The 72,089-nt window shown below is 45.0% G+C and overlaps 1 protein-coding gene across 1 annotated transcript; it reads right to left on the minus strand.

Annotated features, from left to right (window-relative positions):
• Positions 1-8,328: 8,328 nt before the first annotated feature.
• On the minus strand, positions 8,329-33,829 carry SPRY3 (sprouty RTK signaling antagonist 3). Its single transcript, XM_030210118.1, has 2 exons — positions 33,230-33,829; positions 8,329-10,933 (listed from the first exon to the last, which is right to left on the minus strand). Exon 2 carries the CDS (start codon positions 10,827-10,829, stop codon positions 9,957-9,959), a length of 873 nt encoding a protein of 290 aa, XP_030065978.1. The 5' UTR covers positions 10,830-10,933; positions 33,230-33,829; the 3' UTR covers positions 8,329-9,956.
• Between the last annotated feature and the right edge of the window lie 38,260 nt (positions 33,830-72,089).

A 72,089-nucleotide genomic window follows, 5' to 3' on the forward strand; every position in this document is an offset into this window, starting at 1 on the left:
TTAAAATACAATTTTTTTACAGATGATAAAGAGGGGCATAATCGAAAGGCACCAGCCAAATAGCTGGCCGGCCATCTCCGGCGCCGGCACCGCAAGCGGGCGGAGCCAACCGTATTTTTGAAAAAGATGGCTGGCCATCTTTTCCTTCACTAATACGGTTGGGCCCGGCCAAATGTCAGAGTTTGCCGGGGTTGAGATGGCCGGCCTCGGTTTTCGGCCATAATGGAAAAAAATACCGGCGATCTCAAACCCGGCGAAATCCAAGGCATTTGGTCATGGGAGGAGCCAGCATTTGTAGTGCACTGGCCCCCCTCACATGCCAGGACACCAACTGGGCACCCTAGGGGGCACTTCTAAAAATAAAAAAAATAAAAGTAGCTCCCAGGTGCATAGCTCCAGTCCCTTGGCTGTTTAGCCCCCCCAACCCCCCCCAAAAACCCACTCCCCACAACTCTACACCATTACCATAGCCCTAAGGGGTGAAGGGGGGTACCTACATGTGGGTACAGTGGGTTTTGGGTGAGTTTTGGAGGGCTCCCATTTACCACCACACAGGGTCGCCAAGAGACTGGGCCGGGCCCAGGACAAGGCCGCCCCCAGGCCCTGCCCCCACTGCCACCCCCAGGTTGTCGCCACCCCCCCTGAGGGGGGCCCGGCACCACAGTCCTACCCACCTCCACCACCGGGCCGGGCCCCTTCCACCCGAACCTCCGTCAGCAGGAATGTTGTCCCCCTGTCCCCCCCCTCTCGGCGCCCTGCCACCACAAGTGGAACAGGTGGGGGGGGGGGGGGCCTGGGTCCACCTGTATGAAGTGCACTGCACCCACTACAAACTGCTCCAGGGACTTGCATACTGCTGTCAGGGAGCTGGGTATGACATTTGAGGCTGGCATAGAGGCTGGCAAAAAAGGTATTTTTTTTGTTTTTTGGGTGGGAGGGGGTTGGTGACCACTGGGGGAGTAAGGGGAGGTCTTCCCCAATTCCTTCTGGTGGTCATTTGGTCAGTTGGGGCCCCTTTTTGAAGCTTGGTCGTGTAAAAAAAAGGGCCAAGTAAAGCCGGCAAAATGCTCATCAAGCCTGGCTTTTTTTCCCATTATCTGGCGAAGCCGGCCATCTCGTGAGCATGCCCCCGTCCCACCTCCATCCCGCCTTCACTATCCTGCCAATACGCCCCCCTTGATGTTTTGCCAGCTCCGCGACAGAAAGCAGTTGAACCCGGCCAAAATCGGCTTTCGATTATACTGATTTTGCCGGGTTCAGGAGATCGCCAGCCATCTCTCGATTTGTGTCAGAAGATGGCTGGCAATCACTTTCGAAAATAAGCCTGAAAGTATCCTCAAAACTTTAAGATACTGGAATCAACAGAAAGATATAATCTGCATAAGATAAAACAGAGATGTCGAGATTAGAAAAAAATTCACCCAATGGTGATAGAGAGCCTTGAGGTATTCCACAACCTGGACGCCAATCTGATTAAACTATATTTTTGTTTTATACACAATAAAATCTTTTAGATTAAAAAAAAGCTTCAAACCATTTTAATACTGTGCCAGTTATACCCAGCTCACTGAGCCTAAATAACAGTAAAGAGTGGTCAATAGCATTATCCTGGCACCTACATTTTGGTGATTTTTGGTGAATTTACCTCTTAATGGTTAATAATAGTTAATAAACATCTTCTGGCAAAGAGTTCCAGAGCTTAACTATGCTTGAGTGACAACATATTTTCTCCAATTTGCTTTAAATGTTTTAAATGTACTGCTTCATAACTTCATTGCATGTTCCCAAGTCATTGTACTTTTTGAAAGATTAAACAATTGATTTGCATTTACCTGTCCCACTACACTCAGGATTTTGTATTATATCTTCCTCAGCTGTCTCTTCTCCGTGCTGAAGAGCCCTATCTCTTTAGCAGGAGAATTGTTCCACCTCCTTAACCATTTTGGTCAACCTTTCCTGTAACTTTTCTAATTCCCTGCTGGTCTGTACTCTAGGATGACTTATTGCAATCACTCCACTCCTACAGTTCCCAGTGCAGGACCCAGAAAAATCCATTTTATGTTTCTTATCTTATTCAACACAAAAGTGGAGAAAGCCTCCGTCACTCACTATAGTGCACACTCAGAAGAAAGGTACTATGCCATAAACCAAGGGATGATAAACTGGAGATGATAAAAATGACCTTTATGAAAACATATATGCATTAAAAAGACCTTTTAAGTTTGTATATTTTTTATATGGTCATTTATCATCTCCAAATGGTCATTTTATCATCTCCACTTTGGCATCCCTTCGATTATGGTACCTCCACTCTTGGCGGCATAGTTATTAACAAGGGCTACTGTTATTTTATCACTAACACATGCTACTTTAGCGTAGGTTCCATTTTATGCAATAAGGCCTAGATATTAATAACTGGGATTAACAGTAAAATAACACTTCTTAATGGTAGCCCATTTTGAAAAGTTGCCCCTGAGATGTTTATTTTCATGTTGCAAATGACAACCACTCTCTATTTCAAAGAATTCTTTGAAGAAAATCAAATGGTTTCATGAAAAACATAAAATATCCCCCTGGAAGAGGGGACAACAAACTGGCCCTGACCAGAGCTTCTCGGCTCGGTAAGTGGTGTCTCTGGTTATGAACCCTCAAATAAATTTAACCAGGAGCGGCCAGTTCAGTGCTCATTATGCATCCTATTGTCAGAGCAAATAGTTTTCACAGTGGTGCCATGGGTTAACTTCATGTTTGGCAAACCATTTCCAACTCAAGATAATGTGATTCAACAATAACTAGAAGTCATTTCTTACTTCCGAAGCACTGACTTCTTGTCTCGGTTTTAGGAGATACACCACATTGGGCCAGATTCTATATAAGGTGCCTAAAAAATCCACGCAGAAAACATTTCCGCCTACGTATATTCTATAAGATTTACACATGGTATATAGAATATGCTTAGTTGATATCTCAGCGCCTAAAACTATGTGCATCCATTTACACCAGTGAAAATGTGGTGTAAATTCCTGTGCTTATATTTACGCATATTCTATAACTACGCATGTAAATTTTGAAATGCCAATTTCCCCGCCCATAGCCATGTCCCTTTTGAACTGCGCACATTAGAATTTAGGTGCAGTTCATTACAGAATATGCTTAGCAAGTTGTGCACGTAAATTCTAATTATTGCCAATTAGTGCTCATTATTACATATTAAGTGCTGTTATCAATGCTGATTAGCTTATTAAGCCAATTAAGTTACGTGCATTATTATAGAATATGCCTGGATTTTGGCTCGGATCTTTAGGTGCGCTATATGGAATGCAGGGGATTTTGCTTAAGTTTTGACAATGTATGGCTTCATTGTCCCAGAAAAGTCATCCTTCCACTTCTCTTTCCACACTGCATATCAGATGCTCCCTATCCTTCCTTTCAGAGGCACAGTGCAGTCTGCTGTGCTTAAAAATCCTGTGGCATTAATTGTGTTTAATTAAAAATACCCTCAGCTCCTTATCAGTTCACCTTCCCATCTGGGCACAGGCCTAGAAATATTTCCCTCCTTCCATTTTCTCTTCCTGTCTACATCTCTGAAATGGATGCCACAAATTGCTCTCTTACAATTTGCAAGTGGGCTTCAATCTGCTGGAATGACAAAGGCAAATTCCCTACGAACAGCTTTATGTTCTGTAGAAAGGCAGCAATGTCAGACACGGAGCATCACTAAGGCGTATCTTTAGAGTGAACTTCAGGCAGAGCGTAGATCCCACTGCAGCCTCCTGGGGATGGTAATTGAGTCTGGCCTTTCTATTCCCTACATGTGAGTCAGAATACAGAGCCCTGTCTGTTGGAGACTGATAGATACTCGAGTTACACAGAGAAGAACTGGAAATACTGTAGCATAATAGATTTAGCTAATCTGAAGGTAAATATACCAAGAAGCTAAACCTTGAATATGGCACCATTCATAGCATTATTAGTAATTATAATAACAACCGGAGCATTATATTTTATATCAAAGTATTTCTAGACAAAAAGGAAGAATCATTCCATATGTCATTATCTGCATCTATTTGCCTGGAAAGAACTTTGGAATCACTGAGGGTATCAAACATTTAAACGGCGAGTGACCGTACTCACTCGCAAATGCGCAGTAGAGACTTCCCTCTCTGCCCTGCCCCCCGCTTCAATACGTGATGATGGGGGCGGGACAGAGAGGGAAGTCTCTACTGGCATGCTGCAGACGTCGGAACCACTCCCCCTCCCCCCCTCCCCCGGAGTCGCCGCCGCCCCTCCATCTGGCCCGAGCACTGTGAACTTACATCACCACGCGGCAGCAGGCACATCAGCAAAGCTGCCGTCGGGCTTTCTTCTCTGCCTTTGTCCCGCCCTCGCCGACATTACGTCACATGAGGGTGGGACACAGGCAGAGAAGGAAGCCCGCCCCGATGGCAGCTTTGCTGATGTGCCTGCTGCTGCTGCGTGCTGATGTAAGTTTACAGTGCTGCTTGGGCCGGGTGGAGGGGCGGCGGCAGCGACTCCGGGGGGGGGGGCTCGGAAACCCCCCCATTCCAAAAGTAGTCCATTTTCACGGGCTCAACGGCTAGTAATTGTATATATTTTGTTCTCATTCTGTTTCTCTATTCTTCCTAGTGTTGCATCATTCTCGTACAATCCCTGCACATGGGTACCTACATTTGATGTGTGTATGTATATACAGTGGGGGAAATAAGTATTTGATCCCTTGCTGATTTTGTAAGTTTGCCCACTGACAAAGACATGAGCAGCCCATAATTGAAGGGTAGGTTATTGGTAACAGTGAGAGATAGCACATCACAAATTAAATCCGGAAAATCACATTGTGGAAAGTATATGAATTTATTTGCATTCTGCAGAGGGAAATAAGTATTTGATCCCTCTGGCAAACAAGACCTAATACTTGGCGGCAAAACCCTTGTTGGCAAGCACAGCGGTCAGACGTCTTCTGTAGTTGATGATGAGGTTTGCACACATGTCAGGAGGAATTTTGGTCCACTCCTCTTTGCAGATCATCTCTAAATCATTAAGAGTTCTGGGCTGTCGCTTGGCAACTCGCAGCTTCAGCTCCCTCCATAAGTTTTCAATGGGATTAAGGTCTGGTGACTGGCTAGGCCACTCCATGACCCTAATGTGCTTCTTCCTGAGCCACTCCTTTGTTGCCTTGGCTGTATGTTTTGGGTCATTGTCGTGCTGGAAGACCCAGCCACGACCCATTTTTAAGGCCCTGGCGGAGGGAAGGAGGTTGTCACTCAGAATTGTACGGTACATGGCCCCATCCATTCTCCCATTGATGCGGTGAAGTAGTCCTGTGCCCTTAGCAGAGAAACACCCCCAAAACATAACATTTCCACCTCCATGCTTGACAGTGGGGACGGTGTTCTTTGGGTCATAGGCAGCATTTCTCTTCCTCCAAACACGGCGAGTTGAGTTCATGCCAAAGAGCTCAATTTTTGTCTCATCTGACCACAGCACCTTCTCCCAATCACTCTCGGCATCATCCAGGTGTTCACTGGCAAACTTCAGACGGGCCGTCACATGTGCCTTCCGGAGCAGGGGGACCTTGCGGGCACTGCAGGATTGCAATCCGTTATGTCGTAATGTGTTACCAATGGTTTTCGTGGTGACAGTGGTCCCAGCTGCCTTGAGATCATTGACAAGTTCCCCCCTTGTAGTTGTAGGCTGATTTCTAACCTTCCTCATGATCAAGGATACCCCACGAGGTGAGATTTTGCGTGGAGCCCCAGATCTTTGTCGATTGACAGTCATTTTGTACTTCTTCCATTTTCTTACTATGGCACCAACAGTTGTCTCCTTCTCGCCCAGCGTCTTACTGATGGTTTTGTAGCCCATTCCAGCCTTGTGCAGGTGTATGATCTTGTCCCTGACATCCTTAGACAGCTCCTTGCTCTTGGCCATTTTGTAGAGGTTAGAGTCTGACTGATTCACTGAGTCTGTGGACAGGTGTCTTTCATACAGGTGACCATTGCCGACAGCTGTCTGTCATGCAGGTAACGAGTTGATTTGGAGCATCTACCTGGTCTGTAGGGGCCAGATCTCTTACTGGTTGGTGGGGGATCAAATACTTATTTCCCTCTGCAGAATGCAAATAAATTCATATACTTTCCACAATGTGATTTTCCGGATTTAATTTGTGATGTGCTATCTCTCACTGTTACCAATAACCTACCCTTCAATTATGGGCTGCTCATGTCTTTGTCAGTGGGCAAACTTACAAAATCAGCAAGGGATCAAATACTTATTTCCCCCACTGTATATATATATATATATATATATATATATATATGTAGAGAGAGAGATATAGATATATAATAAAATATATATTCTATGGGGTCGCTTGGTCAGGACTAGCCGCTAATTTTCCGTGGCACTTAACCACCTAAGTGCCGCTGAATATTATAGTTAGCACCAGGGCAACCCAAAGCAAGATGCCGCCTGAGGCAGGGCTGAAATGCAACCCCCCTCCCCCAGGCCAAGTTCTCGTTTCTCCCCCCTTCCTTCCTCCACCCTATGCCACGATTTTACCTTTTTATGTTTTTTAAACGACGGTGGCAGCAGCAATTCCCACACACTGCCCTGCCTCTGGCACTGGCCTCTTCTGTACTGCAGACACCTCTGAGGAAACAGGAAGTTACATCAAAGAGACAGCCATGGTAAAGGGAAGAGGCAGGTGCCGGCGGCAGGTTAGAATATGGGAATCGCTGCTCCCGCCACTGGTTTTTAAAAAATGTCAAAAAAAGGTAAAATTGGGGAACGGGATGGAAGATGGAATGGGGGGGATGCTGCTTCCAAAAGAGTGCCACCTAAGGCCCCCAACTCAGGTGGCCTAATGGTCTGGCCGCCCCTGGTTAGTGCCTAACTCAAAGCCAGTTTTGTTGGGGGTGTTCCGAGGGTAGAGTCAGCGCTTGGCTGCTTAAGTGCTGATATTCAGCCCTGAACCCCTGGATTCTATATAGTGTGACTCAAGCTGCACAAGAAAATATGGTCATATTCTGGATTTGCACACACAACTTAATTAGCTTGATAAGCCAATCATCATTGATAATTGAACTTAAGATGTTGACAGTAATTGGCATTAATTAGAATTTAGGCACACAAATGTTTAAGTGTATTCTGTAAAGTGATGCGTATAAATTCTAAGATGCAAATCTGAGAAAGGGGTGTGGTCATGGGTGAGTAGTAGGCGAGTCATGGGCATTCCTAGAATTGACACGCACTGTTATAGGTTTTCATTGGTGTAAATGGCCGTGACTAAATATAGTCACAAAAAAGGGGTGTTGGGCATATTCTATAAACTACATCTAGATTTAGGCATATTCTATAAACCATGCCTAAATTTAGGCGCAGTTTATAGAATACACCTAGGCATATTTTTTTTCAGCACTGATTTTTTTTTAGGCGTGATATAGAGAATCTAGCCCTAAGCGTCCAGATTTAGTGCAAAAGCCTGTCCTATCTTTATGCACTAACCCATGGCTGCTTAAGTGCTGAATATTGACTTAAGCGGCAGCTGGCTCAAATATAATTGGATAAGAACATAAGAATAGCCATACTGGGTCAGACCAATGGTCCATCTAGCCAAGTATCCTGCTTCCAACAGTGACCAATCCAGGTCACAAGTACCTGGCAGAAACCCAAATATCAGCAACATTCCATGCTACCAATCCCATGGCAAGCAGTGGCTCCCCCATGTCTGGCTTTGAATATCCAGGAATAACTCCATCAGCAATTAGCAAAATGCTCACCACCACTGGCTAAATATTGACCCCTTCATGTACATGCATACATATATAGATATAGATACAAATATATAAATCTATGCTCTATGTGTGTGTATTCATTTCTGTCACATTTGTGGGGTATATGTCCATTTTATAATTTGAAGTAAGACTACGTCAGAGAGTTTGGAATCTTAGCGGAGATTGGGTGGCAACGCCGTTAATTGGGAAGCAAAACCAGTAATGGGCAGACTTCTACGGTCTACGACCTGATCGTAACTAAATAGATATGGATGGGCTGGAGTGTAAATTTTAAGGGGCTTCGACGTTAGCTTAAGAACTTTTACTACAAGAACAGTACTGGGCAGACTTCTATGGTCTGTGCCCTGAGAATGGTAAGAACAAATCAAACTCGGGTATACATATAAAATATCACATACCATGTAAAATGAGTTTATCTTGTTGGGCAGACTGGATGGACCGTTCAGGCCATCATTTACTATGTTAATATGTAACAGTACATGCATCCTTCATACATTTCCAGGTCCTGTCTTCCTCTCCTCTAAATAAATGAAATAAAAAATAAACAATTTTGCAAGGAGTTCCATATAATTTTATTTCACCCACTGTGAATGATTAAATCACTGACTCAGGTCTCTGGTACTTGTTGAATGATAGTCCCTCATAACCCATGAAATCAAAATCCTATGTTATGTATGTACTGTATATGTTATAAAACAGCTTGAAGAAATACAGCAAGCTAGCTGTCCAATATCATTCTCACCTGTCTACATATCACAGCATGAATGCATAAGTTAGGAAGTCAGATGCAGTATTCAGAGGTATCTTCCTGATTTTGTTAGTGGAAAAACTGGATCATCCATTTATAAATGCAGTAATACACAATGGACTATGGGCCTGATGCACTAAAGGATCTTTCCCATTTGGTATCCATGGGGAAAAAATGCTTAGGACATAGGCCCCCGTCCTGTACTAGGATAAACATAGATCCTGGATGTTTAAAGGCACTCAGGGTTCACTTCCTGCAGCTTCTTACAATGCGGAAGAACAGCCTGTTGGATGTTATCGCTTATATTTTGCTACATACCATCTGGATGCAAAAAGCATTTCTTTTTCAATAATAGCATTTCCTTTGTTCTAAATATACTTGAGCTATGTCCCTACTACAGAACAAAAGCTTCTTTCGTTTTCTTTTAGTTATCAGCTAAAGGCACCTGCAGGCATGTGCAAAGTCTTAACAGAATGGAGATGTTTTGTTCACTTAAGATAACATATAATATTAGTACAGGCAGTGACACAGTGAGCCTGTCTGGTGCCCAAATGGAAATCCCTCAATAGATCTGAACCATCAAAACTTTAACATATGCATCTTTCCCCTGCTGCAGCACATGGCATGCAGTTGCTGTCAAAACTCGCTCTCTGTCTTTGTCCCACTGCTTCTTCCTTGACCCTTTTTCCATCCCCTTTAGTTTCCCATTTCAGCATTTTTTCCATGGATAGGTTGAGTAGGAGTACAGTCAATTCCTGCTTTTTATTTCTCTTGCTACAAGGATAACCCAGTACTTGTGTGTCTGTCTTTTCTTGTGACCTTCAAGTTTCTGACAGCATTGCATGTTCCAGTGAAGGGTGTGCATAATGTGCGTGATTCTGTCTAGTTGATATACTAGATGAAAGAGACCCTTCCCCTTTATAAATACTGGCAATAGCACAGCAAGGGATGGATTTATTAAAGCCTTGGCAAAACAAGCCAGAGAAAAATAAAGTGGGTATAATGTTCAATAGTCTCTCAAAGACTACAGTACTTGTGCTTTCAACCCTTTGAAAACGCAAAGTGGAAGAACAACTCCTAAGACCTTCCATGACCATTTGGCCATTATGGTATCTCAAGCCTTTCTGATTCTGGTAATGCAAAAAAGGTGCTTGTGGCTAGGGTTAAAAACCAAGTAGTGCATGGGATGGATGTGTCCAGCTTCAGGCTCTTTGGTTCCTTTTCCCCTGCCAAAATGTGCAAATCCAAGATTTGAATTGCTTTTGCTTTTTTGGAAACATTATTTCTTAGAACATGCATCACCATTCCTAAGATGCTCAGCAACTGATCTTTCCAAAGGGTGCACAGCAGAAAGGGGGTGAAGAAGAAGAAAAACTGATCTGCTCCTTGCCAAGAGGTCATACTGGTTTATCCAGGGGCCTAGGGAATGGTGTGCCACTGGATGAAGAGATCTTCCTGCAGACGGTGTTAGTATGATTTTTGCAACTGCAACCAGGCCTTTTTACTCTATCATAACCCCTCTGGCAGAGTTTGAGGCAACCCCTGGCAGGAAGATAGCAGCACAGGCAGGGCATAAAAAGGGAGAGGAAGCTCATAGTTGCCCAGCGGGCACAACAGGACCCCTGACTGAAGGAGCAAGGGTTATCAGCACAGTTGTCCTCATCGTCAGTGGAGCAGTGGTAGAAGAGGCCTTTAACACAGCAGAGGCAAGTTCCATATTCAATGACACTTTCTGGAGAACAGAGACAACGCTGGTTACAGACCCAGCAAGATGGCAGGCTGTAGGCAAGGGTGCATTCATCACATTTGCACTTCCCACATTCCTCACAGATGAAGAGATGACCAACATGAAGGTTTGGTTTTTCAATCATCCTTTTCATAAGCTCTTCAGGCTTCAAATCACCTGGTTTGGACTGCATCCTGATGAGGGAGCTCCCAGAATGTGAAGGGGTAATCCCTGTTAGCAGTCTCTGATCAGATGCAGTGGTGCTGCGGGAAACAGAACTGATGGTGTTGGAATGGCTCATGTCGTGCTGCAAATGCTGTATTTGGTTATGATGGTTTTGGCTACGGTGAAGGTCCTGGTGAGTAGAAGACACCAGATGATCCTGGGACCAATCCTGTTTTGGGGCTTGTGAGAGAGATGGACTGGACCTAGCCTGCTTAAAGGACACTGTAACAGGCCTGTCCACATAATCATTATTGGTCCGGATGGAGCGGATTTGATCAATCGAAAGGACTTGCTGGATGTTAGCCACAGATGGATCCATTCTTTCTTTAAGTCTCTTAATCTTAAGTGTGCTTAATGAGAGTGGCACTTCCGACAGCAACAAAGACTTGGCAGAACAATGCAGTCAGGGTACATCTGAAAATCCTAAGTAAAAAGAAAGAGAGAGACCACACTTTATAGCACATTGTCACTACAATCATTAAATAAACCTCTTAGCTGATCTCAATGTTCTGCTGCAGTTCTATCTTTATAATCACAGTAGCATGCATTAGTTTTAAAGGGCAATCAAGATAGTTAATTAAAATCATAAATGGTTATATATCAGTTATATAACGTAGCTATGTACATCGCAGGTAAAAGTACATATGAAATGGCTTTCCTTGCAGACTTTTAACTGTACATATTCTAGATAATTTTGTATAATAATTTATTTCTGCAAATAAACCTCAGCTTTATGCATGTAATTTAAGCTGTCATTTTCACCCAAAGGAGAGCAACTGCTGAGAGCCGTTGTACTGTGTTGGGCTGTGCTTTTGAAATTGGGATGAGAAGACCTGATGACTAACCATAGTCCTGTGAAGGGCAATTCTATGAAATATGTGCAAACAGTTATCTGCCAACTAAGCAAGTAATCCATTAGAATAATGGCACATATGCATGTAAATGTGACATATATGTGTAAATGCTATAATTCAGCCTAAGTGCTATACTGTGAATATGTGCATATCTTATATATATAACATGTATTTTACACATAGGCAAAATCTGGATGGAATAATGGTGGAACTCACAAACACGTAACATAGAATACTATAAGTCAGGGATGGACTGGTCATTCGAGGGCCCAGTGGAGTTGGTGGGCCCAGTGCCTCCTCCCCACAATTCTGACATCTCTCTCCCCTCCTTCCCTGGGTTTGGCACTCCCTCTCTCTCACCCCCCACCCCCACCCCTTTCCCCATTTACCTCAAAAGTTCCTTTCTCTGTACAGGGCCCCGGAACCTTTTCTCTGCTGTGGCTCACCCCTTTCTGATGTAACGTCCTGTTTCCGCAAGGGCGGGCCACAGCAGAAAGGTTCCGGTCAGTGGCAGACAGCCAGGGTGCTGTATAGAGAAAAGGACTTTTAAGGTAAACATGAGGGGAGAGAAACAGATCCAAGGACAGAAAGGAGAGAGGGAGAGATGTTGGCCTCAGAGGAAGGGAGAAATGTTGGACCTGGGGAAAGGAAGGAGGGGGCAGAGATGGTGGAGCTGCAGAGGGAGGCACAGATGTTGCATCAGGGGGAGGGGGAGAAAGATCAAGGAAGGAAAGATGTGAGACCCTGGGGTGGGGTTCAGGACCCTCTTATTGTGCAGGGGCCCAGATCACTGTCAGGCCACCCCTGCTATAAGTTATGCATATATCTCTAGCATTTAGGCACAGAACACTTCTGCCAAACCTATGGTGCATATAATTTACAAATCACAATGCAGAAAAAAACTTCACTAAACTCATGTTCAGAATTGTAAACCTTAAATAACCTAGAGCACAGCACATATCATGAAGGAAAAAAGCCTCAGATATAGCACAGTTATAGATGAGTGAGTTCATTTAATAACAGGCTTGGATTTGAAATAGCTGGCACTATAAGCGATCCGATAGCCTGTCACAATTTTCTCTGATGTCTCCTTTGTGGATGTGACTTGTACATTTAGTGCAATACATATTTGGTGAGCTCACTGTGTTACTACTTCCCTTATTTCATTTAAAAATTATCTTGCAAAATATCAGTCATGGGCAAAAAAACTTCAAACATCCGTGCTTTTAATCACATCATTATGTGCTATCAATTGTATCAAAACTCAAACTTATCCAAAAACATTTTATGAATTAATCGTCTGAGATTTAACAAAAAAAAAAAAAAACCCCCACTGTATTGCACTTAGCTTTCATCAGGCTCAGTTATTCACAGAAATGGTCCTTCTGCCATTGGCCACTGTTTTGCAGTGCCAACACTACTGCTTCAGGGGAAATTGTGGACCTTACACCATTTATACACTCTGCCTTATCCCATTTTCTGAGCAGTTTTACCCTCTAATTCTATAAAAGTTGCCAAAAATTGTGTGTGCAAATGTTGGGCACATGCCCAATTTGTGATCACAATTTAATTGAATAACAAGCTAATTAGTGCCAATAATTAATTATATTTAATTAGAACTTACATATGTAAATTTAGGCACAGGATCCACACCTAAATTTTACCCATGAATAAAAAAGGGGCACGGAAATGGGAGGTTCATGGGCGGAACAGGGATATTCCTAGCATTTACGCATGTTGTTATAGAATACAGGGGATACACACCCAATTTAGGCACATATATTTGCACCATGTTTCATTTGGTGCAAATGGCTGCACCTAAAGTTAGGCATGATCCCCTTGTGTAAATGCTATTCTAAAAGCCATGCCTAACTTTAAGCACAGCTTATAGAATAGCCCTTTTTTCGGCAATGATTTTTTTCAGGACCATATATAGAATTCATCCCTTAAGGTCTACAACTTCGAAGAGGACTAGTTGGGGGTGTGGCAAGATGGTGGCTGGACATTGCAGCTTCTGAGTGTTCTTGTCACTGGAGCTCTATTTTGTTTTTCCTCTGTTCCAATATGCCTCATACAACGAGGAAAGGGGTGGTAAGGACTGCTCCACTGCCCTCAGTGGCTTCATCCCCACTCCATTCTTCGCTTCAGCGGGCTTTTGAATGAGGAGCAGCAAGATCCCAACTCAATACATCAGTTAATGGCCCTGCTTTGCGGTCAGTGGAAGGAGACCGACGCTTTGGGGCAAGACACCTCGTTGTCTCCTTGGCACCTCTTTGTCCAGCAGCAGAGAGGGTGGTGTCTGCGACTGAACTTCCTGCAGAAGTCGCTGCAATAGATGTCAATAGTGGTGAAGCTCACCCTCTAAATCAAGCTGCTGAAGTGAAGAACTCTGGAGAAGCTGAAGTAAATGCAATTCCCGAAGAGGTAATGCTGGAGATACACTGGACGGCTATCCAGAAATTGGATGTTACCCTGAAAAAGACTGAGGTGGACAGTACTACACTTGTGAGTAAAGTTGACAATCTGACTTTAACAATAGATAAAGTAAGACAGGAAAGTCTTGATCAACTTCAACAAACATAAAGTAAAGATAAAAATCTTAAAGCTGTTGTTGCCACTGTAATTACTGATCAAAAATATTTATAGAAAGACTGAGCAACTTGAGAATTACGATAGAAGCTTGAGTTTGAGAGTGCTGAACTTTCCAAAAGTAATTGGTGTGACCCCTATAGATATGTTTAAAAAGTTTATTCAGGAAATATTGCATTTTACCTCAGATTCAGTTCCCCCTATGAATAAAGTATATTATTTGCCTAGTTCAACAAAAAATGCTAAGGACTAAATAGGGGGAGTCAGAGGGGGATTGGAACTGAACTGGAGTACAGAGGGGGATTGGAACTGAATGGGGGTGATAGAGGGGGATCGAGACCAAGTGGGGATTCAGGTGACAGCAATATGAAAGTCTATATTGTTACTGCATAACACAGATGTAGTATTGTGCCGATTACTCATTGAACGTAATTAATTACAGCTACTTTTACTTACTTATGGTAATTCAATTACCCATTTGGGAAAGTAGTTAATTACTGATTACTTTTCCTTTACTTTTGACCATGACATGAATGCAACAATTTTATTCAATCAAATAAACATAGTTTAATCAAAACAGCTTTTGCAATAAACATATGTGATGGATGCAACACTACATGAAGGTACATAATAAGAGGCAATCACGAGTTAATTGTCTATACTGGAGCACAGCTTAATAAAACCAGAATTATACTACCTTCATCGGTTGTAAATTCCCATGGCTCACAGCCACTCAGTCTCAGACAAAGAACAATGAGGTACCATCATCAATTCATGGTTCAGATCCTGCACTTTGCTCTTAGCCAAAAGGCCAAGAAGAGATGTAAATCAACAAATAGTATGTGGTGTGTGTGGTAGTGCCATCCTCCAAATCCTGATGAGAATCCCTGATCTGTACCATGTTTCTCCTTGTATCTGCTCATCTCAGGATAATGTTTTCAGAAGAGGTCTTCCTCCAGTGGCCAGAAACTCCTCAATGCTGGCAGATGGTAGCACTTTCCAGGGGTCACCACCACCTGCATGTATGGGAAAGTGCCACCATCTTTGAGCAGTGGGGAATTTCTGGCCACCAAAGGAGGATCTCTTCTGCTGATGGGGCTTGGGGAACCCCCCCAGCCATAGCAATGTTGCCACAATTTGGGGGGGCCTTAGTCCAAAGTGGGGGAGGCAGGCTCCCTCGGACCTTTCCTGTGACTACGCCACTATCAGCACACAGTCAGGTGATCATGGCTGGATCACGTGTATGATCCAATACCAGTCCAAAGCATGTAGTCTATGTATATGAGCGGAGGAGTGGCCTAGTGGTTAGGGTGGTGGACTTTGGTCCCGGGGAACTGAGGAACTGAGTTTGATTCCCACTTCAGGCACAGGCAGCTCCTTGTGACTTTGGGCAAGTCACTTAACCCTCCATTGCCTCATGTAAGCCGCATTGAGCCTGCCATGAGTGGGAAAGCGCGGGGTACAAATGTGACAAAAATAAATAAAATATACAGTAACAAGGGTATCAGTATATGTGGTAAAAGGTGTTAGCCCAGTAAACATACAGCAAGCATATAATAAAAAGCAGGGTTGGGCAAACCACAGCCCATGGACCAAAATCACACCACAGAACCTCTCAATCTAGTCTGTTCCTCCATAAAAAGCTATTTAACTGAATAGATAAGAATGATGGATCAAAGATGGTACTGAGTTAACTTTCACTTGTGGAGCAGTTCGGCCCTCTGTGTTTTTCTTCTGTCTGTAGTGATCTTGTCCAATGTTATTATGGGCAAGAAGAGGAGGGTTGCTTCAAATATGTTCCCCTGTAGTCATTTCAACCCCTGGACTTTGGCAGACTACACTTGAGGGTTTTAGAATTCCAGGACTTTCCAGTGGCATCAGCATCTAGAACCAGCAGTGGCAGCATTCCATTCAGGCTATCTCCAGCCAACCCATTGGGGCCTTTCCTCTACCAGATCCCACCCTTCTGATCCAACTTCCTTCTTTTGGTGTGAGGGATCCGGCAGAGGAAAATCATTGTCACCACTGGCTCCAGATGCTGTCTGGCTTTCCTTGGCACTGTTTGCTGGCAATCTCAGGCAGGTTTGGAGGGTTTGGGGGGGGGGGGGGCGGGCTCACAGCAGGCAGTGAGAGATGACTGGACTGGGCAGGGAGGGAGGGAAGGCAGAGCTGAGGAAACAATGCCAGATTCAGGGGAGTGGAGGGAGTGAGAGTATTTCTGTTTGTATATGTCACGTCTATGGCTGTGCCCACCCTCATACTTACCCTGTTTCTGGGAGTCAGTGGCTGTGCTGGCTTCTGCTTGTCTCTGTGTCTGTCTCTGTCTTAGTTTCTCTCTGGCTCTGGGTGCTGATTGCCCTACTGAACCTCACCTGTGTGGGCTATGCCTCTTCCAAGATGGCTGCCGACTCCTCTATGCCAGTATCCAAGATGGCTCCCGCTGTTCCTTCCTGTGGGCTGACTTCTCTGTGTGTCAAGCCTCTGTTTGGATGCAAGGTGATTGCTGCAGCTGTGCCTCTGGTGTTGAAGGGCTTTATTAATCACTTAGAGACTACAGCCCTTGCCTTTGCATTTCGTCTAAGGGCCCTGGTATGTAGAGTGCTCTGTACACTGCTACATTGTTTGCTCTGTGTGAGTTTCTATGTTTGTCTAGCTAGCTTGGGCACAGCTTTGCTTGTTAGCCTGTGTACAGCTTTGCTAGTTCTCTGTGTATGTTTCCAGTGTATGACTTGTTAGCTTGGGCACAGCTTTGTTTGTTAGCTTGTGTACAGCTTTACTAGTTCTCCTGAGATTGCTCTGTGTATGTTCCTAGTGTTTGACTAGCTAGCTTGGGCACAGCTTTGCTTGTTAGCCTGTGTACAGCTTTACCAGTTCTCCTGAGATTGCTCTGTGTGTGTTCCTAGTGTATGACTTGTTAGCTTGGGCACAGCTTTGTTTGTCAGCCTGTGTGCAGCTTTCCTGGGTTTGCTTAGTGTATGTTTCTTGTGTATGACTGGTTTGCTTGGGCATAGCTTTCCTACTAGCTTATGTACAGTTGACTAGTCTTCTTGTGTTTAGCCTGCTGGTTGTCCGTGTGTGTTTTCTTTTGCTTCTGGAGCTTCAGCCCTTGTTCAATCTGTTGCCAGTACTCCTTGATACTGAGGCTCCAGCCATAGTCTTGTTACTTGACCTGACCATTGCTTTGAACCTGCCTGCTGCCGGAACCCGGACATTCTCTGCCTGTCTGCCTTGCTTTCGCCTAGGTGCCTGGGGGCACTTCTGGATCCTGATTCCTGCTGTTCCTGATTGCAAGTTCCAGTTCCGGTCTTTCCTGTAAGTCCTGCCAGCTGCCCGAACCTGGGGGCTTAACCCTCGGGGAAAGGCGGCTAAGCGTAGGTGAAGCCTAGGTCCAGTGTGTTCCAGTCCAGCGGGTTCCGGTCCCGTGGGTTCCGATCCAGTGTGTTCCAGTCCAGCGGGTTTCACTCCTGTATGTTCCAGTCCAGTGGGGCCACTCCAGTGTGTTCCAGTCCAGCGGGCTCCACTCCAGTGCGCACCCGTCCGGTGCGTTCCAGTTCTGTGTATTCCTGTGTAGAACTCCAGTCCGGGGTTCCGGTCCAGTCTTGTCTCATCTCTACCTTGAAGGTGATCTTGCCTGCCACTGCCGCTCCATGGTAGTGGCCCAAGGACTCACGAACCCAGTGCTCCCGGGGAAGAAGCCTGACAGTATGCCAAGGTCCTCGAGAACGCGACAGTATAATTTTACTGGGATGGTGGAATTGGGATTTTTCACATCTAGAATCAAATGGATGGCTTATTCCAGTAAAATATATGCCTTTTAGACACCCTTTGTAGTATTCCCCTTCAAGACCGAGCTATGAGTATTTAGTAGATTGTTCTAGCAGTATGCTCAATTCAGTACAGGTAACCGGAACCATTATAATAAACCGAGACTAAAGCAAAATATGGCAAAGATCATAGCAGAAGAGATAAGAGCATTATTACCTATTCAATCACAATGGTCTAATTTAGTATCCTACAGACCAATTCCTTGTCTTTATCTGAATACTAGATCTGTTATAAACAAGGCAAATATTATTGGGGATTGGATAATGAAAACTCAAACATGATTTGTTTTGGGGGGGGTTTTTCACTGAAACCTGACTGACAATGCAAGAAGGTCCAATTATAGGAAATCTCTATCCTAATGGTTACAGGATATTACATATACCAAGGGAAAATAAGCGGGGAGGGGAAATTGCCCTAATCTACAAAGATTTTTTTTTCAATCAGTTTACTGGATTCTATTAGTAAACTTGAACTGAACTTTTAGTAAGTGAAGTTTCAGATGAATGTTTTGAAAACTCATTTTGTTGTATGCTATTTTACTGTCACCCAGGGAAGTGGTTAGAGGCTAAGAAGGTTATTTATGATTTTTTTTTAAATCTCAAAATACTGTTTATTATGATCATAATTAGAGATATAAATCTGTATCTTGAGAAATTATTGGATCCAAAAGTTAGGGCCCTGTTTACTATGCTGCACTATAGGCTAAAAATTAGCATTTGCTAATGCTAGAGACACTCATAGGAATATATAGGTGTCTCTAGCATTAGCGCACGCTAAAAACGCTAATGCATCTTAGTAAACAGGGGCCCTTAGAGATCATTTGAGTTTCTAAACTCTAAATTTTACCTGAGATAAACTGCAAATATCACATGAGAAAGGCCATCACCTAGACTTGTTAGCCTTCACAAAACATACATCAGCTAATTTAAAAATAGATTCTAGTCGCTGACAACAAATTCCATGGTCAGATAATTTTTCATTAGAATTAGTGGAAGGAAAGGGGGATAAAGCTTCCCTTAGCTAGGTCTACCCATCTTTCAAGAGGTAAAATTAATGTACTAGAATTTTGAAATAGGTTTCACTTGCAGGTTGCTTTGACAAAGGAAAATACAGTCAGTTTAATTGAAGACTGGAATACTATGAGCAATAAAATACTTGATGAGATTGCCCCATTGAAAAAGAGATCTGGTGTAAAAAGAAAGTCAAATCCTTAGTTCGATGGGGAGCTGTTAATGCAGAAACAGTTATGTAAAAGTCTTGAGAGGAGAAGGAGAAAAACTAGACTAGACATTGAAAGGACAAATTGGAAATCTATCAAAATATATAAACAGATGTTAAAAGAAAAGAAGAAGAATTACTATACGCAGGTGAAAGGAAGAAATATAGATCAATCAAAACTCTTTAAAATTATTCACTTTCTAAAAGATCCAAGTGAGCTTCTTCACACAACTAATATTAAAGTTCTTAGGGGTCCTTTTACTAAGGTGCGCTGAAAAATGGCCTGCAGTAGTGAAAGCGCGAGTTTTGGGCATGCGCAGATCCATTTTTCAGTGCGCCTGCAAAAAATGCATTTTAAACATTGACTTAGCGGTAAGGTCTCTAGCGTTAACCATGCGGTAATTGCTTACGCGTGTCAAGTCAGAGTTACTGCCCAATTTTTGCCACATGCCAGAAAAAATATATATATTTTGAAATGCTTAGCAGGCTCGCGCAAAAAATGAAACTACCACATGGGCCACACAGTAGCCGGGTGGTAACTCTAAATTGGCATGCATTAGGCGCACATAGAGGGGCATAATCAAATGAGGCCGGCCATCTATATGGGCGGCCATCTCTAAGGCCGGCCCCGGAAATCTGTATACCCAACCGTATTATTGAAACAAGATGGCCGGCCATCTTTCGTTTCGATAATACAGTCGGAGCCGGACAATTCTCAACATTTGGGCCGGCATTAGAGATGGCTGGCGTTAGAGATTGCCGCCATTGGTTTTTGCCTATAATGGAAACTAACGGCGGCCATCTCAAACCCGGCCAAATCCAATGCATTTGGTCATGGAAGGAGCCAGCATTTATAGTGCAGTGGGCCCCCTCACATGCCAGTACACCTAGGGGGCGCTGCAGTGGACTTCACAAATTGCTCCCAGGTGCATAGCTCCCTTATCTTGGGTGCTGAGCCACCCAAAAAACCCCAACACCCACTACCCACAACTGTACAACACTACCATAGCCCTTATGGGTGAAGGGGAGCACCTAGATGTGGATACAGTGGGTTTTGGGTGGGTTTTGGAGGGCTCACATTTACCACCACAAGTGTAACAGGTGGGGGGGGGGGATGGGCCTGGGTCCGCCTGCCTGAAGTCCACTGCAGCACCCACTAAAACTGCTCCAGGGACCTGCATACTGCTGTCATGGAGCTGGGTATGACATTTGAGGCTGGCATAGAGCTGGCACAAAAATGTTAAAAAAAATTTTTGGGGGTGGGAGGGGGTTAGTGACCACTGGAGGAGTAAGGGGAGGTGATCCCCGATTCCCTCCGGTGGTCATCTGGTCAGTTGGGGCACTTTTTTGAGGCTTGGTCCTAAAAATAAATGGATGAAGTGAAGCCGGCCAAGTGCTCGTCAGAGCTGGCCTTCTTTTTTCCATTATCGGCCGAAGCTGGCCATCTCGTAACCACGTTCCCGTCCCGCCTTTCATACCCTGCCGAAACGCCATCTTTAACTTTGGCCGGCCCTGCGACGGAAAGCAGTTGAAGCCGGCCAAAATCAGCTTTTGATTATACCGATTTGGCCAGGTTTAGGAGATGGCCGACCATCTCCCGATTTGTGTCAGAAGATGGCCGGCCTTCTCCTTTGAAAATAAGCAGGATGGGCATCTACATGGCATAGTAAAAGGGCCCCTTAATGCAGAGATGTTGGCCTTCTACTTTAAGGACAAAGTTGAAAAACTACACAATGAAATTCTATCTTGCCAATTGAAAAGTAATTTAAAAGTAGATAATAAGATTCCAGTAGACAGAGAGTGGACAAGGTGCCTCTCATGCCTTTTTTGATATGTTAAAGGATTGGCTGAATCTTCTTTTTGCCAATGGTTCTTTTCCTGGTAAAGGGGGTGAAATGGAGGGGCATAATCGAATGGCGCCGGCTAAATCGATCGCCGGGTGTAGAGGAGATGGCTGACTTCGTTTTTTAGCCATAATGGAAACCGGGCCCGGCCATCTCAAACCCGGCAAAATGCAAGGCATTTGGTCATGGGAGGAGCCAGCATTTGTAGTGCACTGGCCCCCCTCACATGCCAGGACACCAACCGGGCACCCTAGGGGGCACTTCTAAAAATTAAAAAAATAAAAATAAAAATAGCTCCCAGGTACATAGCTCCCTTACCTTGTGTGCTGAGCCCCCCAAATCCCCCCCAAACCCACTACCCACAACTTTACAACACTACCATAGCCCTAAGGGGTGAAGGGGAGCACCTACATGTGGGTACAGTGGGTTTTGGGGGTGGGGGGTTGGAGGGCTCCCATTTACCACCACAAGTGTAACAGGTAGGGGGGAATGGGCCTGGGTGCACCTGCCTGAAGTGCACAGCACCCACTAAAAACAGCTCCAGGGACTTGCATCAGTCAGTCAGGGAGCTGGGTATGACATTTGAGGCTGGCATAGAGGCTGGCAAAAAAGTTTGTTTGTTTGTTTTTGGGTGGGAGGGGGTTGGTGACCACTGGGGGAGTAAGGAGAGGTGATCCCCGATTCCCTCCGGTGGTCATTTGGTCAGTTGGGGCTCCTTTGTGAAGCTTGGTCATGAAAATAAAGGGACCAAGTAAAGCCGGCGAAATGCTCGTCAAGCCTGGCTTTTTTTCCCATTATCGGGCGAAGCCGGCCATCTCATGAGCACGCCCCTGTCCCGCCCCTGTCCTGCCTTCACTACCCTACCGACACGCCCCCTTGAAGTTTTGCCAGCTCCGTGACGGAAAGCACTTGGCGCCGGCCAAAATCGGCTTTCGATTATACCGATTTGGCCGGGTTCAGGAGATCGCCGGCCATCTCCCGATTTGTGTCGGAAGATGGCCGGGGATCTCTTTCGAAAATGAGCTGGTTTGTCTCATTAACCCATGCTTTTGAATATGCTCTGTAATTTTGTTCTTAATAATAGTCTCTACCATTTTGCCCGGCACTGACGTCAGACTCACCGGTCTATAATTTCCCAGATCTCCTCTGGAAACTTTTTTAAAAATCGGCGTTACATTGGCCACCCTCCAATCTTCCGGTAGCACGCTCGATTTTAAGGATAAATTACATATTACTAACAATAGCTCCACAAGCTCATTTTTCAGTTGTATCAGTACTCTGGGATGAATACCATCCGGTCCAGGAGATTTGCTACTCTTCAGTTTGTAGAACTGCCCCATTACATCCTCCAGGTTTACAGAAAATTCATTAAGTTTCTCCAACTCGTCAGCTTCGAATACCATTTCTGGCACCGGTATCCCACCCAAATCTTCCTCGGTGATGACCAAAGCAAAGAATTCATTTAATCTCTCCGCTATGGCTTTGTCTTCCCTGATCGCCCCTTTTACTCCTCGGTCATCCAGCGGTCCAACCGATTCTTTTGCCGGCTTCCTGCTTTTAATATACCTAAAAAAATTTTAGTATGTGTTTTTGCCTCCAACGCAATCTTTTTTTCGAAGTCCCTCTTAGCCTTCCTTATCAGCGCTTTGCATTTGACTTGACATTCCTTATGATGTTTCTTACTATTTTCAGTTGGTTCCGTCTTCCATTTTCTGACGGATTTTCTTTTAGCTCTAATAGCTTTCTTCACCTCACTTTTTAACCACACCGGCTGTCATTTGGTCTTCTGTCCTCCTTTTTTAATACGCGGAATATATTTGGCCTGGGCTTCCAGGATGGTGTTTTTGAACAGCCTGATGTAAATTTTTGACCCTTGCAGCCGCTCCTCTAAGTTTTCTTTTCACCGTTCTTCTCATTTTATCATAGTCTCCTTTTTTAAAGTTAAACGCTAATGTATTTGATTTCCTATGTATACTTACTTCAAGGCTAATATCAAATACGATCATACTATGATCACTGTTATCAAGCCGCCCCAGCACCATTACCTCCCGCACCAGATCATGCGCTCCACTAAGGACTAGGTCTAGAATTTTTCCTTCTCTCGTCGGCTCCTGTACCAGCTGCTCCATAAAGCTGTCCTTGATGTCATCAAGGAATTTTACCTCCTTAGCGTGCCCCGGTTACATTTACCCAGTCAATATCGGGGTAATTGAAATCACCCATTATTATTGTGTTGCCCAGTTTGTTTGCGTCCCTAATTTCCTTTAACATTCAGATTCATTCTCACTTTGATAATTGTATCCAATCTATTCTTTACACTCCTTCCTCAAGGCAATCTGTGATTTTTTTCCTCCTACTGCTTTTAATTAAAAAGGAGTTCTTTACAATAAAAAAAATACATTTAAAAATCATGAACTCAATTGCTTAGGAATATAAGACTAAAAGGCTGCTGAGCTCTTTCACTACATATAATTCTGTATATTATGTTCCTCCTATTTCTAGAATTCAATTTTCCATCTCTGAGTTTACTTAATTGATTGTATTTAGCTTATGTTTGATCATTTCACTATTGCTATGTTGTTAATAAAATTGTAATTTTATGCCAAGCTGTACTTGCTATACACTGCCTTGGGTGAATCTCTTTATAAAGGTAGTTCGTAAATCTCAATAAATAAGATGAGATCAATCACTAGGAAATCAGAATATTTAACAAATAATGTAGAAGAGAAAGGATATCAAACTCCAGTGCTTAAGGGCCATAAACAAGTCTGATTTTCAGAATGCATCGATTAATACAAACCAGGGCCATGGATATCCTGAAAATCAGAGGCATCTGTGTGGCCCTCCATGACTTAGCTTTGCACTCTCTAATACAGGGGTGGGCAACCACGGGCCTCGAGGGCCACAACCCCGTCAGGTTTTCAAGATTTCCACAATGAATATGCATGAGATCTTGGAAGAAGTACTTACAAATCAATCTCATGTGTACTTATTGTAGAAATCTAGTAAACCCGACTGAGTTGTGGCCCTCGAGGGCCATGACTGCCCACCCCTGCTATAATAGATCCTTAGGGTAAATGAACTACAAAATGAACAATATAACAGCATTCTGGTAATGATTGATAAGAGTGGAAGAGGCCTTATTGGGGAAATCCAGAAAATAGGAGCCGGCTCTGTGGGTGCTGTGGGTGCTTGAGCACCCCTAATATTGAGAGAATTCCTTGTATGTGTTCAGGGAGGGGTTATTTCCATTGGGCTTAGCACCCCCAATAATTGTGAAAAGTTGGCTCCTATGAATAAGACTAACATACTGAGCAGACATTGGACCCACTAGGTGACTAACAATTGGAACAAATGGCCTAACAGTTAAGGAGAGCACACTATAAACTACTGCACTGATCCAGTAAATAACACCAACAAATTAAACAACGAATGCCTTAAGCTGAACAACAGACTGTGCAAGGACTCAGAGTTTCAGAACAGCTGACTTTGCTAGCTGATTGGTGCGGAAGCAATGCTGGCTGCTGGAGATTCAACTCTAGATTTTTTGTTCCATAGAACAAACAAGATTCAGGTATCCAACATTAGAACTGGTGGGATTCAAATGCACTTTAGACGTACCATGCTCAAACAGGCTACCAGTTAAGAATGCTGGAGTGTGAGTCCATCATGACTTGAGACCTGTATTAGTCAATAATACTAAGATGCACAATGAATCTGAACAGTCCTGAAGGCATCAGATCTGTATTGCAAGGTCGGGGAGGGCATAACCTTTAGGCTAATTATGCAGTGGCCTAGGGTGGCATATTCTGGGAGTCACTAAAGGGCCCATGTAGTCAAAGCAAAAGCATAACTCCAGATAGTTAACGGAATAGCAAGTAGCCAGTCTCCCAATAGCCCGTTTACCAAGATTACTCTAGCAGGAATGGTGTTGGGGTGATTATAAAAGTTGATTTTAATTATCAAAATCTTAAAGGGGTCTAGAGGCTGGAAAATTAATTGAGGTAGAGGGAGGCACAAAACTGAAGGCCTAGGACACCTAGCTCATTACAGCAGCCTTATGCTTTGCTCATCCTTTAAGGAGGAATCCCTTTCAGCTCTCCAGCAACCCGAGGGCCTAAATTATTTGCCAGGATAGCCTAGGGAAAAGGAGGAGGGGAAACAGTGAAAGACTGGGAAAATGATAACTATTACCAGTCCTAGCAAAAATTGTTAAACTCCAGAGGATAAAACGAGCAGGCTGAATTAATAAATAACTCACTATAGGAAGTGCGTTTGTGGGTCCTTTAGTAAAATACAGTCCATTTCCCGCCCAGTTTCAGGGTAAGCAGTTAAGGTTAGATTCAACAAATGGCACCTAAAATTATGCACCAAGATAATACTATCTTAGCATACATTTTCCCCCAGACTTTATACAGAGAGCCAAAAGTTGGCGCTGGAATTTTTGCACAGATCCACAAGCAACTTAATGAGGAAGTGGGCACTAATTGGCGCTTGATTGAAGTTGCTTGTGGATCTCCCCTGTGTGCTATTCTATAACTTGGCAACTAACTGTTCCTGCACACAACCCAAAAGGGGATGTGGCCATGGGGGGGGGGGGGGGGGGGGGGGCGGGTCATAGGCAGGTCATGGGCGCTCCCAAAAGTTAGGCGCCAAATTATAGAATAGTGTTGATCCATGCCAAACTGTTTCTATCAGGTGTAAGTCTGGCGCCCACAGTTAGGTGCGATCTGTGTGCTATGCCAGTCTTCTATAAGGGTTAGGCGCCCTTTATAGAATAGGGGCTCAGAGAAGATCTTTTCAGTGCCTAACTTTGAGTGCTATATATAGAATCCCCCCCCCCCTTTCCCTCACAATTTAAGTTGTGCATGCAAATCTGGTTGTATTCCGGATTTGTGCGCCCAGTTTAATTAGGTAACAAGCCACTCAGCATTGATAATTACCTCAAACAATTATGACACTAATTGCCATTAATTAGAATTTACATAGAGAACTAAGCGTATAAGGTGAGAAATGGACCAGTTATGGTTGGGGAATGGGACACTGTAACATACTATCCACTGTCACCGATGCAGATTATGCAAATGCACTCACTGCTTCCTAAATACAAGGCAGAAAGTGTAGTCCCACTATCTGTCGCTGCACGTACAGCAAGGTTAAGGCCTTGTTTGTGCATTAACTATATGGGAATGTACTGAGTAAGCCCCCAACACTTAGTATCTAGGTTTTGCACTTACTACATAGTAATTTGGACATTTACTCCTGGATTCTATATATGGCACCCAGATTTGTGTGACAAGATGCACATGCAGTTTAATTGAGTAACAAACCCTTAACTATCAATTATTGGGTACTAACAACCAATTACTGAATTTAATTGGCATTCATTAATATATGTGCACACATCTAGCTGTACACTATTCTATAAGGCATGGCGCCTAATCAGTGGCGTTCCTAGGTCGGCTGCCACCCGGGGCGGATCGCCGCTGCGCACCCCCCCCCCCCCGGGTGCAGCGGCATCCATCCCCCTAGGGTGCAGCACAACCCCCCCCCCCCCCCCCGGTGCAATGACACCCCCCACCCGGTGAGATGACACCCCCTGGCGCAATGACACCCCCCTCGGAGCATCAACCCCCCCCCAGCTGCATTCTTAGCTGAAGAGAGCAGCCGCATGGCTGTCAGCTCCGCTGGCTCCCTCTGCCCTGGAACAGGAAGTAGCCTGTTCCGGGGCAGAGGGAGCAGGGAACCAGCGGAGCCGATAGGCGCGCGGCTGCTCTCTGCACCCCTCCAGCAGCGTGCACCCGGGGCGGACCGCCCCCACTGCCCCGCCCTTGCTACGCCACTGCACCTAATTCTACTAGCGCATAACTCAAAAGGAGGTGTGGCCATGGGAATGTTGGGGCATTCTGAAAAGTTGCACGTGGAATTATAGAATATGGCCTGAATGCCCAGCTTGAGTGCCAGCATTTACACCAGGCTTCAGGAGGCATAAGTATGGCACCTAAAGTGAATCACGGAAATCAGCACTAAAGGCCAGATTCTATATATGGTGTTTAAAAAAATCCACATGAAAAACATTTCCTCCTAACTGTATTCCATAAGCAGCACCTAGATTTAGGCGCAGTATATAGAATACGCTTAGTCGATATCCTAGCGCCTAAAACTACACGCGTCCATTTACACCAATGAAAACGTGGTGTAAATCCCAGCACATAAATTTAGGCACAGAGGGCCATATTCTATAACAACTTTCCCTTTTCCCCCACCCATAACCATTCAACTTTTTGCCTGCACGCATTAAAATGTAGACGCAGTGCGTTACAGAATACGCATAGGGAGTTGTGTGTGTAAACTCTAATTATTGCCAATTAGTGCTCATTATTGCTTGTTAAGTGCTGTTATCAATGCTGATTGGCTTGTTAAGTCAATTAAGTTACATGTGTTGTTCTACCATATGCTTGGATTTTGGTGCGGAATGATAGGTGCGCTATATAGAATCCGGGAGTAAGAGTGACTCTATAAAGGGCATATGCGCTTTACAGAATCGCTCTTAGTGCCAATTTTTCCTGGTGCCTAGTTTTCAGCACCATTTACTGAATCTGGTCCTTACTGTGTGCAGGGGCGTATCTGGACTTCGCCAGTAGGGGGATCCAGAGCCGAGGTGAGGGGGCACATTTTAGCCCCCCCCACCGGCGCCGCCACCGCCGGAACCAGAACCACCTCCAACAACTGTCGCCCGCCCAACGACCCTCTCGACCCCCGCCCACTGTCGCTTACCTGTGCAGGCGGGGGACCCCAATCCCCGCCAGCTGAAGCCATCGTCCTTCGTTCGTTTGTTTTCTTTTTTCTGAGTCTGACTCTGACGTCCTGCAGGTTGGGTACGTGCAGGACGTCAGAGACGAGTCAGACTCAGAAAGAAGAAAACAAACGAACGAAGGACGACGGCTTCGGCTGGCGGGGGTTGGGGTCCCCCGCCAGCAAAGGTAGGCGATGGCAGGTTGGCGGTGGGAGGGGGTTGTGAGGGTCGTCGGTAGGGGGTTCCAGGGCCAAATCTATGGGGGCCCTGGCCCCCATGGCCCCATTACATATATGCCCCTGACTGTGTGGTAAGTGCAAAATTTTATCACACTATAATAAAAGGCTCTCTTAATGTCAATTAATATTCTGCCTACAAAATCTGAAATTCCCACGGTAGGTCATTGATAACAAATGTCCTGTCCAAATGGGATTGTCACTGCTGTAACTTAACTTGGCCTTTTAAAAGATGAAGGAGCTTTGAACTTTTAATGATTTTTTTTTTAAAGCAGAAGCCATGAAAATACTAGTTAAGACAGTTAAAGTATATTTAGGGAATTAAAAGCTGCATTTTAACCAAAAATATCAGTTACAATTGAACTAAACTTTTTTATATTCTATTGGGAAAAGATTTGTATGAAGGGAATGGCCATTAAGACACAGTCGATAAGATTGTTAAACTGCGATGGATGCCTTAGGACCCAGCGAAGGTAGCCAAGGGATGAACAGGATAAAAAAAGGATTGAATGACAATAAATTGTTTGCCATTCCGGACGTGCTGAATCCGATCCTGCAGGATGGACTGAAATAGATACTGCAGGTGTAGGCAAAAGGAAATAGAAAAAGTCACCAGGATGAGCAGCAGGCATGTGCATTATGCAGAGAAATGAGGAAGACAATTCAATTACAGTCAGATAAGCAATTCTAGGGACAGAGTGGACTTTACCCATGAAAGTGGCCTGAGGGGCTGATCAGGTTCGTCCCACTAAAATGAAAATAATTAAAGATGAATCTTCAAAATTCTACATAGAGAACAATTTAAATGTCCAGTTTTTAAATGCATCCAGGAGACACTAGAGGAGTGATTCAGCATCGTCTTAATTTTTATATATATGTATGCTTTTTGTTTGGAGAGGTTAGGAAGAGTTCTCTAACTGAGGCTTGCTTTTCTTTGCTGCTAATTTGATAACAGACTGAGCTCAAAAGAAGGAAAGGAACAGCTTCCATTGCATAGGTCCATCACCTATTCTTGTACTGGGCTAAGATTTTGTTCCTTTGTAAAACAAACTGTTTATCTCAAAATGCAACTAGAGTTTGTCTTAATACAACACACTCACACATTCACCTTTCATTTCAAACATAATTAATTTGGGGGATTAAAAAGATTCCTGTAGTTGAATTACATAGTACCCTTACATTTTTTTAAGGTTTTAGCAGTTAATACAGCAGATGTTTTTAAAGCGTAAGGAACTCATTTACTTCTGCACGATTATTCATACGAGTTTCTTGGAAGAAAAAAAAAACTCCTTTAAATTCTGGTTAACTGAAGCCCTGCCTGTCTGTTAAAGTACCTATCTGCCTTTTAAATACTTGGTGTCATCCTGAATATTATAAATAATAAACCATTCAATGAAAGCATTAACCAAACTCCTACCTCAAGGGAAATGTCTGACCTTGTCTGGTTCAGATGCTGTTTGAAGTAAGGCACTTTGTTTCTTACTGTGCACTAATAGCATTTCCAGATAGACTATCTTTACCCATGTATTTTCCACATTTGTATCTTGAAAGCAACAATAATTTTATTTGTTAGGCAATGAAAACTGGACAACAGCCTGACTTCAATCATTTGTATGATTGCAGAAGCAGGTTTGGTGGATGACTTGGTAAGGGATGATTTTTCTACCTCTTTTATGTACAACTGGCAATTCTTATTAATTGAGCTAATCCCACCTAAATGTCTCTGCAATTGGTTTATATCTCAGAACCCACAGGATCTCTATAATGGATCTGTAACAGTTACAAGGTTTGTAATGGTTCTGTAATGTTTTTTTAATGGTTGCAAGTTTGGGGAATATATTAACAAACGACTGATGCTTTTTCTGAACCGGTGTCCTAAAATTACCATTACCAACTGGTGGCATCCCTTTTAACAATGTTAACTCTTAAAATGCTTTCCATTTAGCTATCGTGTTATATAGGCATGTACTGTGCCTACCTGTCTGGAGATCCTTCACTATTCGTACTAGGACTGTACTTATGTTATGAGAATGCCGAGTGCATGCAAGCTTTCAAAAACAGGAGGTTTCAATATTTGCGAGTGGCAGATTAGCGATGAAGTGGTCATAAGGCCCACATCTACTGAGTGCAAGTAGATTTCGTATTATCTGCTTTGGTGTGAAATAGCTGATTTTTCTGAACACCTAATAAAAACAACTATCATGGACTGTAGAATCAGTGTAATTTTCAGATTTTATTTACCCATGTAAACATGGGAATTCATATAATAGACGGAGGCAGTTTTCTAAGGCATTTCCATGGGTAAGCAAATGTTAACCTATGAGGAAAAACCCTTTGAACCTTCTTCAGCCTGAATATGGAAAAAGGGGATAGATGACTACAAGGGGGCAAAAATGGTAGCCCTATGGAGGAATGTGCAGGGATTTCATAGGGAAATCCCCATATCTGCTTTCCCTCATATTCTCTGCACCTGCATGGGCTGAAGGTGTCCTGAACCATCAGCCACCTCAGGATTTTCAAAGTGAATCTCTATGGGAAGCTTTCCTTTGAAAATCAGCTTGCAGGCCAGTATGCAAGTTTTGTATGAAGTTTGAAAACAGGCCAATCTGAGGTAATGCTATAACTTCCCACAGCTGTAAAAGGTACAAAGGTATTTTCCACTTCTTTCAAGCAGCAGAATTTTCAAAGTGAGATCCACATGTATTTTCAAAGAGAGAACCACGTGTACTTTCACTTTGAAATTACTCCAGAAGACATATCTGAACACATTTTACACCTACAAAATTGTGGGGATATTTTTCCAAGGAAACGTATGCACATAACTTGTGAAAACTCAGTTGTGCATAAATGTAAACCCCTCCCCACTGGGAAGGCCTTCTCAAAGTGCAGGCAAACTTATTTATGTATACTTTGCTCACACCTCTTTTAGTAATAGCTCAAGGTAAGTTATATTCAGGTATACTGGGTATTTCCCTGTTGGGTACCTGAGGCAACAGAGAATTAAGTGACTTGCCCAAGCTCACAAGGAGCAGTGATGACCACAAGGAGCAGTAATGGGATTTGAACCAGCCACCTCTAGATATCAAGACTAGTGCTCTAACCACTAAGCTACTCTTCCACTCCTTGTGTGGTTTTAGATACTATGAGCTAGATTCAGTAAATGGCACTGAAAAATATCAGCACCCAGCACTATTCTGTACAGGGTACTCTGGGATGAGGGCTTTACACCTACAGCAACCTGGTGTAATTCCTGGCATGTAAGTTAGACCAGATTTTCCAATATTCACATGGCCATTAGCACGGGAGTCCTTACTGCCACCTATTTACTGGGCGATAAGGGTTCCTGAACTAACGGGCAGCATGCAGCGATATACTGATTAGCTCAAGGTACACTTACTCTCCACCCCCAAACATATCCCTGCACTAAAAACTATTTTATATTTTTTTAGCGTGGGATTGGGACGCGCTGATCCCAGAACAACCACAGGGAGCCTGAGCACCTCCCGCAGTACTGCCTTTTAGCGTGCGGTAAGCATACACGTTACTATGTCTTGAATATGTGAATCTGCCTGCTCGTCTAACCTAAATGGTGAACAACCATTTGTCTAATTGGCCTTTATCTGCTGTCCTTTGCTTCATTACTGTTACACAAATAGATAAATAATTTTTTTCTAAAACGCCTTCCTACCACCCAGCATGCATATGGCATGGTGACATGCATGTGCATTCTACCTGAACTACAATGCTGGCATCATGAATATTTCCAACACGAAGAGGCTGACTATGCTTATACCGCAATGCATAACTGGCACATGTGGCCTGAGCATTTGGAAGAAACTGTGGCTTGGAATGGTGTGCTGGGCAGATAGCAGTGCGGAGGCAGGATTTCTGTTTGATGTCTTCTAAGTGCTCTCCTGCTTAACCACAGCCCCTCACAGGCTTGCTCACTGTACCAGAACCAGCCAGTGGGAGCGACAGGAAGTTCTGTAGTGGCTGGGGGCTGGTGAGAGAAAAAAGACAGAGAGCTGAGGCTGGAATGGGGGGGGGGGGGGGGGAGCATCTGCTGGGCCAGAGCAGGGAGGTGGAATACATGGTGGTTAGTGGAAACAGAAAGTCTCATTCTATCCTTTTCTACAGACTTCCCCATCAAAGGAAAAGCTCAATGAGAGCACAAATACTCTGGCAGAGTCATTTTCTTTCTCGTCTCACGTTGTAGTGCTTAAGATTTATTCATTTATTTGTTGCATTTGTATCCCACATTTTCCCACCTTTTTGCAAACTCAATGTGGCTTTGCGTTAAGTGGTGGTAGTGGTAGTAATGACAGGCACCACCTTCAAAACTCCCCACACCACCTGCAGCAATAAGCGAGGAAGGAGGTATTGGGGACATTACAAACATGGACACATTGATTTCACTCATGGACCTCCCCCTATCAGAATGCATAGTGAGGATCTTCAGCCCTGGAGGCAAACTTCAATAGGGGGATCCTTCTGTAGACTTCAACAGGAACAAAATTATTTCTAAAGTTAGTTGCTAAATTGCGGGAGGTAGCCAGTAAATCCAATGTTCCCCCGAGAGGTACTGGGTCTGTGGTGCAGTCAGTGCAATGTGTGGCAGATTGTTTTAACACACAAGGCAAGTGGAGATTTGTTGTAACTAAAGGGACATGGTTAACCTGAAGGCAGCAGGCTTTTTGCCTCCACTCTGAGTCCAGGGACAGCCCATCTTACCTAGACCATATAAGCATTTTCCAAATCTCCATTTCAGAGACTTAAAAAAAAAATAGCTTCTTCACAGGGCCCCTAAGATTCCACAGAGATTCTAAAGCTCTGTTCAACTCTCCTCACCATATACACAAAGCCCACAAGTATGAGTCATATTATCTGATATATTCTATGCATATAAAAAGACATTTGTCGTACTTTGGAATGATTACTTTTCCTGTTGTTTACAATGTGCAAGTTAGCCTAAGCATTAAGAGAAAGCATCCTTGCTATCATTTCAGCTTCATAAAGAAGGACTTATTTATAGTAAGCTTTACACCAGCCTTTCACCCCCCCCCCCCCCCAATCCAGTATCAGACAGGGTGGAAGACAGCTAGAAAGACACATAAGCTAAAAAGATTGTGCGGCTATAGAGACAGATATTGTAAATATGGATAGGAATTTGTAATTAAGTGCTCTACTTTAGGATGTGATATACATGCCAGAAGAAGAAGAAAGAACGATGAAGTTATCACAAAATTTTACCATGCAAGCTTCTATATAGTGCATCTTTGTAAACAATATATTACACATTTTATTGCATTTTGTTGGTATGTAGCATAAAACTTGTCCTCAAGGAATAAGTGACTTACCTGGGTGAGACTGTGGACCCATTTCGGTAATAACTGCAGAGATAATTCCTACTCAGCGTTGTGATGGAGCTTCTGCTATTTTGACTTTCGCTCTCTGTCTGTATACCTCTCCCTTTCTTAGAAAGTCTGAATGAAAACTCCTCCTCAGTCAGCGGAGCAGGCAGCGCAGATCTGCGTCTCTCTTGAGCTCTGTCTCTTTGATGCAACGGAGAAATTAGTAAGCATAAGATAAAAGCTTTTCTTTTTCTCTCTAGATGTTAAACGGTTAGCAAAATCCTGGTTTGCCCAGAAAGCTGTCAAGAAGCAGAAAGTCCTCTGGTGAGAAAGCAGTTGTAGATAGCAATTCACCTATGTAACTAGGACTAGTGCATAATGTTATATGCTTGTATATTTAAAATATATATTATATACGTACTGTACTTGTATCTAGATATGATGGGAGATGCAAGAGGTTTTTTTCTTGTTTGTTTGTTTTTTAAGGTTGCTCGGTCCCCGTGTTAGTTAAGCAGGCTGGCTATTTTGTGAATGTGAATGTTTTCCGGAGGTCTTGTGAATGGGCTAGAGTGAAGATGGAAGGGGGTGGGGTTTATTGCTCATGTAATAATCTCTCTCTCTCTCTCTCTCTCTCTCTCTCTCTCTCTCTCTCTCTCTCTCACTCTCCTTTGCCTTCCCTTCCCGGAGCTGTAGCTCTTAATGCCTGGCTAAGTGGCGTCATTCAGCTGAAATTGAATCGGCCCATTAGCACTCCCCATAGGGTTCTCTGTATCCGGTCCCTGGGCAATGACTGCAAGAGAATTAAAAAAAGAAGGAAAGGAAAAAAAAAACGTTTTTAAGGAAAACCCATATAAACATTTCAGTCTGAATCTAGATGAACTGTACTTTCCAGATTTGCCATTTCTGGAATTACATTAAACCTCACACTGACGTAGATGCTTCGTGCACATTTTCCTGCCTTTCCCCTGGTCTATTGCTCTCCTCCATTCTATTTTCATCTTTTCCGTCCTCCACCTCCACTAGTATAACCTCAGTAAAACTTCTGTCATATTGCTGGATAATTGTTAGGGCATGTTCACTATATCTAGACTACATTGCAACCAGATCTCCAGCTTTATCACAGCATTTTCAGATTATGAGATACCAAAGCCGTATAGCATTGGCAAAAAAATAATCTTGTTGTATAGTGTATCAAAACACAATAGCACTGGCATCATAGTACTTTAATAAACAATATTAGATAGACCCCCCCCCCCCCCCCAAGTGAACTTTCATCCTTGCAACCTGTCTCCAATTATTTTTCATGCTTTTAAATTCCTCTGAGATTTTCATAATTAATTCCAACGATCATGATTATCCAACATCACCCATCCCAGAAAAATGCTGTAAAAAATATATAGGTGGTTTTATTTTTAAACGTTATGGGCTCCTTTTACTAACCTGTACTAAAAAGTGGACTTAGCGTGCCCTTATGCAGGTATTTCCTGTGCCCTAAAGCCATTGTGCAGCCAGAAAATGACTGATTTTTCATTTTCTGAATTAATGGTCATGCGCTAATGTTGGCATTAGCAAGCAGCCATTAACAAAAGTTAGCGTATGAGCTCTTACTGACACCTATTTTGTAGGCAAGTAAGGGTTCATGTACTAATCAGTTAGAATAAAAGGCCCGAGAGCTTGTCTCGACGAGACCCGTTAAACACGGGCTGGGCCTGTTCGAGACAGTTCTAGAAGGGGGCGAGTGAGGAGGAGGGAGGCGAGACGCACCACGCGTGTGATGCGCGGGAGGGGTGCGCTGTGAGTGGCCAGCTCATAGCAAGCGGCTGCCCGGTGGGACCTGGGAGGGCTGCTATTGGCAGAAGGCAGCGTGGGGGGGGGGTCAGGGCTAGGGGGGAATATAAGAGGGCCCTGTTCCTCGGAGGTGGTTTGCCCAGCTCAGAGCAGTAATAGAGCAGGATACTTTCAACAGCTGCTAGTGGCTCAGAGCATGGTTCCTGCCTCTACGGTGCAGTGTGGGAAGCTTCGGGTGTTTGAGTCCCTGGTTTGGTATGAACAACTCAGGGCTTTCCCCATGGCATTGGGAGCAGGCAAAGCAGGAGAGGAGGAGTAGGGGTGGAACTGTCATTTTGCGCCAGCGATTCTATAGGCGCCAGTCCAGCACATATGAGTACGGGAGGGGTGTGCTCCCTGGAGCACACAGATCGAAGGAGGTGGCCCGGCGCAGTGTTAGGAATGGGGAAAAAGCAAAAAAAGAAAACACATCATGTGGGCGCAGGCAAGTGGGGGGGGGGGTGCGGCCGTGGGGGACAGGACGAGGCCGGCGGGGGAGGCGTAGTTTCCCCGGGCGGTGGATCACAGTGGAGAGAGCAGTGGGGGCGATAGGAGTCCCGGCGGCCAGCATGAGGAGTGGGCTGAGGGGTGTCCTGGGAGCGGGTAGGCTGTCAGGACGGCCAGGATTAGCAGCGGGGAGGCTCGGAATGCTCCAAGGGCCTCAGCAGGGTTTTTCCAGGGAGGTGACGGGGAGAAAGTCCCATGGGGAACGGGCAGTGCCACCGTCGGGTGGGGTCAACATCAGTGGGGGGCATGGCCCCCTTTTGGGCTGCCCGCGTGGACAGCACCGGTGGCCCACCCTTGGGTCGCTCCCTGGATGGGCGCGCCTGCGGCAGAAGACGCGGGATGGGCGTGTCTGGCAGGAGGAGGGGCTCTTGCCAGGGAGGCGGGGTGGGGCACCAGGTGGGCCGGTCCTGCTGCTTCCCCTGTTTTATTTTCGCAGGGCCGGAACAACACGGAAGGCACTGGAATGGGCGCGGCCAGTCGAGAGGAGCGGGAGGCAGAGCGCCCTTCGACGTCTGAGGCAGGAGGAGCTAGCAACCGGATGACGGCGAGTCAGAAGCAGACCTTGTTAAGCACAGAGGATCCAGCGCAGCAGGATGGAGCGCAGGAATATGGCCCGGCGGCAGCGGCTGGAATGGCTGTGCCAGGTGCTGCAGCGTCTGGAGACAGTAATAGAGTGGGCCCTAGTGGGGGGCAGGAGAGGGGTGCACGGCACAAGCAGAAGGGGCGGGGGAAGCAGAGTAGGGACTCTTCCTCCTCTTCTGGTTCCTCCTCTTCTTCCTCTACATCATCCTCCTCCACTTCTCAGGCGGGGGGCGGGACTCGGCAGGAGGGCACGACGACAGGCACCGGGGAAGGGGCTTGGTGGCCTTGCCAGAGCTTTGGAAGCAGGTGCCGTGTTTGTTACGGAAGAGGATCAGGCAAAGGTGGTGCATTGATATATTCTGTTTGTTGGAGGGCAGGAAGAGACGGAAGCGTGCGAAGCGTACCAAAAATCAGACTGAAGGAGCAAAGGAGCGCAAGGTCGCAAAAACGGTGGTCAATTGGATGCGATCCTTTTTGTGCCTGACCAGCATCTGGGGGCGGAGCGATCAGAGTCAGTACGGCTTAATGTTGGCATATGCGGATTCTGTGTTGGACGTGTTCCAGCGCTTCGGGGGTTGGGCGTGGCTAAACTATGACGAAGCCTTTCAAGACAAAATGGAGGAGAACACGTACATGACCTGGTTTACGCAGGATATCAACCTCTGGTTGGTACACATGGCCCCTCGATCCGTGTCAGCGGGGGGGGGGGGGGGGGGGCAGGCAAAGGAGGGTTCACTCCACCCAACTTGAGCAAGCCCTTTCGTCCAGCGGGGAGGGGGGAGGGCAGTGCCGCGGGGGCCGTCCCTGGCCTCGCCTCAGAGGCCTGCTGGCAATTTAATAGAGTGACCTGTCTTTCCCCGGATTGTAAGTTTCGCCATGCCTGTTCCGTGTGCGGGCAAGGACATGCCGCAGTCAAATGTCCAAGGAAGGGGGCAGGGGGAGTGCCTGTCATTAAACAGTAGGTGGTTAGAACGGGCGCCCACGCCAGTGAGGGTAGGTGCGATGTTGCCATGGCTCCACCAATACCCGGCGAAAAAAGCAGCGGTGACGCTGGAGAAAGGTTTCACAGAAGGGTTCATTATTCCTTACCAGGGACGGGTAGTGTCTACTTGGGTTCGGAACTCGGCGTCAGTCTCGAGACTGGGGAGGGCAGTGTGAGACAAACTGGACGAAGAGCTACGGTTGGGCAGGGTGGTAGGCCCGTTTGTCGGTCGCCCCTTCATCCCCTTTATGCTGTCCCCGTTGGCAGTGATCCTGAAAAAGCAGACAGGGAAGTTTCATCTGATACACAACCTGACTTATCCATTGGGAAGGTCGGTGAATGCGGGCATTCCCAAAGACTGCTGCTCAGTGCAGTACACCTCGTTTGATTGTGCGATGCAACTCGTGCAATAGTGCGGAATTGGAGTGCAGTTGGCAAAAGTTGATATCAAGGCAGCCTTTAGGTTGTTGCCGGTCCACCCGTCCGCTGTTAGGTTTTCATTTTGACGGGGCCTTTTATTTCGACCGATGTTTGCCGATGGGGTTGGACACGCTGGTGCACTATCTGGACGATTTCCTGTTCATTGGGGGCCCTGATAGCGGAGATTGTTGGGAGCCTTTCTACAGGTGGCGGTGGATTTTGGAATACCGTTGGCCTCTGACAAGACTGAGGGGCCCCGTGTTGGTCCTGATGTTTTTGGGCATCGAGATCAACACAGTGTGCATGGTGACGCAGTTGCTGCAAGAGAAAGTGGTTCAATTGGAGGGGAAGATCATGGGGGTGTTACAGGATAGGAGGGCCACACAGTCCTTACTGGGGAGTCTAAATTTTGCTTGTAGAGTGTGAGCTGGGTCTCCCTTCCACGTGGTGGCCAGAGCTAATCCTGCTTAGCTTGGCTGACTGTTTCCCCAGTATGGGCTCCAAACCACCTCCTCGCTGCACTGCTTGTCCTGGTTTAACCGCTCCCCAGCTGACCTGCGCCCAGGATCAGCTCTCGATCTGGACACACAAAACTTCAGCAGTTTTATAGTTCTTGAAAACCACAGGTCTTTATTTTCTCAGCACCTTTTAATACAGTCTTAATCTTCAAGCAGTTCCCTCATCAACAATGCAAGAGTCAGTTCAGTTTTTCCACATTCAGTTTATTAACACAGTCCAATCTTAACTCAGAATATCACAAACAGCAAATCTTTGTCTTGCTCCCAATTGTAGCCTCCCCTCATCAGCACTATCTTCTACCCTTAGTTTATGGGTTAGCTTCTTCCACCAGTGGCTTCCCCAATGGATTATTTTCTCCTCTCCAAGTATACACAGCTTGGGCCACACTCCCACCACCAGAGCCTTTACCTTTCCTGAGAAAGTTTGAGCAAGCCCTCCAACCTCTATGCACTCCTCCTCTTTCTCTTCTCCTCCTTCCTCTATATCCCATTCCATCTCCTCCTCCACCCTGGGTTCCCCCAGCTGCTGCATATTCCCTGGATCAGAACTCATTTCCCAATCATTCGCCCCTCCCTCCAGTTCCTGAGAGTCCTGCTGATGTCCCAGTGGTTTCTGGGACTGGTAGTTTCTCTCCCTAACTAGTGTTTTCACTGGGGCTTTGACCACTAGAGGGCAAACCTTTTGACTAGAAAGGATTAGTGAAGAAGAGTCATTACATTTCAAAGGAAAACTTCTTCCCCGTCCCAGTCTCAGATTGACTGAAACTGGACTCCTTTCAGAGTCCTCACAAGAGTCATCCCGATGGGGCGTGCCTTTTCGCGGCGTCTGGTAGTGGCGACATCCGGGGTAGTGCAGCCTCACCATCATGTCCGGTTATCTGCGGGGGTGCGCAGTGATCTGCGGATGTGGTTGGAATTCTTGTCAGCATTTAACGGTACGTTGGCTCTGCGGAGTGCAGAGGTGTCCAATGTGGATCTGGAGCTGTTTACAGATGTGGCGGGGAGCTCGGGTTTTGGAGTGTACTGTGCAGGTGCTTGGTGTGCGGCCCCATGGCCAGAAAGTTGGGTTGAGCAGGGCTTACGAAGAATATCACCTTTTTGGAACTGTTTCCGTTTGTGGTAGCCTGCGAGTTGTGGTCGGGGCAGCTGCGGGATAGGAGTATACTGGTGTGGTGCGACAATCAAGGGGTGGTGGAAGTGGTGAACAAGCAGGTGGCACGTTGCTTGACTGTGAACTCCTTGATTCGAGAATTGGTGCTGCGCTGTCTGCGGCTGAATGTACACCTCAGGGTTAGGCACGTACCAGGGCTGGATAATCGGGTAGCTGATGCGTTGTCTCGATTTCAATTTCAGGCTTTCAGGGCCCTAGCATCGGAAGCGGACTTGGAAGGGCAGCAGATGCCGGAGCAGCTTTGGCGACTCAGAGACCTGAGGTGTGTAAGATGCTGAGGGCCTCGGTAGCACCGACAACTTGGTCTGCCTACGTCAGCGGCTACATCCGCGTATCTAGCTTTCTTCAGAGTGAGGGCTGGTCTGAGGGGCAGGCTTCTGATGAGCTGCTCGCTGCATACATCGCCAACACTAAGAGTCAAGGGAGCTCGCGCAGTGCGGTGAGGCGGCAGCTGGTGGGCTTCACGTTTTTCAGCAAGGCGTTCAGATGGGGTCAACCTAGTACCCTTTTCCTAGTGAGCAGTGCCTTTAAAGGCTGGAGCACAGCGGTCCCGCTGATGGGGAATGCGTGTCGGCCGATCACCCACGGCTTGTTACTGCGATTGTTACAAGTAGTCGGGGAGGTGGCTCAGTCGGTTTTCTAAGTCAGGCTATTCCGAGCAACCTTTGCCTTGGCCTTTTATGGTGCCTTTTGAGTGGGGGAGCTGGTGGCAAGGCGCGGGGCAGATGATGCGTCCTCTGGGTTGCTGTACGAAAACGTACACATTCAGGACGGGGTGTTGCGCATCAAGTTGACATGGTCTAAAACGGACCAGAGGGGGGTAGGTAGCATGATAGTGTTGCAGGGGGTTCGAGGTATGGATTCCTGTCCAGTGGCTGTGTTGACAGACTACTTAGGGGTTCGGCCCGTGGGCTCCCCCTCTCTTGGTGCATGCCGATGGCACAGTGTTAACGAGGTACCAATTTGCAGTGGTACTCCTTCGGTGTCTTGGGGCGGCAGGGAAAAACCCAAGTCAGTTTGGTATGCATTCCTTCCGCATTGGGGCGGCAACAAGTGCCAGTCAAGCAGGCTTAGGAGTGGACACCATTCGCAGTATTGGCAGGTGGGCTTCTGGGGCCTATCGGGGTTACATCTGGCCTTTTTGAGAGGACGGGGTTGGGCGGTGCAATCCCTAGAACTATAGTCTGCTAGGCCTCTCCTGCAACACTTGCTAGTTTGTTTGTTCTTTGTTGATCTCGGGGGGTGTCCATGGGTGTCCTGGTTTGCCCAACGTTTGTTGGCCCTCCCACTTTTTAGATGCTGGTTCGACATATGCAGTGTGGATTGTCGGTCATTCCTTCGTCCACTGGGCTAGTGTCCGAGCAGCGCGGCAGCCAGGAGGGGTCCATCTGGGATTGGCACGGCGAGGGATCAGAATATCCTGGTGGGGTCAGCGCGGAATGAGATGGAGTCAGCTCCTTCCGTTACTGTATCGGGTGCGGGATGTGCCCCGGCACCCTCAGATGTAGCTTCTCCATTTGGGTGGCAATGACGTAGACGGCTGGATGGGCAAGAGGCTCATCGACACTGTAAAAGAGGACTTGCAGCTGGCAATGGCATGGTTCCCTCATACAAGGGTGGTGTAGTCAGACATTATTCCCAGACCGGCCTGCCAACCGGGTAGGCGGCAGCTTTCTGGGGGGAGGGAGGAGAGTCCTTGCGGGCACAAGGACCTCCCCCTGTGGCAAAAAGAAGCAATCAAAACCCCGAGCTACAGGAGCTATGGCTCATGGGGACTGAGCAGAGCATGACAGGCGGGTCGGGCGACTCGGAAGATGTGCGGAGGTCCACACGGATTAGGGCCCTTGCTGTTATGGCGGGGCCCGGAAGATGCCGAGAAGTGGCCGCTTTGCTAATACGGTGAGCGGCGGAGGGAGGGGCTAACTGTTGATGCTAAGCCTGGACATATGTAGCTCGGGTCGGGGGAGGAGTCATGTTGTTTCTTCAAGTTAATGAAGTTAATTAATTACATGGTTAATAAAGCAAGCTGCAGCCTAGTTTACCCAACTCTGGTGTCGGACAGATATGGGTGGGGGCAGGCAGAGGGAGGGGGAAGGGGGAGGGGGAAAGGGGGGTCAAACGGGGTCCCAGCTCCAAGGTTTATAAAAGGCCCGAGAGCGTGTCTCGACAGGCCCCGTTAAAAGCGGGCTGGATCCGTTCGAGACAGTTCTAGAAGGGGGCGAGTGAGGAGGAGGGAGGCGTGACGAGCGGGAGGGGTGCGCTGTGAGTGGCCAGCTCATAGCAAGGGGCTGCCCGGTGGGTCCTGGGAGGCTGCTATTGGCGGAAGGCGGCGTGGGGGTGGGGTTAGGGGGAATATAAGAGGGCTCCTCCGAGGCTCAGGGCATTGCCCTGTTCCTCGGAGGCGGTTTGCTCACCCTCCCATCCTAGCATGGGATGTGCTGCTTTAGTTTCAAGGCCAATCATCTGGAAACTTAAAGCTTGTCCTATCTGTCTTCAGCTATCTACTTTAAAACAAGAGCTATATAAAGTAATGCAAGAATTAGATGCAATTAAAGCAACTTATAGGACTGTACAGAATCATAACTTCTCACCACTGCCTCAGAGAATAAAACCACAAAGGAACAGATGGTTCACAGTAGGCTCAGGCAGAATTCGTCATGTCACACAGAAACATCCGCCCACACAAGTGTTGGCACTACAAAATTCTTTTGCTCCACTGCAGCACTGTGATGTTCCTGAAACTAAAATTGAAGCAGAAGAAAAAGAAAAAGCAAGGAAGAGGGAACAAAAAGAGGAGAAGGTACCCAAAGAGAAAAGACACTCACAAATCACTAAACCCAAAACACATACTAGGAAATGTAGTTGGAAAGCAATGACCACAAATGCTCACAGTATAAGCAATAAAATTCATGACCTTCAAGCCCTGATGTTGGAGAATGACTTGGACATAGTTGCAGTCACAGAGACATGGCTCAATGGTTCCCATGAATGGGATGTAAACATACCAGGCTATAATCTTTTTATGAAGGATAGAGAGGGACGTAAAGGTGGAGGAGTAGCTCTGTATGTGAGAAATGATATCGCAGCAACTGAAATGACAGGGAAGTGGGGAAAGGAAGAAGCGATATGGATCACCTTAACAAGAGAGGATAAAACCTTGGTCCACGTGGGTGTTGTTTACAGACCTCCGACACAATTGGAGGAACTGGATAAAGATCTGATCACTGATATTCAAAAGTTGGGGAAGAAAAGAGAGGTGCTGTTGTTGGGAGATTTTAATCTGCCGGATGTAGATTGGAAGGTTCCGTCTGCAAAATCGGAAAGAAGTAGAGAGATTGTGGATGCTTTCCAAAGTGCTCTGCTCAGACAAATGGTGAACGAACCCACGAGGGAGGGAGCCACGTTGGATCTGGTGCTCACAAATGGGGATAGTGTGTCAAATGTCCGAGTGGCTGCACACCTGGGAAACAGTGACCATCAAACGGTTTGTTTTGATGTAATGGCTCATGTGGATGGCGGCCACTCTAAACTCAAAGTCCTGGATTTCAAGCGAGCTGACTTTAACAAAATGGAAGAATACCTGAGGAAGGAGCTGATGGGCTGGGAGGACATACGAGAAGTGGAAGGACAGTGGTCCAGGCTAAAAGAAGTAATAAACAGGGCCACAGACCTTTATGTAAGGAGAGTAAATAAAAGCAAGAGATAAAGGAAACCGATATGGTTCTCAAAGCAAGTGGCTGAGAAAATAAAGATTAAAGAGTTAGCGTTCCAGAAATATAGAAAATCTCAAGAGGAAGAACACGGGGAGGAATACCGGATGAAACTGAAAGAAGCCAAGAGAGAGGTACGTCTGGCGAAGGCGCAAGTGGAAGAACAAATGGCAAGAAATGTAAGGAGGGGAGACAAAAACTTCTTCAGGTATATTAGTGAAAGGAGAAAGACTATAAAGGGAATTGTTAGACTAAAAGATACAACAAAACGCTATGTAGAAAATGATGAAGAAAAAGCCAATTTGCTAAATAGATACTTTTGTTCTGTTTTCACTGAAGAAAACCCTGGGGAAGGACCGAGAGGGACTGGCAAAAGTACACCTGAGAATGAGGTGGATAGAGCGCCGTTCACAGAAGAGAGTGTGTATCAACAACTTGGAAAGCTAAAGGTGGACAAAGCCATGGGGCCGGACGGGATCCACCCCAGAATACTGAGGGAGCTCAGAGAGGTTCTGGCAGGTCCTCTTAAAGACTTGTTTAATAAATCCTTGGAGACGGGAGAGGTTCCGAGGGATTGGAGAACGGCGGAGGTGGTCCCTCTTCACAAAAGTGGGGATAGGGAAGAAGCTGGAAACTACAGGCCGGTAAGCCTCACTTCGGTTATTGGAAAAGTAATGGAAGCCATGCTGAAGGAAAGGATAGTGAATTTCCTGGAAGCCAATAAGTTGCAAGATCCGAGACAACATGGTTTCACCAAAGGGAAATCGTGCCAAACGAATCTCATTGAATTCTTTGACTGGGTGACAGGAGAATTAAATCAAGGACGTGCTATGGACGTCATCTACTTAGATTTCAGCAAGGCTTTTGACACGGTTCCCCACAGGAGGCTCTTAAATAAACTAGACAGCCTGAAGATAGGACCCAAAGTGGTGAACTGGATTAGGAACTGGTTGACGGACAGACGCCAGAGGGTGGTGGTAAATGGAGTTCGCTCGGAGGAGGGAAAGGTGAGTAGTGGAGTGCCTCAGGGATCGGTGCTGGGGGCGATTCTGTTCAATATATTTGTGAGTGACATAGCCGAAGGGTTACAAAGTAAAGTTTGCCTTTTTGCGGATGACACCAAGATTTCCAACAGAGTGGACACCCCGGAGGGAGTGGAAAACATGAAAAAAGATCTGAAGAAGCTAGAAGAATGGTCTAACGTTTGGCAATTAAAATTCAATGCGAAGAAATGCAAAGTGATGCACTTAGGGAGTAGAAATCCAAGGGAGACGTATGTGTTAGGCGGGGAGAGTCTGATAGGCACGGACGGGGAGAGGGATCTTGGGGTGATAGTATCTGAGGACCTGAAGGCGATGAAACAGTGCGACAAGGCGGTGGCCGTAGCTAGAAGATTGCTAGGCTGTATAGAGAGAGGAGTGACCAGCAGAAGAAAGGAGGTTTTAATGCCCCTGTATAAGACATTGGTGAGGCCCCACCTGGAGTATTGTGTTCAGTTTTGGAGGCCGCATCTTGCGAAGGATGTTAAAAAAATGGAAGCGGTGCAAAGAAAAGCTACGAGGATGGTATGGGATTTACGTTCCAAGACGTATGAAGAGAGGCTTGCTGACCTGAACATGTACACCCTGGAGGAAAGGAGGAACAGGGGTGATATGATACAGACGTTCAAATATTTGAAAGGTATTAATCCGCAAACGAATCTTTTCCGGAGAGGGGAAGGCGGTAGAACGAGAGGACATGAAATGAGATTGAAGGGGGGCAGACTCAGGAAAGATGTCAGGAAGTATTTTTTCACGGAGAGGGTGGTGAACGCTTGGAATGCCCTCCCGCGGGAGGTGGTGGAGATGAAAACGGTAACAGAGTTCAAACATGCATGGGATATGCATAGAGGAATCCTGTGCAGAAGGAATGGATCCTCAGAAGCTTAGCTGAAATTGGGTGGTGGAGCAGGTGGGGGGAAGAGGGGGTGGTGGTTGGGAAGCAAGGATAGGGGAGGGCAGACTTATACGGTCTGTACCAGAGCCGGTGATGGGAGGCGGGACTGGTGGTTGGGAGGCGGGAAATACTGCTGGGCAGACTTATATGGTCTGTGCCCTGAAAAGGACAGGTACAAATTCAATTCAAGGTAAGGTATACACATATGAGTTTGTCTTGGGCAGACTGGATGGACCATGCAGGTCTTTTTCTGCCGTCATCTACTATGTTACTATGTAATTAAAATTCTATATGCACAAAGTGACATCTATTTCAAACAATGTTTTCTGCATTCGTAGAAATCCCATTTAAACAATGTAGGTTATTCTCAGCTTTAATAAAACATATATACATATATAAAAAATTGTTTTTGCTCAGAAATCAGTCGTGATCATCACCATATGACTTTCACTTTACCAAACGGTCACTGTTATCTATCATCACACATGTCCATAATGAACTATATAACAAGAGAAAAGAAGTTCAGCATAACCACATCTCAAAAATAAAGCCACTTATCTTTTCTTTAAATACTAGTAAAACATGCCCGTTTCTGGAGCAAATGAAACGGGCGCTAGCAAGGTTTTCCTCCCGAACCCCCCCTCCCTACCCACCCCTTCGGCGTTGTGAAGCCACTGACCGCCATTGCTCCGCACCTCGTCAACGCACACGCCACCTTCATCTCCTGAGCTGTGAAGCCACTGACGCCATTGCTCCGCCCTCGCTCTGTGACGCCATTGCTCAGCCCTCAACGTCATCACGTTTGATGTGAGGGCGGGGCCCAGAGACAGTGATTTCGGTGGCTTCACCACCACGAACCCTTCGAACCCGAAGGAAGTGCCCGAAGGAAGTGACACTGACGTCAGTGTCCTCAGAACGTTGAGGGTGAGTTTTATTATATAGGATACTGCAGTTGTAAAGTTGCTCAGTTCACAAATTATTTCTTCTCTTTTCCAGCGCAAGTAGTAACAGTGACAGTGCTCATATTTCCCTTTTACTCGGAACCAGGTTTTGCCTTAAAGGCTTTATCAGGGGATTCCTAAAAAATATGTGTCATAAAATCAATATCTTCTATTACAACACAAAAACAAAATCTCAGCTTTCATCTTAACTCACTGATAGGAGTGGAAACACTTCTGGTTTTTCCAAAATGGCTGCTATCAATGGCAAAAGCAAAACGTCAACTTTAAATCTCCCCACGCATACGTTCTTACATAGTCATCATCATATCCTTATGCATGTGCTAACACTCAAAGGGAATTTTTCACTAGGGGAATATTTTCCTTATAACGATGTCCATTCTATAATTTTTGTTCAGTCCATGCAGTTGCTTGGTGTTCCATTCAAAAATCAATTTTTTCCCCACAACAATAGCACCTAGGATATATATCCTCCTCTTAAAGGTTTTACTATTTGTAACACCACAAACTTAGGATCTTGCAGAACATATCAAGCTCTCTTCCAACGAGAAACCAATGGCACCTCCTCTTTATCACAACACAGACTACTAAAATATTCTGCTATTCTTAATTGTATTTTTCTCTGAGTTTGAACAATATAATATTTTCCACACAGACATGTAATACAATATATTACTTGAGATGTATCACAAGTGGACTCATGTTTCAAATGATAGTATTTCTGTGTACCAGGAATCAATACTCAATCTGTATGCCATGCATACATACAGAGAACAATGGCCACATGATTGATGACATCCAACATTATTGCCCAAATCTGTTGACAATGTAGAACTTGGCCAAATTGTCTCCTCTTATTGGAAAAATGTGGGTAATCTTGAAACTGGGTTTGAAATTGTACCACATACCAGAATTTTTTGATAATCTTTATAACCCCAACAGCATGTCTTGAATATTCACGTCAATACTGAATCCCGTATTTGATGCTTAGGTTGAAATAACCATCTTCACTCTGTATGTAAAGCCCTTTTATAGGCAGTGGCGTTCCTAGGGGGGGCAGTGGGTGTGGTCCGCCCCGGGTGCACACCGCTGGGGGGGTGCCGCGCGCGCCTGTCCTCCATTGTTCCATGCTTCTTCTCTGCCCCGAAACAGGTTACTTCCTGTTCCGGGGCAGAAAAGAAGCATGGAACAACAGAGGACAGGCGCGTGCGGCACCCCCCCCCAGCGGCGTGCACCCGGCGGGGGGGTTCCTTTGCGGGGGTGTCCTTTCGCCAGGGGGTCCACGCTGCATCGGGGGGGGCGCTGCACCCAGGGCGCGGGGCGCATCGGCGATCCGCCCCGGGTGCCAGCCCCCCCAGGAATGCCACTGTTTATAGGCCTTCTTAATCATCTGTAGAGGATGCCCCCTCTGTTGAAATCTTTGAGACATAACCTCAGCTTGATTTTTATATTCCTCTGTGGTAGTACACAGCCTCCTAAGCCTTGAAAATTGGCCCACAGGGATATTGTTATGCAAATGTCCAGGATGGAAACTCCAATAATGTAATAAAGAATCACATTCTGTTTCCTTGCGATAAATTGTAGTTTCAAATCTGCCATTTTTATACAGAATCCAAATATCCAAAAATGCAATAGTTGTGGAATGAACACTAGGAGTAAATTGAATATTGGAATCTCAAGTATTAATCCATGTACAGAACGTCTGCAATTCTTCTCTATAACCAGTCCAAATAAAGAATGTATTATCTATAAAGCATCTCCAGAGAGGTATAATCCACCACAACTTTACTGAGATGTCAAATTTTATATAGCACTATCCAAAAGTTAGCGTTTCTAACACAGATAATGTCAATGAACAGTCTGAATGTTTAAATCTGATGCTGAAAGTCTCCCCCTTTCACATGAATACATTTATGCAGTTTATCCCACCACTGGTTCAGTGCTCTGTCAATGATACTCTGATCAAAGTGGCACCACACTTCAATTAATCATTCCTTCAGTTGGTCAATGTCACAGATCTGGCAGCGGTAGACTCACTCCTGCAAAATCCCCCAAATCTGGAAGTCCACCGGATTGAGATCTGAGTATTTTCATTAAAACTCAATCTTCTTTTGACAGCATTTTGTTTGTTTATCAATGTGCAATGACATCATGGATGATATCAGTAAGTAATTAAGTCGTGTCTGAAACTGAAATTTGTGACAGAAGTTTGTAAAAATTAAAAATCGCACTGATACAAGTATTTGCTAGTATTCTATAATGATTCCATTATAGAATTGGCACTCTCGGCACTGCCTCAGGAACCCAAACGGAAGATCCACTTTATAGAACTGTCCCCATAATGGGTGAATAGGCCCCAGTGAGGATAATAGGACTTGTCCTATGTAGCATATGTTAATGCATATTAATAAATTCCATTCCAGTTTTTTTTCTATTCTATAACAATAAAGCAGTTCACAAGGTACAAAACCATGAAGGCCTAAAACTGAAGCAGACCAAGTAATAAAAGGAGTCTTAACTTACGGAGAAAGGTAGGTAGGTAGAAATCAGTTTATGAGCAACAACGATAGTCTGACCCCTGTGGTAAGTAAATTAATGGAAATGCTTCTGAAACAGAGAATAGTGAGGGTTCTGGAATCCAGCAGATTACAGGATTCAATGCAGCATGGTTTTACTAGAAGTAGGTCTTATCAGATAAATCTGATTAATTTCTTTGACTGGGTGACCAGTCGGATCAAGGGAGAGTGCAAGATGCGGTGTACTTAGATTTTAGCAAAGCCTTTGACACAGTTTTGCATAGATGATTTGTAAATAAAATGAGTGCCCTGGTCGCCGCATCTCAAGAAAGATATAGTAGAATTGGAAAAGGTGCAGCGAAGGGCGACTAAAATGATAGCGGGGATGGGACGACTTCCCTATGAAGAAAGATTAAGGAGGCTAGGGCTATTCAGCTTGGAGAAGAGATGGCTGAGGGGAGACATGATAGAGGTATATAAAATAATGAGTGGAGTGGAACAGGTGGATGTGAAGCGTCTGTTCACGCTTTCCAAAAATACTAGGACTAGTGGGCATGCGATGAAACTACAGTGTAGTAAATTTAAAACAAATCGTAGAAAATTTTTCTTCACCCAACATATAATTAAACTCTGTAATTCGTTGCCGGAGAAAGTGGTGAAGGCGGTTAGCTTAGCAGAGTTTAAAAAGGGGTTGGATGGTTTCCTAAAGGACAAGACCATAAACCGCTACTAAATGGACTGGGGAAAAATCCACATTTCCAGGAATAACATGTATAGAATGTTTGCACATTTGGGAAGCTTGCCAGGTGCCCTTGGCCTGGATTGGCCGCTGTCGTGGACAGGATGCTGGGTTCGATGGACCCTTGGTCTTTTCCCAGTGTGGCATTACTTATGTACTTATGCCCTTAGTATGGGCCTTAAAATGACTGACTGGGTTAGGAACTGGTTGAGTGGAAGGTGACAGATGACATTGGTAGAAGGAGCTCACTCTGAGAAAAGGGATATTACCAGCAGTGGCGTAGCAAGGGCGGCTGCCACCCAGGGCGGTTCGCCGCTGCGCACCCCCCTCGGCGCATCACCCAAGCCCCTCCCCCGAGTGCATTCTTGCATGCCGCTGGGGGGGGGGTGTCAGTTCCGCTGGTTCCCTGCTCCCTCTGCCCCAGAACAGGAAGTAACCTGTTCCGGGGCAGAGGGAGCAGGGAACCAGTGGAGCCGACACCCCCCAGCGGCGTGCACCCGGGGCGGACCGCCCCCACTGCCCCGCCCTTGCTACGCCACTGATTATCAGTGGTGTACCGCAATGCTCAGTTCTTGGTCCTCTTCGTTTTAACATTAATATTTAATATTGTGGAAGGGCTAGCTGGTAAGGTTTACCTCTTTGCGAATGATACCAAAATCTGCAATAAAGTAGACACCCCTAATGATGTGGATAACATGAGGAGAGACCTAGTGGGCTTACAGTACTGCGGGTAATTTTACCCGTGGGAATATAAACTGGCTTGAAAAAAGAAACCCCTGAAAAGACGCTGGTCACAAGAACAGTGCTGTCTTCTTAGTTTGTATCTCTGGACCTGCTTTACAACAGATGCAAATATCCCTTCTAAAAGTGCATGTGGGCCTTTTAAAATAAAAGCTTCAGCATACTCTCCATCCCCTAAACTCACCACACTCCTTCCCGATTCCTTTTCTATCACATGTAAAAATATTTGTGTTGTGACGTATGAGAGCAATTTTCAGTGGATCTTTTTCCTCAGGCAATAAGCTGTTTATCCATTGATAAAGATTTGAAAACTTTCATCTCCGTAGTGAAATTAGTGCCTTTTAAGCAAAGAAAAAGCTTGAAATCTCTGGAATTCTGCCTTCTTCTGCTGCACTAAAACACTAACCCACAAAAAAGGAAAAGAGTAGATCTTTACTTAGTCATGTTTCACAGCAAACAGTTCCTTCCTGATCAAATTATTATGCATCATTCCCCCAAATATTGTTCATTCAATTACTGTAGGATACAAATGGGAGACTTGCCTGGCAAGAATATGAATTATTAAGGGAAGAGGAAGAGAGAGAGAAAGCAAGAGAGAGAGAGAGAGAGCACAGTAGTTAAGGGTTTTCTGAGACATGGTGTTAACACTCTTTTCTAGCAGGCTACCCCCAGATTATATTATTTATTTTGCTTAAATCCTGAAGTGCTGAAAGAGGGAAACATCTGTTGGCTGTTGTACATCTTAATGGATTCAGACAATTAAAACTTGACCTTTAATTGTCATTAGGCCATAGAAACCAAATTGATCTTTCCTATTAGAATCATTCATTTCTATGTATTGAACCAAGGTAAACATTTCTGGGGTCTTCTAATAAAACAGAAACTAATGCCAATTATCACAGCTAAATATATTATTATATGTTAAAATGAACTTAGCCCGCTACAGGGATTCAAAACTCAACCATACTTTTGTGAAATAATGTCATCATTAGTCATTTACATTTTTCTATGTGTAATAGTGGAACTTGTGCTATAATTAACATCCCATCTGATTTTTGGTTTCTGTGGAATTCAAACAGTACCTGATGGCATTATGTCCTGCATTGCTAGAATACTGTTGCACTCCAATGAATTGATTTGGCATGAGGCAGACAAAGCATATTTCCACCATTATTTCAACACTTTTCCCCATCCCTATCCCTATGTCAGCACACATGTCACTCTTTAAATCCCTCATTCCAGACAATATACCCAGATGATACCAGGAGTCCTTGCCGTTCCCAAGGGTTGGATGGAGCCTACTTTGAAGCAGCTCCGCAACCCCACTCTTTCTTTCTTTCATATTGGTAGATGTTATGTGTTAGCCAGCTTAACGTCCTTGCTTTCTACACCCAGTCCAAAGGCCCATTTCCAAGAGAAGAGAGGAGCCTTCCAAGTCTGAGACAGAAGGAGAGCCCGTGTGTCCCAACCATAGTCTAGCTGATAGGAAGAACCTTGTGCCCCAAAGGAGGAAAAAGCACCAGTGCCATGCAGATAGTAATATAGTAAAATAATAGTCATCCCTGTTGTCCCCTCTTTCTCCCTGTGAAGAGCACATCTGGCTTAAAAAGTAAGTGGGAACTAGAAGTTGAAGACATGTGCCCATCGTGGGGATGTTCAAAGTTGTTCTGTATTATGTCATTGTTGAACATGCTGCAGCTGCTACCAACCTGAATCAACATGACACTGAATAATGAAGAGCAGAGATGGTTGTGGGATAGAGAAGAGAGCTGATGTAGGGTTGAAAGGACTGAGGAATGAAGAAGAAGATTTTGGCAGGCAAGAAGGATGAGGGTTACAGGAATTAATGAAGGGCTGGGAGAGATGAAGGATAGAGTGGGGGATTGAAGAAAGGCTAAAAGGAGGTAAAAGATAGCGAGGGGTGGTGAAGAAGGGCTAGGAGACAAAGGAGAAAAGAGGTAATGGAGGGCTGTAAAGGGTATTAAAGTGTGTAGATAGGTGTGGATTCAAGAAAGGTGATAGAAAACTGGGAGACGTGAGGATAGAAATAGGATAATAGATGGAGGCCTGGGAGGGATGTGGAATCAAGAAGAGGAAACAGAGAGTTGTGACGGATGAGGGTTAGAGAGCAGATTTGGAGGGTTGAGTTGGATGACAGTTGGATGAGTTGGGTAGAACAGATTTTATTTATTTATTTACTTATTTATTTTACTATTTGGTATACCACCATTCAATAGAAAACATTGCTATGGTTTACAGAAAGATAGATGCACTGGAACACAAAGAAAAAGTCAAGTTAAAACCAGGCAAGGAAAACACTGAGTTAGCTAAAAAATGGACTGGAGAAACATGAGGAGTATCAATTTTACGGGAAACAAAAGAGTAAACCAGAGCATGATATGCAGAGAGGGGGACAAACCTAGTGGCTCCTGATTGAAACTCTGGTAAGGTGAAGGGATAAGGGACAATAGAAGTGTAAGATAAGGAGGTGGAAGTGGTAGTGTATCCATAGACAAAGTAAGAAGACAGCTTGTTAGCCTTCATTGACTATGAAAGAAACATAATATTGCACCTCAACATCCCCCACCTCAACATCACCCACTGCTTCTGAACACTCAGCTTGTTGTCATCGTACATTATATATAGGGATTCTGATTTTAGGTTTTAATTAATAAACACCAATAAACACCTCCAATGCAAAAAAGAATAGGTGTTTGCTGCAAAAACACCACTTCCCCTAGTACTCTGTCATCCCTTCCTGGCTTGTCATGTGTTCCCCCACTCAGTTTTTATGCTTCATCTGTACTGGCAACTTGTAAGAGACACAAAATTCCAGTGCTCTGAACTTTTCCTAGCAGGGCACTGAAATGTCCAGGGAACCAAGGATCTTCACTGCTTCTAGTGGAAGCTACCTTTTCTCCATCAACATGACTAAGCGCATCTCAGCCACTTTGCACTTGTCTCCTGCAAGCCTCAAGAACTACAAATTTTCACCTGTCTCCACTTCTGCCTTCACTTGTTGGTCAAAAAAATGACTCGTTAGTTCTAGCTGTTAATAGAAGCATTGAAAAAAATTTCCCCACCCAAAACCAGCCCCAAACCCGCCCAAAACCCACACAAAGTCAAACCCCGCCTCCAACGCCATCAACCCCGCCCTGACATCTTTAACCCCGCCTCTGACGTTCCTCAGACGTCATTAACCCCACCCCCGACGTAACTTCCGACGTCATTAACCCTGCCCCTGACATCATTAACCCCGCCTCTGTGGGGCTTCTATTGGACCAAATTGGACCAATAGAAGCCCCGGAAAACTGCCCAAACCCGCACCGTGGCCGTGAAAAAGCAGCCCAATTTCCCGCAGCCCGCAGCCATCAAAATTTCCCCGCAGCCGGTCTTGGAAAGCCGCTCAATTGGGCGGGAAAACCGCCCACCTGGCAACGAGACTCAGAGTGGGGTTAAGAGGGCTGAAAGGGAAGGAGTGAAGATCTACTGCATATGCCCCATTAGGTACCTGTGGAAAGGAATCGCAACAGTCAGGTTAGCTAAGTTAAACTTGGACCTTGTAGCTTTGATTGTTGGATCTGGCCTGAGGCAGGCTAGCTGGTGAAGTACTAAGAACTGTACTGATAACTCTGGGAACCAGGCCAGAGTCAAGAGAAAGTATTGCCTTACCAAGAGACTGCAGGATCAGGCCACAGAGAACACTCTTCTGTTCAAAGATTTCTCCTTCTCCAATGAACTGAACAGGACCCCCTTTCCCAACACCTTTACTAAACATTATTTATTTATTAGGATTTATTTACTGCCTTTTTAAAGGACTTCAGTCAAGGCGGTGTACAGTAAGAATATATCAAACATGAGCAATAGGCAATTACAGCAGTAAAAATATTCAAGTAACAATACAAAATATGGCATGGTATACTAGCAATGACAACACAATACGTAATAGAACATTATAATTGGTAGTGAAGGGTAAGGCAAAGTTGTAACATATAGATTAGTAAGAAAGTAGGAAGAATTTGAAAGTAAGGTGACTGATCTGAAGAAAGTTGCACATGAGGTCAGAGAGATGGTTAAATATTATCTCAGTTAGGCTAGGAGTGGATATTTTATTTTTGTTATATTTGTACCCCATGCTTTCCCATTCATGGCAGGCTCAATGCGGCAGGCGATGGAAGGTTAAGTGACTTGCCCAGAGTCACAAGGAGCTGTCTGTGCTTGGAATTGAACTCAGTTCCTCAGGACCAAAGTCCACCACCCTAACCACTAGGCCACTCCTCCACATATACATGTCCCACTGCAGTATGTGCAGCCCAATTCAATCCTTGTGTGTGTGAGTGAGACTAACAAGTTAGTTACTTCTTCCATTAAAGGCCTGGTTGAAGAGCCAAGCTTTCACCTGCTTCCTGAAGTAGAGATAGTCTTGTGTTAAGCGTAGCCTTTCAGGCAATGCATTCCAGAGTGTGGGGGCTACTCTGGAGAAGGCTCACTTGCAGGCATCACATCGTGTAATGTCTTTTGGAGAGGGTGTAGTTAGTGAAAGTCCTTGGGAAGACCTTAGTGTCCTTGGCGGTGTGTGGATGATCATCCTATTCTTCAGATACTCGGGGCCATTTCCTTTCAGGGCCTTGAAGATCAGACAGAGTTTTAAATTTAGCCCTGTATTGTACTGGTAGCCAATGAAGTTTTTGCAAAAATGGTGTGATGTGGTCACGTCGCTTGCAACCTTCTATGAGTCTTGCTGCTGCACTCTGAATCAACTGGAGCTGGTGCAGGCCCTTTGTAGTCAGACCATTGTATAGTGCATTGCAGTAATCCAGTCTTGATGTTACCATGGCATGCACAACTGGGATAAGATTAACCTTCTCGATGTAAGGAGAGAGGCAGCGTAGCTGTCGCAAATAGTAGAAGCACCTCTTGAAGGTTGCTTGGATTTGGGGAATCAGAGTAAGTGTTGAATCTAACTGTATTCCAAGGTTCCTGACGTGATTTGAGGAGGAGTTCATACTTCCCAAAAGGGATTTTGACGTCAGGTATGCATCCACTTGTGTTAGGGACCCAGAGAAGCTCAGTTTTACTTGGGTTCAGGCAAAGTTTGTTGTGTTTAGCCCATTCTTGAATTGATGTTAGACAAGTAATCAGTTTATTCAAGGCTGTAGGTAAGTCGGGTTCAATGGGAATGAGTAGCTGCACATCATCCACATAGATGTAGAACTGCGTGTCCATTGACCGAATCAGCTCAGCTAGTGGCTTGAGGTAGATATTGAACAGAATAGGTGACAGTATCGATCCTTGTGGTACCCCGCAGGTCAGTGTCCATGGTGGTGATGAGTTGCTGCCAAACTTTATGGACTGTTGCCTGTCTGATAGATAGGATCTGAACCAGGCAAGTACTGTACCATTGATACTTGTTTCTGTCAGTTGTGCTAGCAAGATATCATGATCCACAGTGTGAAAAGCTGCTGAGAAATCTAGCAGTACTAACATCGAGGCGAATCCCTTGTCTCAGTTTCTGTGACGATCATCTAGCAGGGATACGAGGACTGTTTCTGTTCCATAACCGGGTCTGAATCCAGATTGAAATGGATCTAGCCAGTTACTCTTTTCTAGCCATTCATTAAGTTGAACACAGACTGCTTGTCTATGAGTTTCCCTAGAAACGGGATGTTGGATACTGGCCTGTAACTTTCGTCCTGGTCAAGGTTGTTTTTCTTCAGCAGAGGGCGAACCACTGCCCTTTTTAATGCTGTTGGTAGTTGCCCATTAGAAAGAGAGGTGTTCACAATTTTTGGCGCCTTCTATAAGGCCCATACTTGCCTGCTGCACTATCTTTGATGGGCAGGGATCGAGGGAGCAGGTAGTTGGTCAAAGGTCTCTTAGAAGTTTTCCTCTGTCATTAGGTTAAAAGTGTTCCATCTGTCTCTGTTGGTTGCTGTTAAGGCTTGGTGGTACTTTGCCATGTGCTTCCTGCAGTTTAACCTGTCTTCATCCAGGTGAAATTTGTGCCATCTCCTTTCCAGTTTTCGTCCTTCACGTTTAAGGATCCAAAGTTCTGGAGAAAACCAAGGTGAGCGTTTGTGAGTGGGGCATAAGACCTTTTTTAGTGGTGCTGTTTTCTCTAAGGTCTTGGCTAAGTGTGTATTCCGGATGTCAAGTTGTTCTGACAGTGTTGTCTTTTCATCTACATGTGGATAGTCCAAGGCCTCTAGGAAATTCTCAGCAGTCAGCTTTTTTTTGTTTCTGATCTCCTTCCAAACTCTGGGAGGTGCCATTTGTTTCAGGTGGTCACTTAGGGAGAATTTAATTAGAAAATGGTCTGACCATGATAGGGGTGTTATTTCAATACTGTTATCCAAGAATTCTGGGATATCCACCCCTTTGTAGAATACCAAGTCTAGTATGTGACCCTTTTCGTGGGTTGGAGAATTGATCACCTTTGTAAATCCTAGTGCTATCATCGTGTCCAGAAAGGCAGTTGTGGTGGTATCTGGGGTTTTGATGTGTAGATTGAAGTCTCCCATGATCACCAACCTAGGGCAATTCAGGGTCACTTGAGTAATCAGGTCTAGGAGTTCTTGCACAGATAATGTGTTGTTACGAGGTGCTCTGTATACCATGAGCAGCCAGATTGGCTTCTCCTCCAAGTTGAATTAAAAGAGATTCTGATGCATGTAGCTGGGGGATGGATATTCTGCACAGTTTGATTGTGTCCCAAATCAAGACTGCTACCCCTCCACCCTGTCTTCCTGGTCTTGGTTGATGTTGGATGTTGAAACCTGTAAACCTCCACTTTAATCTAGCCAGGTTTCACTTATTCCTAGGATGTCAAGATGCTGTTCATTTATGGCATCGTGGATCACCAAGGATTTCTTTGCAGCTGATCTGGCATTCACCAGTCCTATAGTTCCCAAGGGTGGTCTGGGGGTGCTGTGGGTAGCTTTGGTGTGACAATGAGGTGATCTTTTAAGTACTGTTATGTAGGTGTTTGACCTCTTGCACTTTTGCCTTCTCTTTGGTTTCTGGGGGTTATGGTTTCCCCTCCCACACACCACTGGGATGCTTGCATGACACATTTTTGTGTCAGAAGCTAGTTAGGCAAAATTTCACTGGGTGGTGCTGCAATCCACTCTTAATTTCACTCACCCTAACCTACTGCGTGGTGTCACTTTGTCCAGGCCTCCAGCCAGCAATTCACAATCACATATCTATCTTTCAATCACTGGCTTAAAAAAAATTCCAAAATTTTAATTTGAATACTTTAAATTGTTAAAATTTTGTAATTTTAATAAAAAGTCACTTAACTTTTTTCATTGCACAGAAGTTAAATAACATTTTATTAAAATTACAAAAATGTAAACATTTAAAAATTTGAAGTATTCAAATGAAAGTTTTAGAGGTCTTTTTTTTTAAGCCAGCAATTGAAAGATATGTGTGATTGTGAATAACTTAACCTATCTACTTCTGAGGCTTTTTTCCTCCTTTTCAAAAATATTATAAGGTGATATTAGAAGAACCTTGTACACTGAATGGGTGGTTGGTTTTGATGTTCTGAAATAGCAACATAAAAGTGTATGTGCTGGAGCAAACATGTTTCTATCAGCCATTTTAGAATTATACATGTGTATTTCTCATGAAGTTGTCACAGAGCCCAGTATCTCATGCCAGTTTCATTATGGTGGGGGAGCAGAAACCACTGAGAGATTAAGGTAGTGACCTCCCTTGATCCTTCCAGTGGAGCACTGCTCAATACAAACACTATTCTGAAACCTAGACATCTTGGGTAGCAGGTGTAAATCCCAATGTCCATCTGCATGGACAATGACATGCATTCCCCTTCTGAAATAGGAATACATAATTCTTTATTAGTCCCATCCTAATCCTGTTCAAAACACGCCCAGACCACACCCTCTTGCCAAATGCACATTTTTGAGATTTAGACATGATTATCCCAGCTTTCTAAAGTTAGACACATAAATACAGACATACATTAGCATTCTATAACAACAGTTACACAAACAACTACCATTATTGAATTTGCACTTAGAGCACATCATCTCAGCTCCTATATTTCGGAGACCTTTTGAAAATTTACCCCTAGGTATTCCATGTCCAGTAGCTGCAATAACTTTCCTCCCTTGGCCTAATTACTAGGAGAGGCACATTGGTTGCCTTTCAGATGCTTCTAAGGGGACAGCATAGTCAAAGCACCTGAAGTGGAATTTCATCAGATGACACCCTACCTGAATGATTTTGATTAGGGATGGGCAGCCATTTTGGGAGGGAGAGGAAGGTCATTCCAAAACGAATGTCATCAAGATTGTCTACTCTCTCAGGCACAGAATGCCACTATTATCTGGCATATATCTAGGACTTCTGAATGTAGATTTCAACAGAAGCACTGATAAACACCCTCAATGCAAAAAATGTAGGTGTTTATTGGATAAACACAAGAAAAACACACCTTCTCTTCATTTATTTGTTTATTTCTTTCTTTGTTTATTAGGATTTATTTATCACCTTTTTGAAGAAATTCACCCAAGATAGTGTTCAGGAAAAATAAGCCAGTCATAGCAATAGACAATTATAGCAATAAAAATAGTTACATAGCCATATGCTTTTCAATCCAGCCCTCAGGGCACACCCTACTACTACTACTACTACTTGACATTTCTAAAGCACTACTAGGGTTACGCAGCGCTGTACAATTTAACATAGAAGGACAGTCCCTGCTCAAGAAGCTTACAATCTAAAGGACAAATGTACAGTCAGTCAAATAGGGGCAGTCAAATTGGGGCAGTCTAGATTTCCTGAAAGGTATAAAGGTTAGGTGCCGAAAGCAACATTGAAGAGGTGGGCTTTGAGCAAAGATTTGAAGATGGGTAGGTAGGGGGCTTGGCATAGGGGCTCAGGAAGTTTATTCCAAGCATAGGGTGAGGCGAAGCAGAATGAGCGGAGCCTGGAGTTGGCGGTGCTGGAGAAGGGTACTGAGAGGAGGGATTTGTCCTGTGAGCGGAGGCTACTTTCACCCAGCCACAATCCATATGCATGAGATAGGCATACACTTGGTATGCAAATCTATCTCATGCATATGCATTGTGGATATCCTGAAAACCTTAAGCACTGGGTTGAGAAGCACTGTGTTATGGTATGGAGGGACCAGACAGAATTGGAACATCCTGCTCATAACATCCATCTCACAGCCATGTTCAAAAATATGTGAGAAGGATGTTCTAGCACTGAAATTTTTACTATTTATTTATTTATTTATTTAGATTTTGCTCTCACCTTTTCAGTAGTAGCTCCAGGTGAGTTACATTCAGGTACACTGGATATTTTCAAAATAAACAGCCATTCTCCAAAATAAAGCATCCAAAATATGAACGACAAAAAAACAAGCACAATGAAATCTGACTGACAGCATTAGTACAAAAATGGCGACACAGACGTCCCTGCAGAGGGGCAGCCAAGTGGTCAGTGCAGTAGACTTTTAAACTACAGAAACCAGGTACAATTCCCATCATTTATATATTATTGTGAGCCCTCCAGGAACAGATAAAAACCTACTGTACCTTAAGGTACACCACTACAATAGCCATAATGCTCCAGGTATCTTATTAATTTATGTACAGTAGGTATTTCTGTGTGCCAGGAGGGCTCCCATGTTTGCACAGAAATAAAAGACTTAAAGTGGAAGTTACGCCTGGGTCCCTTTGTTCAAAGCCCACTGCATTGATCACTAGGCTACTCCTTACACTTGCTTGATGCTCTATTAGGAATGGTCACAATGCCTGAAGCTGTCATAGAGCCTGGCATCCTCTTTCAGTAACCACTGGGAGATGAAGGAGGGGTCATGCCTTCATCCTTCCAGTGATCAGCTGCTTGATCAGGGCACTTTACTGTACCCTGGACATGATTGCCTTAGTCCAACCTAAAACATGCCTCCAACGCACCCCCTTGCAATTTAGATGAACTGCTGTGTAAAACGTCCAAATTCTGCCTTATGAAAATTGTGATTTGGATGTTTTTGGCAGATGGACCTTTCCATTTTGAGACATCCATCCGCTTCAAAAAGGAGAGCCAAGGTGGGGCATTTTTGATCGTGCATCTAAGTTAGACTTTGGATGTTTTGCACTAAACGTACAAAATCCAAACAGGAAATATACCCATTTTTGAAAAAAAGAAAAATGTCTATCATTTTTTTCAAAAATACTTTTTCGAACAAGGTTTTGTTCAAAAAGTTAGCACAGGCCCCGAACGACTGCTCAAGAGCTATCAGTAGTTTCCAGTCATTAGGGCAAGAGGGTTTTGTGAGCCGGTTTTCTGTGCATTTCTCTTTTTAGGCCATTAAAAAAAAAAAACTTACATGTTAAAAACACACAAAATCAAGTCATGGGGATGTAGGAGGAGCCAGCATTTTTAGCAGACTGGTTCCCCCAGATATCCCAGGAGAGCAGTGGGACACCCTAGGGGGCACTGCTGTGGACTTCATATCAGGGGCGTAGCCAGCCTTCCGTGGGGGAGGGGTCCAGAGCCCGGGGGGAGGGGGCACATTTTAGCCCTCCCCCCCGGCGCCGCCCCCCCACCGCCGACATTGCCGCCCCCCCTCCCGCCGCAAACCCGCCGCCGCTGCAGCCTACCTTTACTTTTGCTGGCGGGGGATCCCACTCCCCGCCAGCCGACGTCTTCTTCTCAGTCGCTTCCTTTCCTGCTCTTCAATTTGTTTGCTGACGTCCTGCACGTTGTATGTGCAGGACGTCAGACTCAGAGAACAGAACTGTTCTCTGAGTCTGACGTCCTGCACGTACAATTACATGCAGGACGTCAGCAAACAAATTGAAGAGCAGGAAGGACTGAGAAGACGTCGGCTGGCGGGGAGTGGGATCCCCCGCCAGCAAAAGTAAAGGTAGGCGGCGGCGGGGGCGGGTTCGCTGGGAGGGGGGTCCTGGGGTGAATCTGTGGGGGCCCCGGCCCCCTCAGGCCCCACATAGCTACTCCACTGCTTCATATAAATGCTCCCAGGTATACATCTCACCGTTGCTCCCTTATCTTGTCTGCTGAGCCATCCAACACTCACCTGTCATGGAACGCCTAGCACCCACCTGGGACTAACCCCACGGCCATCTGGAGGGTCTATCCCCAGCACTGGGTATGTGCCCTATACTAGTCAACCCTCCACCCCCACAAACTAGGTTCAACTTGCCTCTGGGTGAGTCTCCCACCCAGAAGTTATTCCCAGTGATTTCTGGGGCCATACTCTCAGGGGTCCCACAGTTCCTGGAAAGCACCCACAGACCCAACACACAAACCATAAGGATTCTTAGTCAGTCTAAGACATCAGAGCCAATAAACTAACAGGTTTTATTGTTACAGTTGAACAGTGAACTATATAAAACAGATGGAAAAGTACAGCAAACCAATAACAAGTAAAACAAACAGAAATCAATTTTAAAACTATCTAACACTTGTTCACTACCTGAATAGTGACTGAGGAGAACAGGAAATATAGCTGCTCACAGGTTACAGAATATAACTGCTCACAGGGCCTCAGTGAAGAGATCTTTCTCTCTCCCTATCTGAGACTAAGAGAAATCCAGCATTTCCAGGCTGAATTTGAGCTCCTGGGCCAATCAGAGCCCAGAACAACAATTTTTTTAAAGTAGCTGGGCACATCACTGCAGGTTACTTCCTCTCCATGCTAAACTAAAGAAAGAATTTTTTTCTGTAACAGCTTTAAATATAAACATGCACCACCTGCTGGCCAAACTAGAGAAAAACACTTCATGAAATATTCTTATAGTTCTCATGTTGGAAAAGTCACCATTTCACCACACTCCCCCCTTATGAAAGAGACCCCAGACTGCAACCTCTACAGACCGCTGGTCGGGTCTCGAGTGACCAGTGTCAGGGTGGTTCTGGCTTTTCCTTCATGGAGACTCCATCATCATTGCCATGTTCGCCGCCTTTCTGGTTCTGTATGGTGAAGTTGTACATCTGCAGGGACAGGCTCCACTGGAGTAGCTTCCCATTCTCTCCTGAGTCTTAAGCTAAACCAATGGATTGTGATCTGTGATGACAGTAAAATCTCGCTCATACAGATATGGTTGCAATTTCTTAAGGCCCACCTTAAGGCCAAACATTCTTTTTCAATAGTGGCATTGGCTATCTCTCTGTCAAGGAGCTTGCGGCTCAGGTACATAATGGGGTGCTCCTCCTCTCTGCTATTCACTTGACTGAGTACAGCCCTAATACCATATGCTGAGGCATCAGCCTGTACCACAAATCTCGCTGGTAATCAGGTTCAAGTAGTATTGGATTGGTGGCTAATGCAGTCTTTAATTTTTGGAAGTCCACTTCACATTCTGGCGACCAGGTAATGATTTGAGGTAGTCCCTTATTAGTCAGGTCAGTCAAGGACTTGGCTACAGTGCTATAGTGAGGCACAAACTTTCTATAATACCCCGCTGTTCCAAGGAAGGCCAATACTTGCTTCTTAGTTTAGGGAGTGGGTCAACTCTGGATAGCTTCCACCTCAGCTGGCTCAGGCTTTAGCTGTCCACTTCCCATTCTGTGCCCTAAATATTGCACTTCTGCAATCCCCATCTGACATTTGCTGGGCTTGATTGTCAGGTAATGTAACAGGGGTAGGAATTAAAAGAGAAAAAAATACTTATCTGGGGTACGTTTTGGGGGTTCCGGGGCCATTTTTGTGGCTGGAGGGCGTCCGGGTGCCTGGAGAGGTAGGCAGGAGCGCTGCCGGAGGTGCTCCCGTGCTCCCGATGGAGTTCGGCCTCGTTTGGGCCGGTGGCAGTGTCGGCGGGCTGGCGCTGCTTGGGGGCCGGGCAGCGCTGTGGTTTTCGGCTCCCGGGGACGAGTGAGTCCCCGGGGCAAAGAGGAGAAGTGGCGCCGTCGTTCCGGGGCGCTGGTTGTTTGGGGCCGTTTCGTGGGGCCGACGCAGAGGCAGGGGCGTCGAAGGAGCGTCCCGGGATGTCCGAGGTTTTTGGGCCTGTTGGAGAGCAAGAGGAAGATGGCCGGCAATTCGTGGACGTCGGCGCGAGAGTGCATGAGGCGGCGCGCCTCGTGCACACATCGCGAACGCGCGTTTTTTCGTTTAGGCCGAAGCCGGGGCCTAAATTTTGGGCCCGGCTTCGGAGCTTTTTTATTTTTGCCTCTGTTTTTGCGGGAAGACGTCGAGGACCGGAACCGAAGGTAGGGGTCATGTGAGGGGAAAATCCCGGTCAAGGTAAGGGGTCTTTTGACCCGAAATTTTAATTTATTTATTTTTAAAATGTGTAAATTCGGTTTTTTATTTTTAAAAAATCAGGGATTTGTTTAATTTAAATTCTGTTTTTGGTTTTGGGGTTAGGGAATTTTTTAGGATTTTTGTAGTACTTTAGTTTTTTAATTTTTGTTTTTTAAATAGGAGTTTTTGACAGGAGTGGGTTTTATAGGGTTAGGAAAGGGTTAATTTTTTTAATTCGACAGGGTAGGTCCGGGAGGGGAGTTGGAAATTTTTGGGATAGTTTTTAATGGGATCTGGGAATTTTAGAGGGGTCTAGGATAGTTTGTTTGAAGGCGGACGTCAGAATTTGGGATTTTTAAAATTGGAAAACAGGGATGGATAGGGAATGGGGAGTTTAATTTTTGGGTGAAGTTTGGAGTGATTCGAGAAAATTTTAAGGTGATTTTAGTTAATTAGTATGATTTTCCATTAAAGTTTATGGGGTTTTATTTTTTAAAATGGAGCTGTAGCAGCGCTGGCCAACATTCCGCAGGTCAGCTCAGCCAGCTTGGAATATTTAAAAGGGATAGTGATTGGCTGAGCTGGTCTCGGAATGGCAAGCCAGCGCTGGTCTCCCTGGAAACGGTGGTTGAGGCAGTTGGTCAGAAGGTGTTGGTCAGTCAAGGAGAGAGGTGTGTGGTGTGTGAGGGGAGAGAGTGGAAGGTGTTTGAAGGGTAAAAGTGGAGGAAATTTGAGAAATTTTGAAGGAAAAAATAATTAGAGAATAGTGTATTATTGAGGGGGTTATAGTGGTTTTGTGGGGAAGTTTGGTTAAAATTTATTAAGTTTAGGAAATAGGATTAATAGTAATTGGGTTTGTAAGGGGTACAGGGTATGAGTTATATAAGGGGGTCTTTGGGAATATAGTAGGGGTGCAATAGTTGATGAAGTTTGGAATTTAAAATAGTTTTATTTAGGAGTTAAGTGTTAAATTACTATAGTGGCTAGAAAACAGTATAGAAGTATGAATGGAATGTAAAGTGGTATAAAGTACTGTGAAAGAGTAGTGAAAGTGCCTAAGACCGGCCAACACTATTACACTAGTGTTAGTTAGGGAAAGAAAAAATAGTTAGAAAAGGAGAAGACTTGAGAGAAAGGGACAAACTATACTTATTTTAATTTTAAAAATCAGAGGAACCACAGTATAAAATTCTCCTAGAAGCAGAATTTCTGCCGTTACCCAGAGCAGACAGGGTTTTCCCTCCATTTACTTTGTTTTTGAGGGGAGGTTTAGGAGGAAGACCAGCCGTGCATTTCAGAAAATCTACAAGGGCCCCGGCGCAAGAAAGATTTCACCGGCACGCTTGGAACCAAAGGGATTGAGACACCGACAGCTAAGTGACTGAGATACTGGGACTGAGTATCAAAGGGAAAGTGGGTGCTACTTACCTTAAAGGGGAAAAAGGGGAAAAGAGAGAAGAGAAAAAAATCCAAATCAAATACTTACCTGTTCCTGAAGGGGGGGGGGGGGGGGAGAAAAGAAGACGTTTCCTGCAAAACATAAAGGGGAACACAAAGTATCAAATTCCGGAGAAACATCTTTTGGGAGAGTACAAAGAATTGTTAACAGGGGAAAGGTTTAGTGAAAACAAAAAATTATACTTATCTGATGTCTGTTCTGATTCTGTGGTAAGAATACCTGAAAAGAGAAAAGAAGCAAGTTTATATTTCCTTTTAGAAGAAACGGGTTATTTATGTACATAAATTGTGGGATCATTGTATAATTTTGTAAGTTGTCTTTAATTTACTTTGAGATTGAATTTAAAGAATTTAAAATAAATACCAATTTATTGCATTGAAACGAACCCTGTGGCTGATTGAGTTGTGTGGGAGCCTCCCTGATCCTGTCCAGCACTCCACTTAAATGGATCAGAAGGTCATCCCAAGTCTGACTGTACACAGCAATGTCATCAAAATGAGCCCTAGCATGCTTCTGGAGTCTATCTAACAGACAATTCACCAAGGACTGAAATGTACCAGGGGCATTTTTCATTCCAAAAGGCATCACAGTAAATTCATACAGACCAAATGGGGTAATAAATGCTGATCACTTCTGAGCAGCAGCTGTTAGGGGAATCTGCCAGTACCCTCGGCTAAGGTCCATTGTAATTAGGTACTGGGCCCCAACTAAGTGGCCTTGTAACTCTTCCATCTGGGGCATCAGAGAGGATTAAGATACAGTACATTCATTAAGCCTCCTGTAATCCACACAGAAGTGATCTTTCTTAGGAAAAAGAACAACAGGAGAAGCCCAGGGACTATGAGACTGCTTCTAGCTGTTGTTTCTGAGTGGGGGGTTAACTGTTCTCCCACTACAAGTTGTTGTATGGATCCCTCTGTTAATGTATCTGCTAGGAGGTCAGGTACAGGTTCACTATCCAGACACTCTTCTGGTGGGCTACACACAGCTAGTACCATGGCTGTGCGATTTACGTAGGACTTTAACATATTTACATGAAAGGTACATAAGTAATGCCATACTGGGAAATGACCAAGGGTCCATCGAGCCCAGCATCTTGTCCACGACAGCGGCCAATCCAGGCCAAGGGCACCTGGCAAGCTTCCCAAATGTATAAACATTCTATACATGTTATTCCTGGGATTTTGGATTTTTCCAAGTCCGTTTAGTAGCGGTTTATGGACTTGTCCTTTAGGAAACCGTCCAACCCCTTTTTAAACTCTGCTAAGCTAACTGCCTTCACCACATTTTCCGGCAATGAATTCTAGAGTTTAATTACATGTTGGGTGAAGAAAATTTTTCTCTGATTTGTTTTAAATTTACTACACTGTAGTTTAATCGCATGCCCCCTAGTCCTAGTATTTTTGGAAAGCGTGAACAGACGCTTCACATCCACCTGTTCCACTCCACTCATTATTTTATATACCTCTATCATGTCTCCCCTCAGCCGTCTCTTCTCCAAGCTGAATAGCCCTAGCCTCCTTAGTCTTTCTTCATAGGGAAGTCGTCCCATCCCCGCTATCATTTTAGTCGCCCTTCGCTGCACCTTTTCCAATTCTACTATATCTTTCTTGAGATGCGGCGACCAGAGATATAACATAGTTTGTATCATTCAGGTGCCTTATGATCTTGTAAGGTCCTGCACAGTTAGTCTGAAGTTTATTCTGATGGACTGGGATTTAGCTGTGGGCACAATGGGTCAGGTCGGTGGGCCTGCTGGACCACCAGGCTATTTTGGAGGGGTCAGGAGGGGTCCACCAGACCACCAGGGATATTTTTAAGGTTTGGTGGGTTGGGAGGGGTCCACCAGACCACCAAACCACTGGGGACTTTCTGGATTAAGGAGGAGGCTCAGGCTCAGGGAGGGGTTTGGGGGTAAGGGACCACGGCATTCTGACACTTTCACTTTCCTGTCAGTGCCTGAGCCAATCAGCACTCAGGCACTAACAGAAATTTAGCACAGGCCCTTAATGACTGCTCAAGAGCTATCAGTGGTTTCTATTAGATTGTAAGCTCTTTGAGCAGGGACTGTCTTTCTTCTATGTTTGTGCAGCGCTGCGTATGCTTTGTAGCGCTATAGAAATGCTAAATAGTAGTAGGGCAAGGGGGTTTTGTGAGCCGGTTTTCTGTGCATTGCATGGAATAGTTAATGAGCTCATTTTAATACTAGCAAGCTCATTAGCATAGGACTTTCGGTCACTGCTTCCTTGCACAGTAAAGCAGTGGCCAAAAGCCTCTGTGCATTAGCCACAAAATAATGTTTAATTTAGACTGGCTAAAACCAGTCTACATGAAATATTACAAGCCTGGTTTGCTTTAAGAATCTCCCCCTGAGAACCATAGGCAACAACCACCTTCACTCTACAACCCGTCCACCCTCCCCCCGAAATTCCCAGGAAGATTGTTAATAGAAACAAGGCAATATGTGAAGAGGAGATGATTTACCATACTTGCACATTGCCTTCTCTCTTAATCAAAGTGTCTTTCACTGGAAGTTCAACAGCCAGCCAGAAGCTAGATATTTTAGTTAGGTATACGCTGCCTCCATGCTGCTTCTTATTTACTCATTTTTAATTAACACTTAACCTTAGCGGTTGTAGGTGATGTCGTCCTCCTAGAAGACAAGGATTCTGCATATTTAATTCTGGCCATTAATTAGTAAAAGGGTGGTGTTATTTCTCCCATTGAATGACTGAGCTAGATGTTACATTTTCCACTCTGATAAAATTATCCACAGCAAGCCTGGTGACCTCATTATATTTCTGCTACTGTTCAAAGCACTTAAGTGTTTTTTGTATGTTTAAAATCCTCACTAAATGACTGTTTCATTATCTGATGTTTTTAAAAGCCAAAGAACTTTTTGTAAGAATGGTGTCTATCATTCTAGCGTATAATTAGGGGAATATCAGCATTTCCATGAAAAAAAAATAGCTTTTATCTTGCAAGGCTAGTGGTTCTCATCCCAGTCCTTGGGACATATCTTGCCAATCAGGCACATACTATATGGCTTAAAAGAATCACCCCCTTATATAATCACCCTCCATTAAAATTATCCTTATAAAACGTTGCCTATGTGTGATGGACAAAATCCATCTATTTGTAGTCTGATTTATAAAACAGGTGGAGGCTCATTTTCAAAGCACATAAACTTACAAAGTTTCATAGGTTACTATGGAGCTCATTTCTGAAAGAGAAAAATGTCCAAAAAGTGTCATAAAGTACCATTTGGATGGATTTTTTCTCAAAATGTCCAAATCGGTGTTCTCAAAAACTGTTTTGCAGACATTTATCTGTGCATTTTGTCTGCAGTGCATCTAAATCACAAGGGGGGGTGTCGGGGGCGTTTCGAAGGTGGGCTGTTTTTCACTTGTGCATTTTTTTTTTCAAAAATTGCCTGAAAAGATATATGCAAAAAAAAAACCTTGTTACAAACAGTATTTTTGGAAAACAAAAGATATATATATATATATATATATATTTTAGCATGCACATTTGGTAGTTACCGCTGGATGCCTGAGCGAGTCTCACGGTACTCCATTTTAACCTAGGTTAGTTGTGTATTTGCACCTAACGCAGCTTAGTAAGTGAATCCCCTAATATTTTGACTTTCACTTGGGAAGTTCTGTTTGTGGGTTGTGTGTCTAAGTCCCTTCCCTTTTCTCGGTGTGTGTTTCTGCTGTCCTTTCCACACAATCTTCACACCATATGACACCGTTGCTAGGCATTTGTTTGAAAGAGATGCATTGATGAGTTCACCCAGGTGCCTAAATGACAGATCTAAGCATATTGGTAGAAATGAGTGAGAAAAGCTTCCAAGTTACCCCGTTCCAGGAGGAAGATTTTAGGCCAGGCCTGGATTTTTGTCAGCCTTATCATGGTGCATTATGGGACCTGCAACACTGATTTCAATGGGTAGAAACAGAGTCTACAAATCCTACACTGCTTTGGGATGTAAGTTTAAAACCAAAACTGGCCAAAAAGTCTCCCTCCTGGAACTAGGTAACTTGGCAGCTCTGTGTATGCAATGTAATGAGTCCAACTTTGGTGGGCATTGAATATCCATTCTTAAACAAAGTTCTAGTGTAACTCCCCCCCCCCCCCCCCCCCCTGAAAAAAAAAGGCATTGATACTACCTGACAGCCTTTACTTTTGAAACTATTGCAGTAGCTAACTTCCTTTTAACTGAGTTGATATGGTGCAAGAAATTCTTCCTGCTTTTATGATTATTAATACAAAATGCAGTCATTCACTGTGCCTCAGCAATGTGTCCATTAGGACAGTGCAGGTCTCTCTCTTTCATTCCTTCTTTCTTCCTTTGGGTGTGTATTGGCCTTTAAGTAAGAGAGCTGGCCACCCGCCAGTCAGCCATTTCCTGGTAATCTAATAGCTGCAGCAGATGAACTGAAAATGCATTTCCTGCCACTGTGCTGTAAAATGTTTATTAATGTAACAGGAGAATGCATCGGGCTAGCTTTGGTTGCACTGATTTTGGAAGTGCTGCAATGAACTCGGACAAGGGGGGTGATCAAATGAAATAACACAGGAGTAAACAATTTCTTCTAGGGATGGGCTTGAGTGTAAATTTTAAGGGGCTTCGACATTAGCTTCATAAATTTTAGTACAAGAAGAGTGCTGGGCAGACTTATACAGTCTGTGCCCTGAGAATGGCAAGGACAAATCAAACTTGGGTATATATATATATATAAGGTATCGCCAGGGGCGTATCTGCGTGGGGCCACAGGGGCCTGGGCACCTGCAGATTTCGCCCTGGACCTCACCTACCGCCGTCAACCCTCCCCTGCCGTCACCAACCTTTGCTGGCGGGGGACCCCAACCCCCGCCAGCCGAGCCGAGGTCTTTGAAGTTCTTCTTCGTCCTCGTGCTGTTCAAAGCTGCATCCAGTTTCGGAGTCTGATGTCGCAGCACTTGTTGGGCAGGCTGGATGGACCGTACAGGTCTTTATCTGCCGTCACTTACTATGTTACAGTGAAACAGAGTGTTGATTTTCAGGTCTCAGAGATGCCAAGTTATCCAGTTCCAGGCTGGAGATTTTGGGCAAGTCCTGGATTTGAACATATACCCCAAAGCAGTATGTGATTTGGAGTGCCTGCTTATTGAAATCGGTGCTCTTCAGAAATCCAGGACTGGACCTAGTTAACTTGGAGCTGCTGAGTTACCCATTCCAGGAGGGAGACGTTTTGGCCGGTCCTGGATTTAAACTTACATCCCAGTAGTATTTGTAGTCCTTGATTCTCTATCATTGAAATCAGTGCTGCAGGTCCCATAATGCACCAGGATGAGGTTGGCAGAAATCCAGGACCAGCCAAAAAGTCTCCTTCCTGGAATAGGTAACTTGGAAGCTCTGAGGTTTTTGCCACCATAACGTCCACCTTAAGTTGCCACATGGTAGGGCTGACCTGACTGCTTGGTGGTGGTTTTGTGCACTGCCATGCAGAAGGTCCCTGTATACAGTACCCCAATTAGGTCTTCTTCAGAGATGACAAGTTACCCAGTTCCAGACTGGAGATTTTTGGCCAGTCCTGGATTTCTGACCTCCCCATCCTGGTGCATTATTGGACATGCAACACTGATTTCATTCGGCAGGATCTTAAGTAGGGTTTTAAGTAGGGTTACCATATTTGTGGAGACAAAAAGAGGACACAAAAAATAAAATCCCACCCCACCCCAGCTAGCCCCACCCCCACCGCACAGTCACCTTGATCCCCCCAAAGCCAGATTCTATAAGCAGTGAAAATACTGGTAAAAGTAACAGAAATGCATTTTCTTTACTAGTCTAAATACAAAACTAGAAAAGATGTACATTTCCAAAAATGCAAACATCCATGAGCAGCATGTTCCCCTTTCCTTTACCTCCCATCTATGACCAGCATGTCCTCCTCTCCACTCCATCCCCTTCTATCCATGTGCTACATTTCCCCCTTTTCCCTTCTCTTCCCCTCTCCTCTCTCTTTACATAGTAACATAGTAGATGATGGCAGAAAAAGACCTGTACGGTCCATCCAGTCTGCCCAACAAGATAACTCATATGTGCTACTTTTTATGTATACCTTACCTTGATTTGTATCTGTCTTTTTCAGGGCACAGACCGTATAAGTCTGCCCAACACTAGCCCCGCCTCCCAACCACCAGCCCCTTGATTTGTATCTGTCATTTTCAGGGCACAGGCCGTATAAGTCTGGCTCCAGAAAAAGGAGGACAGATTGAGCCAGTCTGGGTTTTACTTCCATTGCTTTCAATGGAAGCAAAACCCGGACTGGATCAATGTGTCCTTCCCTCCCCATCCACGAGCAGCTTGACCCCCTTCCTCCCTCCCATTCATGAACAGCTTGTCCCCTCCTCTCCCCTCCCGGGCCTACCTTGCAGCCCTTGTGGAATAGTGGTTTCTATGGGGCAGAAATTAACCCCTCTCTTTCCTGCCTCCTGCCACTGACCTCCCCACTGCCGCCTCTTCTTGAACATAGCTCAGAAGGCTGCCACTTGAAGTCTCAACAGCCATGTTCAAGAAGTAGTAGTGGGCAGGAAGGAGTGGAGTTCTTTTGTGCCCCCAAAGAGGCCACTAGACCACCAGAGTGCACTACGGTAGGCTCAGGGGGGGGGGGGGGGGAGAAGGTCAGCCCATCTGTCGTCAGCCAACCCACCAGCCTAGAAACCTGGACAAACGGGATGGCTGGAAAAAAAATGTCCAGACCCCTGACAATCCCCTGAAAAGGAGGACATGTCTGGGGAAATAGAGACATATGGTAACTCCGGTTTTAAGATCAAAACCAGCCCGGAACTGGGTAATCTGCCATTTCTGCTTCTTCTTCCTGGATTGGCTGGGGCTAGGGCTGCTGCAAAGGCAGTATTTACAAGGGAGAGGGAGTTGCAATCATGGTTTAAGAGTCCAGGATTGCAGGGTCCCTTGGCTCCCAGTGACTACAGTGACCAGATTACATACCGGGGGATGGGGATATAAAATAGGGGAGGGGGAATCTTGGGCAGTTGTGAAGGAATATTCACAGTGCCAAATCACAGCCTAGGTTCTTATTTAACTAGAAGGCCAGTGAAAGCATGAGGGAACTGCCAGGTCAAAAGATATTGCTTCCTCTATCGGTTCCCTCACCACAACGTCCACAGTTGCAAAAGGTTAGTGAGTAAAGGCACTCTGACTACAGGCACACCAGCACTGGCAGCCTGATAAATAAAATTTGTTAGTACTGTAGCAGAGATGGTTTTCAACTTACATTGCAAAGCAGCATGGGATTTGTAGTTCGATTCATTGAAATCAATGCTGCAAGTCCCACAATGCACCAGGATGAGGTGGTCAGAAATCCAGGACTGCCTTAAATCTCCAGCCTGGAACTTGGAAACTTGACATCTCTACTATAGTGACCATAGCCAGATCCCTTCTCTGCCCACCCCATCCCATTTCTTATAATTGCCCATTTATTACTTATTGATTTATTTATGCAAATTTGTCAACCACCTTCCGGAATTCAAAAGGTTCTACCCAGGTGGTGT

The sequence above is a fragment of the Microcaecilia unicolor genome, chromosome 7, assembly GCF_901765095.1.
Source record: "Microcaecilia unicolor chromosome 7, aMicUni1.1, whole genome shotgun sequence".
NCBI classification, from domain to species: Eukaryota; Metazoa; Chordata; class Amphibia; order Gymnophiona; family Siphonopidae; genus Microcaecilia; species Microcaecilia unicolor.

What these genes read in the sequence shown, in the direction of transcription:
- SPRY3 (XM_030210118.1), bottom strand. Translation starts at nt 10,829, where the DNA reads ATGGATCCATCTGTGGCTAACATCCAGCAAGTCCTTTCGATTGATCAA.